Here is a 72,089-nt window from a genome sequence, read left to right as displayed (position 1 = left end):
TTACATCCTTCACTAAGCCTGTGCCAATGTCAGTATTGATAAGTCTTCTAACTATTTACAAAACTTTGACCAATAGGCATGGCCGACTAAACATACTGGCCTGGGTGTACTTTGATGACATCAGCAGAGTAGTTCTGTATCCGAACAATGGCTGCTAATGGTCTATGGGTTGAGATATGCAGAACCTCATGCTGCACTATATTAAGTAAAATGAAAGTAGCTATTTGTGGATTATTGTTTACTGTTGAAGCGAAAGGAACACAAGTTCTATTAACTGCCTCTACATCTACATCTACATCCATACTCCGCAAGCCACCTGACGGCGTGTGGCAAAGGGTACCATGAGTACCTCTATCAGTTCTCCCTTCTATTCCAGTCTCATATTGTTCGTGGAAAGATTGTCATTATGCCTCTGTGTGGGCTCTAATCTCTCTGATTTTATCCTCATGGTCTCTTCGCGAGATATACGTACGAGGGAGCAATATACTGCTTGACTCCTTTATGAAGGTACATTCTCGAAACTTCAACAAAAGCCCGTACCGAGCTACTGAGCATCTCTCTTGCAGAGTCTTCCACTGGAATTTACCTATCATCTCCGTAATGCTTTCACGATTACTAAATGACCCTGTAACGAAGCGTGCTGCTCTCCGTTGGATCTTCTCTATCACTTCTATCAACCCTATCTGGTACGGATCCCACACCGGTGAGCAGTATTCAAGCAGTGGCCGAACAAGCGTACTGTAACCTACTTCCTTTGTTTTCGGATTGCAATTCCTTAGGATTCTTCCAATGAATCTCAGTCTGGCATCTGCTTTACCGACGATCAACTTCATATGATCATTCCATTTTAAATCACACCTAATGCCTACTCCCAGATAATTTATGGAATTAACTTCTTCCAGTTGCTGACCTGCTATGTTGTAGCTAAATGATAAAGGATCTTTCTTTCTATGTATTCACAGCACATTACACTTGTCTACATTGAGATTCAATTGCCATTCCCTGCACCATGCGTCAATTCGTTGCAGATCCTCCTGAATTTCAGTACAATTTTCCATTGTTACAACCTCTCGATATACTACAGCATCATCCACAAAAAGCCTTAGTGAACTTCTGATGATATCCACAAGGTCATTTATGTATATTGTGAATAGCAACGGTCCTACGACACTCCCCTGTGGCACACCTGAAATCGCTCTTACTTCGGAAGACTTCTCTCCATTGAGAATGACATGCTGCGTTCTGTTATCTAGGAACTCTTCAATCCAATCACACAATTGGTCTGATAGTTCATATGATCTTACTTTGTTCATTAAATGACTGTGGGGAACTGTATCAAACGCCTTAGGGAAGTCAGAAACACGGAATCTAATTGGGAACCAGTGTCTATGGACCTCTGAGTCTCGTGAACGAATAGCGCGAGCTGGGTTTCACACAATCGTCTTTTTCGAAACCCATACTCATTCCTACAGAGTAGATTTCTGGTCTCCAGAAAAGTCGTTATACTCGAACATAATACGTGTTCCAAAATTCTACAACTGGTCGACGTTAGAGATATAGGTCTATAATTGTGCACAACTGTTTAACGTCCCTTCTTGAAAACGGGGATGACCTGTGGCCTTTTCCAATCTTTTGGAACGCTACGCTCTTCTAGAGATCTACAGTACACCGCTGCAAGAAGGGGGGGCAAGTTCCTTCGCGTACTCTGTGTAAAATCGAACTGGTATCCCATCAGGTCCTCTTTTGAGCGATTTTAATTGTTTTTCTACCCCCTGTGATCTATTTCGATATCTACCATTTTGTTATCTGAGCGACAATCTAGAGAGGGAACTACAGTGCAGTCTCCCTCTGTGAAACAGCTTTGGAAAAAGACATTTAGTATTTCGGCCTTTAGTCTGTCATCCTCTGTTTCAGTACCATTTTGGTCACAGAGTGTCTGGACATTTTGTTTTGATCCACCAACCGCTTTGACATAAGACCAAAATTTCTTAGGATTTTCTGCCAAGTCAGTACATAGAACTTTACTTTCGAATTTATTGAATGCCTCTCCCATAGCCCTCCTCACACTACATTTCGCTTCGTGTAAATTTTGTTTGTCTGCAAGGCCTTGGCTATATTTATGTTTGTTGTGAAGTTCCCTTTGCTTCCGTAGCAGTTTTCTAACTCGGTTGTTGTACCACGGTGGCTCTTTTCCATCTCTTACGATCTTGCTTGGCACATATTCATCTAATGCATATTGTACGCTGGTTTTGAACTTTGTCCACTGATCCTCAACACTATCTGTACTTGAGATAAAACTTTTGTGTTGAGCTGTCAAGTACTCTGAAAATGGCTTTTTGTCACTTCTGCTAAACAGAAAAATCTTCCTACCTTTTTTAATATTTCTATTTACGGCTGAAATCACCGCTGCTGTAACCGCTTTATGATCGCTGATTCCCTGTTCTGCGTTAACTGTTTCAAATAGTTCGGGTCTGTTTGTCGCTAGAAGGTCTAATATGTTATCGCCACGAGTCGGTTCTCTGTTTAACTGCTCAAGGTAGTTTTCAGGTAATGCACTTAAAAAAATTTCACTGGATTCTTTGTCCCTGCCACCCATTATAAACGTTTGAGTCTCGCAGTCTATATCTGGTAAATTAAAATCTCCACCCAAAATTATAACATGGTCGGGAAATACACATACACACACACACACACACACACACACACACACACACACACACATACTCATATATATATATATATATATAGCAGTTGAACTGATATAGAATGACCCTGTGTCATTATACTCGAACATAATAAGTGTTCCAAAATTCTACAACTGACCGACGTTAGAGATATAGGTCTATAGCTCTCCGCATCTGTTCAACGTCCCTTCTTGAAAATGGGGATGACCTGTGGCCTTTTCCAATCTTTTGAAACGCTACGCTCTTCTAGAGATCTACAGTACACCGCTGCAAGAAGGGGGGCAAGTTCCTTCTCGTACTCTGTGTAAAATCGAACTCATATATACTTTCATTAATGATTTTTACTTCTCCACAGGGTCATTCTATATCAGTTAAACTGATCCATGACACCCATGGTCTCAGATCTTGGAATAACTTTAGATATTTGTTCCATTTATGAATTTAAGTATGAGTCCTAAATAATTTTACTCTGACGCAAATGACTTGGGTTTTACACTCAGCTAAAATTTTTGGAGTTTCACAGCTTTTGCTTGTCAGGCAGAGGAAACACCATGCATTCAAATATACCAGTGTGAACAGTTCAGAGAAATGTGAATTAAAACATTATGAAACTTCACAGGGCCAGGAAAAAAATTCTTAACTGCAATTTTCAATTTCTTAAAAATGAAATACAGAGCAAAACAATTTCACTGAAAGGGAAAAAGGATAATCAGATAACTCTTTCATTTAGTCTCCTTCTAAAAGATTTCCTATAGCAAATGAGAAAATAATATTAATGGGTTTGTCACTCCTTCATTGTTTAATTACTTCATAGATGAAAGTAAGTAAGAAAATCCACTTACAGTGTGTTGAGTTTACATTTCCTTTTGTTCAGCGCCATCCATTTTTCTTCAAATACTTGAACAGCAAACAGTACTGAGTAACTCAAACAAGATTATATACACTGCTTGAGAGAACATAGTTTTAAAAAATGGACATTGTAAACATATACGTAGGATTGTATTTGCTGCTTTGTTGGAAAGTAAAATAATTCTAAATTGTTGGTTATTGTTCTTCAAGTATTTGGTTAATTTCTTCAACTTGGATGGCAGGGATGAAAAGCGAGTAGCTGACCACACGTGCAAGATAACACAATATAATTTTCTAAAAACAGGAATTACAAGATCTGCTCATTGCTACCAAAACCATGCATAGAACAAAAACAAAGAACTGCATATGTAAACGATGTTAACGATGTTCAGTTTGTTGGGCGCTCAACGATGTGGTTATCGGCTCCTGTACAAATTCCCAGTCTTTACTTTGTCCAGTCTCGCCATTTGCCCAAATGGTGATGAAATGATGAGGACAACACAAACACCCAGTTCCTGGGTAGAGAAAAATGCTGACCTGGCTGGGAATCGAACCAGGAACCCGTGGTCTAGGAGCAGCAACGCTTAAACCCATAAAGCTAACACACACTGAAACAGGTCACTGCAGTCTTTCTTGCTCTCATTGATTTGACTTGTTGCTACACCAGCCAAACTTTTTTAAGTCCAGAGTCTAAGTAATACTGGGGTTCTGGTGGTGAACAGCTCTTCCAGCCCTGGGAATCACTGGCACAGATGTTGGAGTGCTGTTTGGTACATTGGTGAGATCTGTAGCATGAGGTCTAGGTGCAACTCGAGGTTTGTTGTTTGTGGCTGCCAAACTCGAAGGTACAACGTCATCTGTGCCGAGGTGCATGGATTTCAGCTGCCCTATGAAGACTGTTTCCTGTTTTTCATTCCGATCTATCACACAGTCATTTGATAATCTTCATAGTACTTGGAAAGGCACCATACATGGTCGGCAAATAGGAGGATGAACAGTATCATCCCATAACCATTTGTGCATCAATGTAGCCAGATCCCTGTGTACAAATACTGTTTTGTTGCCATGATATTGTGAGAAGTCAATGTTGAGCAGTGACATTCTTCCTTTTAAACAACGACAGAAATCTGATGTTTGCTCATCAAATGGAAGGACTGCCGGTTTAGGGGTAAGCATATCTTCAGAACGTATACTTAATCACCAAAAACCAACTCCACAGATGAACATCCTAGATCCTTCTTCATGGCCAAACGAAGGCTTAATAACACCAAAGGTAAAGCCTTGGTCCATTTTGAACCATGTGTCATTAATGCTGACTCGAGGAACCAACGAAGTTTTTCAACTAACCCACTGGTTGCTGGATGATAACTAGTTGTCCGAATGTGTCGACATCCGCTCATCAGAAGAAGCTCCTGAAACAAACAGGTCTCAAACTGTCTTCCTCAGTCGGACACAATGACTTGCCGAGTCCCATAGCAGGCAAACCATCTGGAGAGTAGCTTTTGAGCTAAAATGTTGGAAATGGGAAATACCTCTGGTCAAAGTGACAACCGATCCGTGACTGTCATCACATAGCTGTAAGTCTCTGAACATGGAAGTGTTCCCACTAGATCAATGTGTAAATGCATAAAGTGGGCAATGGGCTCAACAAATGATCCAAATGGTATCTACATCTTGGCCTATCTCGCTTTTTTGATGCTGTAAACAACATTGTGCCTAACAGTGAATGTCCTTTCTGATCCTGGGCCATATGACACAGTTTGACAGTAATCTAAATGAAGCCTTAATCGCAGGCTGTGCTTGGTTATGGAAAGCGCGAAAAACATCACGTTTGTGTCTGAGTGGAATGTGTGGATGTTGTCTTTTCTGTGATGTGTACACCATAAGGGAATTTCCAGCTCTTTCAATTCAGTTTGGGTCAACACCAAGGTGTGCGATTCAGTTTCTGATAATTGTGCTAATTCCGCATTGTCTTGTTGATCATGGGCTGTTTTCTTCCAGCTTACTGCTTTCACACTGGCACAATTATGTGATAAATAATCAGCAACGACACAGTTCCTACCACTGATATGCGTAACACCAGTAGGCTATCGTGCAATATAGTCTACCATGCAACATTGTCGTGGCAAAGCCAAGTCTGTAGTTTTGAAAGGAAATGTCATAAGTGGTGTATGGTCTGTGTATACTGTAAAGTATTGCCTTCCAGGAATCCTCTGAAGAATTATGCTGCTATGTAGATGGCGAGCAATTCTCGAACAGTGCAGTGGCACTCTATTTACGCTGTGCCTCTGTTACGAGACGAGAAAAAAACGAGAAGGGTGCCAGTGACCATCAATCCCCTGTTATAAGGTTACTCTGATTACCTACTTCCTGACACTGGCCATGGTTGCGACTTTGGCATTATGGATAGGATAATGTAATAGTACTGCATTGGCCATTGCATCCTTTATCTGTTTGAAGACCTCTAACAATCTCTCGTTCCAAGGTACATTTTTGTTTCGAGAGGTGAATTTGCCCCTGAGAAATGCTGTCAATGGTGCCTGTCCCACATCTGCTTGTAGGAGACGGCGTCGGTAGAAATTAATTGTTCCCAAAAACTGTAGCAGTTCCTTGAATGTATTTGGAACTGGAAAATAACAATTCATCGGCATCCTATCGGCGTTTGGAGACAGACCTTCTATCAAAATGGTGAAGTCCAGAAACTGCACGCTCCCTTTACCGAAAATACATTTGTCTTTATTGATCACCGCGCCAAAGTCCTTAAGCCTCTGTAAAAGCAATCATAGATCCACCTCATGTTGTTCCTAGCTATATGAGAAGCGGAGAATGTCATCCACGTAACAGAATGGGCAGGCCTCTTAGTACTTGGTGAATAAACCTCTGCAATGATTGCGCCACATTTTTTTCAAAAACAGGACATAAAGTTGAATTGGAGTAGTGATATCAGTCTGTTTGCAGTTGCCATTTGCCACCAGTATCTGCACATACACCATGCTGCAGTCAATTACTCTGAAACTTTTTGTTCCTGCTATGACGTTGTTGCAGTCGTCCACCTGAGGTAATGGATATTTGTCGGGAATATGTGGGAATTTAGGACTCTGTAATCCCCACACATGCGCCAATTTCCGTCCTTCTTTTTGACTAGATGACTAGGTATCCAATGGGCATCCAGTGGGGACACAGTGCCTTCACTATATGTCTGTCAGTGTCTTCTTTAGCCACAACAAATTTTTCTGGACCAAGAACTAGCCTATACGAGACGACCAGGTGACGTCCAAATATAGTGCTGTATTTCATGCTTGCATTTTGTCCCTGATCTCCTAACTTCCATAATTTACTGGAAATCCGTGAGAACAGCGTCACATACAGTGGTAACTGTCATTAACTGATTAAGCAGTTTGTTAGCAGATTGGGGGGCCAACTGGAAGAAATGCAAAAAGTAGGCTCTGTTACATTTGCCATGATGAAAGGCCATGTGAATGTGCGTTGTAGCCCTAAACCCAATTTTTCAGGTATTTCTATCCCAGAATTATTTGCTGCTGTTAGCATAATCCATAGCTGAGAACCACCTCCGATGAAGTACCTGCCTGGTAAAATGCTGCAGTCAGAGCTGGTGTCAATCAAAAATGTTGTTCCTGACTTCTTGTTCCTCACAAATAATCGATGAGACTGTCCTTCCATGTAACATACTAGACCAATCTTCTTTGTGAGTTGTATCCTATCTGTAAACTGGAGCCCTTCGAATTTATAGTTTGCAAAACCATCAACAAATGGTATGGATTCTCTTCTCGTAGGCTTCTGTGAACCACTGCAGTCAGCACTATCCTTAGGCATGAAACTGTTCCGAACGTATCTTTGTATGTTAGAGGTATCTTATCTATTGAACTCTAATCATCAAATTAGGAGCCCACAGCAGTCTTCTAATGTGACATACCTGGGTATGTAACGAATTGTGTGTGTATGGGGTTGTTCAACTCCTTAAAAACTGGCACGGTAGATGCAGGAGAAAAGGAAATAGTAGCGTGCATTTTATGTTGACGCTGACCTTCGCCGTGACAGTGCCATTGAAAAAATTAGGGAAATTGCATGGACTGTTATACTGACATATGTTCTTTCCAAAGCGCTGATGGTACGAACGCCACAAGGTATCACTCAACATTCTCTACTCAGATGCCTTTACTTTAGGTTCCAGTGTGAATACTCGCTCATGTGTCAGTGCTGCCACTGTGGCATGTAAATCTTTAATGCATGTAGTCAGTTGTTCTACTGTGCTTGCGGATGTTGCTCGTGACGTTCTTGTGTCAGGGCTGCACTGCCCACCTTCACTACTGATGCTCGATTCGGGGCCCATGTCTATGCCGGTCTACTGCACAATGCTACAACCTTTACATTCTGAACACACAGTTATCGCCTCCGTTTTATCCGCCAATGCTGCCAAAGACAAATCAGCATGTGCTATCAAGACAGTGCTAATTGTTTGCAGAAGCTGTCAACGCCATTATAAAAGAGGGAATCTTCTGGCAACAAATGATTATTTGCTATATCCAGATCAGAATAACAAAGTGACTGGCATCTAGCTGTTTACAGAGCTGCTGCCATAGCAACAGCCAATCAGACAATACGATTGGCAGCACCTCCTGTTCCGTTCACCATAGTCAAATCTCTCTGCTACTGCAGATAGCGGCTACTATAGCCAAGTGTAGACGAGGCTCGTGACAGGTAACGTAAACAGTTGTGGTCTGTTTCGTTGTGTGCCTTGTTTCTCTGTGTGGCAAGTTTATTTTGTGCTACAGAATTTCTGAGAGTAGCAGAGGAAGTGTGCAAAAAGGGTGATGGCTAAATGAAAGTTCAGCGATCTGCTCATATTTTGCTTGGACAGATACGTGAGTTTGTATGCTTCGTGTGGAAATATTTCGAGAAGGAGATAGACAATGGTATGACTCTGTTGCCTCTAGGAAGGAAGTCGAGGAACTGCAGATGCTTTGAAGATACACAAAAATACTGTTGGCAAACTTTGTAAGGAGAAACACTGTGCAGAATGGAAATAGCCTGATTCATCCAAACTGCAGATACCTGCTAAAAAGACAAGTAAGGAACCACGAGTAACAAAATACAGTTCTTGTCAACAAGATGCTGTTCAATGCCGTATATATGAATATTACCAGAGAGAACAACATCTAAGCATAAAAAAACAGTGCTTTACTGAGGCAGAGTTATTCAGTGCCAGCAAGACTTCTTTGTTAACGTTTGTTAGAGCCCTCAGTTTTCGGTGCAAAAAAATTAATGGAAGAAGAATTATAATGGGCAGAGGTAACATCTTAGCATTTCGTCGTCGATTTTAAGAAATATCATGAACGTGCTTTTTGAGGACACTGTCTGATTCCGTCAGAAAAGACTGGGCAGATGATAGCAAATGTGGAAGCTCTGTTGTTCCTGTGGGAAACAGGGCAAGAATTATTGTGTCACATGGTGGAAATGCATCTGGTTTCGTACCTAATAGTCTCCTTGTTTGCAAATCGTGGAAAACAAGTGACTACCACGAGGAGATGAACTGCGATCGTTTTCTGAAATGATTCAAGGGTAAATATTGGAAAACTTATATCGGCCGTATGTCACTGTTATAAATAAAGTCGCACGCCATTCAGTTATTAAAGATAAAGCTCTGACAGTGACATAGAAAAAAGCTGACATTGTTGAATGTTGAAACGTCACAAAGTGAAAATTCAGGACGATTTATGTAAGGCAGAGCTCATATAAATCGTGAAAAAAGGAAGCCACAGTTTTAACAGAATGCTGGTGATGACGCAGCTAAAGAACGTGGCCACAGGTTTCTTAGGCTTCCAGGATACCACTGCGACTTCAACGCCGTCGAAATGGTGTGGACTCAGATTAAACATTACGTGCCAAGAAATAAGACAGTGTGCTTCCTGTTGCTTTTGTAGAGATATACAAATAATAGAAACATGGTATCATTTATACATAGGAGTGTGTTTGTTAAGCCTCAAGTATATTACAATCCTATTAAGCTAACTGAATACTGCACGTGAAAAGGTGGCATGAGAAGGCAGTCCAGTAAGAAACCACACAGCATTTGCTGCTACAGCCACACTGCACGTGCTTGCACCAACAAATTGGCAACATTGTTCCCTTTCTAGATTATGATAGTAGTAGAGCTGACCTGCTACATATAATGAACACATACAACCTCACACCTATGGTAGACTTCCCCACAAAGGTTACAAACTACTGTCTATTAGATAATATTTTCATTGATGAGAATGGACTCCCACAGGGCTCTATTCTGGGTCCTCTACTTTTCCATATTTTCATAAATGACCTTCCAATGTGTACAAGGGCTAAGACAAAATTTACTTCATTTGCCGATGACATGATGATTCCGATAGACAATTCAACAAATACTAATCCTGAGATCACTGTAAATGCAATTTTTCAGGAGACCTTTAACTGGTTTACCTCTAATGGATTATTACTAAATTTTGAAAAAACTCAATTGATTCAATTCCATACAAGCCAAGATATCGAAGGTGAGATTGATGTTAAATTCAATGATGGGAATTTAGTAAGAGTGGAGTCAACAAAGTTCCTGGGTCTACTTGTTAATAGCAATCTGAACTGGTCCTTACAAATTCCTCACCTATATAAAAAACTAAGCTCAGCAATTTACGCTATTCATGCAATTGCTTCCTTCAGTGACTTAAATACTTTGAAAGCTGCCTATTTTGGTTATTTTCATGCCCTGATGGCCTATGGAATTATATTCTGGGGAAACCAGCCAAAGGCAAACAAAATCCTCATAGCCCACAAAAGAGTCATTAGAATTCTGTGTGGTGTCAATTACAGACATTCCTGCAGGAAACCCTTCCAATAGCTGAGAATACTCACAACAGTCTCTCAGTACATTTCTCTCTCATGGATTTCATGTGTAAAAACCATTCTATTTTTGAAACGAACAGCATGTATCATAACAATGACACTACAGTAAAAAATGATCTACATCTTGAACAAAAGCATCTAAGTATGGTGCAAAAAGGAGTACACTACTCTTGCATAAAAATATTCAATGCTCTCTCTCAGGCAATAAAAATGTCAGTTACTGATCCACCTACTTTTAAAGATCAACTTAAACAGTATCTTCTATGTAAAACCATTTACTCACTGAACGAATTTATGTATGGGAATATGTGAATTGATTTTGATCTATTTTAAGTTTGTTCAATGTAATTTGTAACTTTTTACAAAAAACAATTCTTGAAAACATTTTTTCTATGTAATATATTATTCATTGTACAACCTATTATTATAAACAAATGTTTCAAATCTATGTAAATGACACGTTCTACACCCAAGCGATTTATCACGAATGAAATAAATAAATAAATACCATGGTCAACTGCTTCCCTGTAAATCACTTTGTTATTCTGAGCTGGGTATAACGGTTTTAGCTCCACCAATATTTGTCCTGGCGACATGTCACCAATCAGTGTTTCTCATAACAGTTTATGAATCTTTTCTGTGGAGTTAAGGAATGTTTGTGAGGTGCCGGGGCTAGCAGTGTATTTAACACTAAATTGTTCTAGAATCTACATATGTAAATGATGCTCTAAGCCCCCCCTATTCTAACTCCGACTTTTGCTGTTGCACAAGGATTAAAAAAATACGCGAACTGACTCTAATCAACCCTGCCAGTGGAGTAGAAGAGAGTCTGGCACCTGCAATAATTTAATTTGATAAATAAGTTAAATAAACGAAGGTTTCATTAACATAGTGAGGAATGATAGGGTTGCTCTACCGATTAACAGAATGAAAGTTCTGTCCAAAATAACAATATGATTTATTAAGACTAAACACAAAATAATAGACAAAAACACATGAAACATTTACAATACATCAAATTGGCTCAAATTGGATACTCAAACAAACGCTGTGAATGTGAAGTTGTCCCTAAACTAGATTGTGAGGATTATGACGAAGTGGTATGTGGAGCCAATTCCTTGCAACTCAAATCTTAAGAGAAAACACATAGCTAACCCAACATTAATTGCTGCTACCCAAGACAGAACAAAGTTAGAAAAAGACGAACAGGTGCGCTCTGCTGAGCTCTGATTATCACCTAGGAAAATCCCTGTTTGCCGGTGCTGCGGACATACCTTACCAATCTGTCTTCTTAACTGCAAGAACACGATTTGGCGTACCGGAGGCGATGGCTGGTTGCTTCGACGTCCTCGACCGAAAGGCGAGAGACGACTACCTAGAGCACCCGTACAGGCCGAACACACAACATTCCCGCCCCCACGACAGTGGCCGTGGTTAAACGTTCCAATCAGCAACTCGAAAACCGGCGGAAAATTTCACTCTATTGCCGGAGCACTACCATTCCACCAATGGAGATTCTTGGCGCCAATTTCTGCGCTGATTTTGCTACGTCACGGAGCTATGCCCTGAGCAAGCCAATCACAGTTACTATTTTGCAGAAAGCGCGGGAATTTTCCCGCCACAACTGCCTGGTACACAAGACATTCCTACGCCTCGCTGGTAGCCCGCCAGAAAGTGTTTTCGCTAAGTTTCTGCGAAGTAACGGAACCTCTAGCCCAGCCGCTACTTCAGACCCCTGCGGGCGTGTCTTTTGACAATGTCGGCGTCTGCAAAGCATTCACTCGACTTCCTCACACCCGTCGGCTTAACCCTTTCCAGATCCCGCCTGTCACCGGACCACCCGGGTGACGAGAGACGCTGCGTGGGAAGTCCGTGTGTGAAGGAATAGCGACTTTTCACTGCATGCAATTAGTGAGGAAAATCGTAAGACAGAAATGTGAGAGGGGGCTCATGCCACCTCTCATGTTCTCTAATTAAACCTTCTTTAAGGACCTCAATTTTGTGAAGCTGACAAATCTTTTTCATGCATAAGTTTAGCCTAATCCAAGTTTGCCACAACAGAATGATATCTGTCCAGTGAAGGCAGAACATTATGTTGCACAAAAGTGCTATCTACATGCTGGAATCATAGATGCAGCTGTGAGACCTTAACTTCTCCTTGCGAATTGAATGTTCAAATAACTAACGTGTTTGCTGCCACGTGACGTGGAGCATCCATGCTTTTCCACCTCCATAGTGAACCGAATATTGAATTCAGGTGTTCCAAAAATAGGTTTAAATTCTCACTACCATGAGGCCAAACAACAAAAGTATCGTTTACATATCTGAAAAAACACGCAGGTTTCAAGGTCGCTGACTCCAATGCGCGTTCCTCGAAGTCCTCCATAAACAAATTGGCCACAATAGGTGACAACGGGCTTCCCATTGCAACTCTATCAGTCTGTTCGTAGTACTGACCATTGAATGTGGAGATGGAAAAGAATGGATGCCTTCCCTTCCTTGATGTGTTGCTGAAAAGGAAGAATGATGGTATGTTGGGACATTTTGTTTATAGGAAGCCTACTCACACTGACTTGTATCTGCGAGCTGACAGCTGTCATCATCCAGCTCAGCGTGAAGGAGTACTTTATACCTTGGTTCACAGGGGCCACGTTATCTCAGACCCTGAAAGTTTGGCAGCTGAGCTGTCACATCTGGAAGTCACCTTTCGTCAGAATGGTTATAGTGAGAGGCAGATCAAACGTGCGTTGCGCTATCAGCCTTCTGTGCAACGGGTGAGTGACGATAGCAACGAAGTGGCACCTAAGTCTACGGCCTTTTTGCCTTATGCAATAAGCATTTCCAACAGGATTGGCCGTATTTTGCGGAAATATGATGTGAAATGTGTTTTTCGACCACCTTCTAAGATTAAGGCCCTGTTGGCGTCCGTAAAAGATGATCTTGGTTTGCCTAAGGCTGGGGTCTATCGTATTCCTTGCAGTTGTGGCATGTCATATATTGGTCAGACAATCAGGACTGTGGAAGACCGGTGTATTGAACATAAGCGTCACACACGCTTACAACAGCCGAGCAAATCCGCTATTGCAGAACATTGCCTTGACAGCTGTCATCCTATGAAATACAACAACACGGAGATTCTGGCTTGCACGTCCAGCTGTTGGGATAGTGTTATTATGGAAGCTGTGGAAATCAAACTATCAAGCAACCTTATTAACAGAGATGGTGGATTTTGTTTAAATGCTGCTTGGAATCTAGCTCTGTCTCTCATAAAAAAAAATAGAGGGACAGAATTAGTGCTACCTCGCCTGTTGGTTAATAGTAACTATCGATATTTCTGATGTTGGTTACCTTTGTTTGTGTTGACACTTGTTCTGTGTGTGGTATCTTCCTTGTTTCTCCTCTGTGAACCGAGGTATTAAATTTCCTTGCACGTTTCTTCCGCATTGCATTTGTGCCTTGAGAATGGCAGGGCGTGCTCCTGTCGAAATATCGGCGGTGTTCGACGACGTCACCCGGCAGCAAACTCATACGTTATTTGAACATAGATGCAGCTACTTAGTCCAAAAGGTGGAAACTTTCCCATTTCCAGAGTTTCTACTTTGAACTGTAGATACTGTTGGTGCATGTGAAAAGCTTGCCTCTGGAGTAATATTGTGTGTCGCTGAGTGTTGATGGGGTTGCTGTGGCTCTGATTTGATCACAGCCTTGCTGGTATTCCTATCTATGATATCTTGCTCCTCACATCAGAATCATCACTTTCTTCGTCCTCACCACTGAACACCTGGATTTCTTCCTCATCACCACATCGTTTCCTGCAGCTTCTACATTTTCTGCTTCAGCACACTCCATCTGCCTTGCCAGTTCTGCTTCATGTGTTATAGTACTACCTTAGCAGCTATCTGAATTGCGAATACTACTCCCATATTTGTTATAGTCTCTTCAATTTTTTTGATTTCACTAGTTAATGCTTTTAAACCAGCCTGTTTTTCAGGTGTTGATACTGTCGTAACATGAAGTGGAAGTACAGTAAGATTAATTTTTAATCCCAGTTGTTCCAACGAACAAGCCAAGCCAGCTCAGAGAGCTGCTTTCACTTCATCTGTCCCTTCATAACCATATAAGGCAACCTGAGTGTCTACTCAAATCTTCACTATCTATGATGTTAATTTCCTCTTGATGTTGTTTAGAACTAATTCTCTCGTTTGTTCATCTAGAACACGTTCTAACGGTATTGATGCATCCAGTACTGCCTGTTTGAAGAAAGGTTAAGAGATAATTCCTTCTTCACTTTATCCGCAAAGTGCGATGCAGTTTCTTGATAGAGCTCTTCAAGTTGTTTATCTGTTTCGTACTGCAATAGCTCTCTGACATCCCAAAGAGCTGAATTCACGGCTTTTGCCTTCTCATTGTCTTCTGGGGATAAACATTGCTTGCTCAAATAAATGTAACCTTTTTCTTTGTCGACCCTGATTGCAAAAACAGGTTCTGTTTTTCCATCCCTCATCAGTTTATTGATTGACTGTATATGACGATTGGTAATTTTTGAAAGTAATATCTTTTCTTCTCTGCTGCTATACTTCAATAAATGGATGTACATCCCTATTTCCACAATATTGCATGTATTGATCATAACAACATCTTCCACTTCCAGATACATCTCTTTATAAAATTTGCAAGACAGTGGCATTGTTGACAAATAACGCTGCTCTCTGTCTGGTAGCTCAGTCTAGTGGCCTGAGATGTTATTAAATAGATTTCATGACGAAATTCAAACACAAACACATACAGCAAAAGTAAAGCCATTTTACAAGGAAGGAAACAATGATGATATTTCCAACTATAGACCATTGGCACTTTTGACTGTTTTCTCAAAAATATTAGACTGGCTCTTCAATAGGACACTAACAGACTTCTTAGAGGATAATGACATTATATCAGAATTTCAATATGGATTTAGAGCAAACTGTTCAACCTAATCAGCAGTTCACTCCTTTCTGTTTGAGGCGCTGTTAGCATTAGATAACAAACAACTTACCATGGGCATATTTTTAAATTTGTCAAAGGCATTTGACACCATAAATCATGACAAATTGCTACACAAACTACAAACTCTTTGTATCAGAGGTAGACAGCTAACAACTGGCTCAGTTCTTGTCTTAAGAACAGGGAACAATATGTGGAAATAGATCAGGAAAGGGATAATGTCATTAGGAAATATAATTCCAAACTACTAACTGTTAAATATGGTGTGCCACAAGGATCAGTAATGGGTCCTGTTCTGTTCTTACTCTATGTAAATGACCTAAATGTAAGCAATGATGGCACTAAAATATTTCAATTTGCTGATGATAAAAGCGTTCTAATCACAGGAAATTCAGAATAAAAGCATAAGTGAAGCCACTGACAGGCTAACATGTTACTTTGTTATCAATGACTTCATAATAAACACTGGAAAAACTGTAGCTAAGGATATACATACAGCACAAACAAAAAATCTGATATCATCCAGTCTAGAGCTATATGGACAGACAATTACCTAAACAGCCTGTACGAAATTTCTTGGACTTCATCTGCAAGACAACCTGAAATGGAAAGCACATATTGAACAAATGAACAAAAAATTAAGTACTGCTTGTTTTGTGTTGTATACATTAAAAAACTATACCAGCTACAACACTCTTCAGTGTGGATGTTATGCAGTCGTACAATCTCACCTATGGTATGGGATTCAGTTCTGGGGAAATTCTGGAAATGGCATCAAAACATTCAAAAATTTTAAAAATTGTAATAATGATGGAAGGGGTACGTAATCACAAATTATGTAGACCATCATTTCAAAAAAGGATGATCCTGCTTCTTCCTTGTATATATGTACTTGAAAATATAATGTATTTAAAACACAACTTGCGCACAAAAAGACCACTCATCACTCAAAATCACACAATACACAGCTATGATACAAGACAAAAATTGGATATACCTGTTCAAAGTGCCAACACAAAGTTATTTCGAAACCATCTTATCCACCATAGTATCAAACTATACAATGTCTTACCAGATACCATTAAACACATACAGAACATTGGTCACTTCAAATCTAAAGATTCCACCCCCCCCCCCCCCCCATATAGCTGGGTGATCAGCATGACAGATTGCCGTCCTATAGGCCTGGGTTCGTCCCTGGCTGGGTTGGGGATTTTCTCCGCTTAGGACCGGGTGTTGTGCTGTCTTCATCATCATTTCATCCCCGTCTGGCGTGCGGGTTGCCCAATGTGGCGTCGAATGTAATAAGACCAGCACCAAGGCAGCAGGACCTGCCCCGCAAGGGGCCTCCTGGCCAATGATGCCAAACGCTCATTTCCATTCCCACTTCAAATCTAAATTGAAGTTGTATGTGACTGATCACTGCTTTTACACACTAAATGAATTTCAACAAAAATAAATTTTTCTATGTTAACCCAATATAGTCTCATACAGAAGAACGTTTGTATATTATCTCTCTGTATATAGTGTAACAACATTTATTTAAGTGTTCATCATTAATTGTTATATTAATGTGTGTTAATATGTACAAAGATATAATTATATACAAAATTGTTAATATTAACATAAAAATCCAAATATCTCCTGCACATTGTGCAGCTGTAGATCAAAATGGATCAATAAATAATTCAAAATAAATAAATAAATGCATGACACATCAAAAAATACATTCACTTCAGTTATCTTTATTTTAACATGGATGGTAGAGATGAAAAGAGAGTTCAATGACCACATATGCAAGGTAACAGAATACAATTTTCTAAAAACACTAATTACAAGATTCGCTTGTTGGTGCCAAAATCACACATAGAACAAGAAAGAAGAACTACATACACAAAGATAACAATCAGTGAAACAGGTTACTGCAGTCTGCGTAAATCCAATAAAAAATTTTTGTCACTACAAGTGTCTTCAGTATTTTCGAAACTTGAAAATTAACACACATCATGCATTCTTGAGTGAATCTATAAGTTCTCCAAGTCGTTGTGTTGGGAGGATATAAATCATCTAGCTTCGCAAATACGCTTTACTTCTTGTTAAGTAAGTTGAATGTGAAACCTGGTTTTGCATCATTACTCATTCTTGTAGCCTCAGTTACTCTCAAGTCATACATTGGTTAAAATTTGTCGAAAGTAATTGTTCCTGGAAGAGTCTGAATGTTTTTCATGTGAATCTACAAAGTCTGACGAGTTGAATCAGTCGTTTCTTAAAAGATAAGTTTAAAGTTAATATTTGTAATATTGGCATTGCAAAATTCGAATAGTTCATTTTTTGTTACTATTTACCTGTCCAGATGTCGCTGTTGACTTTCCTTCCTAGCTAAGTATTTTACAATACAACCTGTACTATCGCATTCTATTTTACTCTGAATAGTTGCAAAAAAATAATCACATGACTTTCAGTTCAAAGTGCTTGCTTGTGATGCAGAAAAATATTTATTAAATTATATATATTGTCGCAGTAGAAGCTGAGTAGCACAGTCCCTGTGGTGTAGTGGTTATGATACTACACTGTTGCATGGAGGGCTATGAATTCAAAACTCACCTCAACTGCAAAATTTTAATTTCTGTATTCGTTTTGAGTACATTCTAGAAGTATGCACAAATGTCTAGAATCATTGTACTGGAATGTTCTGTAACTGTATATATACCGTATGTGTTCTGGCCAGAGACAGTTTGCTCAACGCTCTTGTATGTACAAGTGCTGAATAAACCTTCGTTAAGTGAAGTTAGTGTTCGTCATACATCTAATTACACCTGTCCGCAGCTCGTGGTCTCGCGGTCGCGTTCTCGCTTCCCGAGTACGGGGTCCCGGGTTCGATTCCCGGCGGGGTCAGGGATTTTCCCCTGCCTCGAGATGACCGGGTGTTTGTGTTGTCGTCATCATTTCATCATCATTCAGGAAAGAGGCGAGGTAGGACTGAGAAAAGGTTGAGAATTTGTAAGGGCGCTGGTAACCGCGCTGTTGAGCGCCCCACAAACCAAACATCATCATCATTATGATAATTACACCTTCTCCTACATGACATTATTCTGGTGGAGGCGCTCGGTACTAGAACTTGTGATAACGCACATTATCGACGACACAGGGGCTCCCATCAGGCCACGACAGAACCGCCGTTGCGTGGCTAGAAACCCGAGCTCGAGCCATATTAAACAGACCGCAATCTATCGCAGACAGAAGAAGAAGAAGAAGAGGGCGCTACGATGACAGCAAATGTGTGCCACCACATGAGACATCCTTCCGGGTTCGGTGGCGACGATGGCCAAGATCCAAACAAGTGGCTGAAGGTATATGAGCGTATAGCCAAACACCGTGTGTCTGGCTAACGTATTTTCCTAGTTGGAGGGCACTGTATGAGAAAAAATGGGAGAAGTTCACAAGCTGGGAAGTATTCCAGGTGGAACTGCGCAAGTATTTCGGCGACACACAACGACAGAAGTGCAAGGCTGAAGATAAATTAAAGTGCAGGGCACAGCGTCCAGGAAAAACTACAGCATCCTACATCCAAGACATCTTGGAACTGTGTAAAATAGTGGATCCTACAATGAAGGAGGAAGATAAGGTTGTACAACTCATGGAAGGTGTTGCTGAGGACATGTGTCAAGCCCTACTCCTGAAGAAGATTTCAACAGCAGACGACTTCATAAAATGGTGCCAGTGTATCGAGACAATGCATCAAAAAAGAATTACACGCAAGAAGTTTGAACGGCTTCCAAACGTCGTATCGATGTCTGTGATGGAGGAGGGAACTGATTTCACATGTGTTCTTCATCAGATAGTGAGAGAGGAAGTTCAGAAGGCACTTGGAATGCACGGAGAGCAAGAAGCCGAGACAATTCAAGAGGTCATAAGGGAGGAAGTGGAACAGACATTGAACCCAATCTCTCGTCCTTCATTTCCATTTAAAACGGTGAAAAAGTCGAGACCCAGGAAAAGTTGCATTCCTACAATACCGCATGATGAACCTGTTTGGGCACCAAAGGAGATAAACGTCTGGAGGACCCAGGATAACCAACCAGTAGGTTTCCACTGCGGACGACCGAGACATATGGTTGTTGTCGAGAAAGGCGGCGGATATTTGATGACGCCCGCGCCAGAAGACAGCAGGCTGATCTTAGCCGACGCCAACTCCGGGACGACGAAGATGAACAAGAAGATGTGGCTGCAGGACGACGTAGGTGACCGTCACCGCAAGCTAGCCGCTGGAGAGGACGCTCCCCAACACACCGATCAAGGCCTCCATCGCCGATTAGGAGCGCCAGCCGATCACCTAGTCGCCGCAAACTGGAAAACTAAACGGTGCGACCTTCCTTGGAGGTGAGGTCACCGAAGAGAAAAATCTTCTGCCGTCGATCACTACAAAAATGATAGGAAACTACGTCAATATCCTCATGAATGGCCGACCAGCCCAAGCTCTTGTGGACTCTGGAGCATTATATTTAGTCATTTCGGAGAAGTACCGTCGCCAGTTGCAGAAAACCGTATTTGCCGACAGCAAAACATCTCTACTGAAGGTGGCTAATGGGAAATATGTAAAACCTACAGGAAAATGTGTCATTCGTGTGGGAATAAGTGGCCATACGCAGCCCTTAGAATTCATCATCTTACAAGAATGTAGTCATGACATCATTCTCGGATGGGACTTTTTGAAAGCTTCTCAGGCAATTATAAATTGTGGTCACTCAAAGATTGTGCTAGACGAGATGAGCTACTGTGCATCAGAGTGTGTGCACACTATGTGCGCTGGATGAAATGATCATTCCTGCAGTCAGCGCTAGAAAGGTAACTGTCATATGTCTTGCCATGCATCAACCCATGGATCTTGTAGTGGAATGTAAGAGAAGTATACCACTGAAGAATAACTTGGTCATCCCAGCCTCCGTTGTCTCGTTTAAAAACAGATTTGGTGAATTGTGAATAGCTAACTGTCGCCGAGAACTGCAGAGCCTTCCAAGCTACATGTGCATAGCAAACGCTGAGCTGTTAATTGCCGAACAGCTGAGCGTCATAGAAACCTCCCATGCTGAGTCTGTGGCCGAAATTAGTGCTACCACTACGAGACAAAATCTTCTAGCTCGACTATCACCAGATTTCACTAAGGAACAACAGAATGAGCTACTTGCCATTCTTCAAGAGTTCTCTGAATGCTTCAATCCACAGGTGATGAGCAAATTAGACAAATCGACGGTGAAGCACCGGATTAGCACCGGAACCAATAAGCCAGAGAGCATACCAGCACAGAACGTCGAATAATTCTCGGCGAGGTAGAGAAAATGATGAAGAATGATATCATTCAGCCTTCGTACAGCCCATGGTCTTCACTAGTAGTTCTCGTCAGGAAGAAGGATAGCAGTTGGCGCTTTTGTGTTGATTACAGGAAGCTTAATAAGATAACTAAAAGTTTACCCTCTTCCACGAATTCACGATACACTAGATTGTCTGAAGAGGGCTAAGTTTTTCTCAACCATGGACATGTACTCGGGATACTGGGAAATCGTAGTTGATGAGTCTGATCGTAAGAAAACTGCATTCATCACCCCTGCAGGCCTGTATGAGTTTAAGGTAATGCCGTTTGGTTTGTGTAATGCCCCAGCAACTTTTGAACAGATGATGGATAATCTTCTAAGTCACCTGAAGTGGACGATGTGTGTTTGTTATTTAGATACATTATAGTGTACTCAGAGACATTTGATGAACACATAAAAAGACTGAGGGCCGTTTTTAAGTGTCTCCAACAAGGTGGACTGAAACGTAATCCAAGAAAGTGTCTCTTTGGAGCAAAAGAAATCAAAATACTTGGACACCTTGCGTCAAACGAAGGTGCGCGGCCAGACCCAGAAAAAGTTAGATCCATAACGGAATTCCCTATTCCTAAAAGTATTAGAGATGTGAGAAGCTTCCTCGGATTGTGTTCTTATTACTGTCGCTTTAGCAAAGACTTTTGTATCAAAGCCAGGCCACTCCAAGTGTTGTTAAAAGCCAATGCTAAATTTAACTGGGATGGTGCTCAACAAGATTCTTTCGATGTGCTGCGAAGAGCTCTGACGACTGACCCTGTACTTGGTCTGTGTGATGAGAGAGCACCTACAGACCTGCACACAGATGCCAGTGGGTATGGGATCGGTGCTGTTCTGGTGCAAATTTCGGATGGAGAAGAGAAGGTTATAGCCTACGCTTCTAGGACACTTACAAAAGCCGAGAGACACTACTTAACTGCAGAAAGAGAACGTCTTACTGTGATCTGGGTCATGTGCAAATTTTGACAGTATCTCTATGGAAGGCCATTCACAGTTGTTACAGACCATCATTCACTTTGTTGGCTGACAGTTCTTAAGGATCCAACAGGACGACTCAGCAGATGGGCACTACGTCTTCAAGAGTATGACATTACCATAGTGTACAAAAGTGGAAGAAAACACCAAGATTCCGACTGTGTCTCAAGAAACCCTGTGCAAGACCATCAAGTCTTTGATGAAGACTGTCTCGCTGCGCTGCAGGATCTCTCTGCTGAGCAGAAGAAAGACGCCAAGATATCTCAAATTATGCTTGTCTTAAATCGATCAGAGGATGTGGAAGGACAATTTCAGGTAGTTAATGGATTACTTTGCAAGAAAAACATTGATCCGTTTAGAAAGAGGTGGGTGTCAGTGACCCCTAAACACATGTGCTTAGGTGTTCTACAGAAATTAAATGACACACTTGAGGCCGGACATTTAGGATTTATTAAGACATAAGATAGGATCTGCAAGAGATTTTTCTGGCCAGGTTTATTTACGAGTGTCCGTCGCTACTTGTCGCACTGTCGAGAGTGCCAGAGGAGAAAGGCAGTTCCTGAAAAACCACCTGGCCGACTCATACCAATTCCACCAGCCGAAACGCCTTTCCACCGTGTCGGGATTGACCTCCACGGACCAGCTGAAGGATTCGAGGTAGCCAAATTCATCGTGGAAGACATTGTATTAAAACACGGTGCTTCAAGGTCGTTAATTACGGGTCAAGGGAAAGTTTTTCAATCGAATCTTGTGCCAGAGATAAACTGTCGGTGCTACATTACTCGTCACATGACGACTGCCTACCATCAGCAAACTAACGGGCTTACTGAATAACTTACTAAAACCTTGGCCGACATGCTATCAATGTTCGTCAATGTTGAGCAGAGCAACTGGGATGAGGTGCTACCTTTCGTGACGTTTGCCTACAACACCGCCAAGCAAGACACCATAGGGATTAACGCCATTTTTCCTCGAGCATGTGCGTGAGGCGACTACAACAACGGACACTGTGTTTCCGTTACATCCAGATGTGGACGGCGACTACATCGGCAATGTGTTAACCAGAGCTGAGGAAGCTCGGCAGTTAGCTCGACTCTGCACGCTGCAGGCTCAAGAAAACTATCGCCGAAGGTATGACGCGAGCTACCGCCCTGTTGTCTACCAGCCTGGTGACCTCATCTACATCTACATCTACATCTACATCTACATCTATACACCGCGAGCCACCTTACGGTGTGTGGCGGAGGGTACTTATTGTACCACTATCTGATCCCCCCTTCCCTGTTCCATTCACGAATTGTGCGTGGGAAGAACGACTGCTTGTAAGTCTCCGTATTTGCTCTAATTTCTCGGATCTTTTCGTTGTGATCATTACGCGAGATAAATGTGGGCGGTAGTAATATGTTGCCCATCTCTTCCCGGAATGTGCTCTCACGTAATTTCGATAATAAACCTCTCCGTACTGCGTAACGCCTTTCTTGAAGTGTCCGCCACTGGAGTTTGTTCAGCATCTCCGTAACGCTCTCGCGCTGACTAAATGTCCCCATGACGAATCGCGCTGCTTTTCGCTGGATCATGTCTATCTCTTCTATTAATCCAACCTGGTAAGGGTCCCATACTGATGAGCAATACTCAAGAATCGGACGAACAAGCGTTTTGTAAGCTACTTCTTTCGTCGATGAGTCACATTTTCTTAGAATTCTTCCTATGAATCTCAACCTGGCGCCTGCTTTTCCCACTATTTGTTTTTTGTGATCATTCCACTTCAGATCGCTCCGGATAGTAACTCCTAAGTATTTTACGGTCGTTACCGCTTCCAATGATTTACCACCTATGGCATAATCGTACTGGAATGGATTTCTGCCCCTATGTATGCGCATTATATTACATTTATCTACGTTTAGGGAAAGCTGCCAGCTGTCGCACCATGCATTAATCCTCTGCAGGTCCTCCTGGAGTACGTACGAGTCTTCTGATGTTGCTACTTTCTTGTAGACAACCGTGTCATCTGCAAATAGCCTCACAGAGCTACCGATGTTGTCAACTAAGTCATTTATGTATATTGTAAACAATAAAGGTCCTATCACGCTTCCCTGCGGTACTCCCGAAATTACCTCTACATCTGCAGATTTTGAACCGTTAAGAATGACATGTTGTGTTCTTTCTTCTAGGAAATCCTGAATCCAATCACGAACATGGTCCGATATTCCGTAAGCTCGTATTTTTTTCACTAAACGTAAGTGCGGAACCGTATCAAATGCCTTCCTGAAGTCCAGGAATACGGCATCAATCTGCTCGCCAGTGTCTACGGCACTGTGAATTTCTTCATCCGGGTCTTCACTCCTGTTCGGAAGGTTGGTCTCTCTGAGAGGCTTCTCACGCGCTACTTTGGACCATATAAGATTTTAAAACAGTTGTCTGATGTTACTTATGAAGTTGGAGATTTCGACCCCGACACAAGATGACGAAAGGTCAGAGATACGGTCCACGTCCCTTGAATGAAGCCCTTTAAAGATCCTGCAACCCAGGGTAAATTCGAAGCTCCAGCGACAGGCAACAAGCGGAAAGGTGTAGAATAGCGTATCAGCAAAGGACGTTCTAAGAAGATCACCGCCAGGGCGAACATCAGACATCGGGAGTCAGAGTATGAAGGACCGATGAATCGTTCCCGGACTAGGAGGACGTAACTCCGAGATGCTGTTCGCTTAAGGATGGAACAATGTCGCAGAAGAAGTTCTGTAGCACATTGACGATGGAACTCTGGCATGGTAGCTCAGCGTGTTTGGTCAGAGAGCCGGTTGGCCTCTGTAACAAAAAACCGAGTAGAAGCATCAACCACCGAACTTGAACAGGATGCCTTGTGACGTCCGCAACGACCAAACAGAGCGATCAATAACGAACAAAATGGAGAAATAAAAAAAAAATTGTGTAGTGGTTATGATACTCGACTGTTGCATTCAGGGTTGTGAGTTCAAAACTCGCCTCAACTGTAAAATTTTAATTTCTATGTTCGGTTCGAGTACATTCTAGAAGTATCCACAAATGTCAAGAATCATTGTACTGGAATTTTTTGTAACTGTATAAATACCATAAGTGTTGTGGCCGGAGGCAGTTCGCTCCACGCTTTGGTAACCTTGAACCTCTTCTTGAATTATGTAAGTATAGTTTTCACCGAAATCCATTGAAATGAATGCTGTGTTTGAAGAGGTCATTCTGTTTAAAGTTCTAAAAAGTAAGAGTTGTGACTTGACTATGTATGACTGGGGTATTAACTTGTTCAGCTGCCCCACTAACTTATCGATGAACTTCCCAAATGGGCTCCAGTACCCAAATATCACAGTTCCGTCACTTCAGACCCACTTACTGTACTCGACACAATACTGTGCATCAATGTCCTCAAATTATGATTGTAAAAAATGATAAGATTTTCGTTTGACCAAGGGTGCCTGCACATGGGGGCCAGGGGGCATTCATGCCACTGCCTCCTCTGTTCCCCCAGCTCTCAGGTAAAAGAGAATAGTGTAGTCATGCAATTTTCTTTCAAGAAAATGATTTAAAAATCAGTATGATGCAGGTTTTTAACAGAGTCGAAACTGGATCGTTTTATGGTATTGTATGGGTGCCTTTCCTTTTGATGGACGCTTGTCACAATGCCTCACCATACATCTCCTACCTACTCATTCACAGACAATATGACGTAAGTTCTTGGTTATTCCCTCCAAGACCAGCCCCATGAATCAATAAAATAATCTTTTGTGGTGTTGTGCATATGCAGAGTACGTGTGTGCTACTGGCAACGGTCAAAACAGACCACTTAGGTCACAGAGAACAAAATTTTGAAATACGAGTTTTTAAGTCAGAATGTTCCAATCTGGCGAAGATTATATAAAATCTATCGTTTTTACTAGTATACAGGGTGAGTCACCTAACGTTACCGCTGGATGTATTTCGTAAACCACATCAAATACTAACGAACCGATTCCACAGACCGAACGTGAGGAGAGGGGCTAGTGTAATTGTTTAATACAAACCAAGAAAAAATGCACAGAAGTATGTTTTTTAACACAAACCTACGTTTTTTTAAATGGAACCCCGTTAGTTTTGTTAGCACCTCTGAACATATAAAGAAATACGTAATCAGTGCCGTTTGTTGCATTGTAAAATGTTAATTACATCCGGAGATATTGTAACCTAAAGCTGACGCTTGAAACCTCCGACGTTCAGTTGCGTGTTGTAACAAACATGGGCCACGGTCGGCGAGCAGTGTCATGCACATACTGCATCGTCACCGCTTTCACCCGTTTCATGTGTCGCTACATCAGCAATTACATGGTGATGACTCTAATCATCGAGTGCAATTCTGTCAATGGGCATCAAGGGGCTCCGGAAAGGCTCAAAATCATGAAAAGTTCAATTTTTACTTTTTTGCGTTTTCTGAATCTGCAGACTATTACCTTTTAATAGATATATAATTTATTCAATTCCGAAGACTACAACTACTTTTAAATTTGTTTTGAAATGTGTTCTACATGGGGGTGACCCACTGTGGCGCTGTTAAACTGCTGTCAAATGGTGTTATTATTAACGTCCGTGTTCATCAGGTACATTTTAGTGATGTGAGATAAAGTATGTGTTGTGGCTAACCTGTGATGGTTCAATATATATCGCTGGTGTGATTGTCGATTGTTTCATGTTTATTTACTCTGTCGTTATCTCGAAAATATTCGTAATTAATTCTGTTTCTTGAGTCTCTGTTTTGTTGAAGTATAATAATGAGTAAAAGTAAAGTTATTAGAAATCCTCTGAAGGCTTTTAAGAAAAGGAGAAATGTTGGAAAGCCAAAGGTATGTGTTATTACTGTAAACAATAAAGACGATAACCAAGTGAGTGAACCTAACCTCTCAAGTACACCTGCCCATAGCAGTCAAAGTGGGAAAGAAAATACTTCACAGAAGAAGCTTGGTTCAATGAGTGAAAACTATGAATGTTTTATGGGCGAATCGGATGTGAATGAAATATTTGATATGTTGGTTCTCAAAGGAATTTTTTCAAACTGTGTAAGATGTATTCATTGTAGTGAAGTTGGTCTGGAACTCTCCATAATAAAGCACGTAGGACTTGCTAGTGAAATACAACTGAAATGTGATAAGTGTTCATACATGACCACCTTTTGGAACAGTGTTGCAGTAACTGTAACTGAAGAAAATGGTAGCAAAATCTACGAACACAACATTAGATTTGTTTATTCCATGCGTTCAGTTGGTAAGGGTGCTACTGCAGGTGCAATTTTCTGTGGCATCATGAATCTTCCAAATCCCCCAACCAAGTTTACGACCTATAATAAATTAATAGGGTCTAAAGTAGAAGATGTTTGTATAGAATCTATGAAGAACGCTGTGGAAGAGGCAGTAATGGAAAATAATGGTAACAGAGATTTGACTGCAGCGTTCGATGGTACCTGGCATAAACGGCGACACACATCTTTTCTTGGTGTAGTATCTGCCACCAGTATGTATACAGGGAAAGTTTTAGATGTAGCAGTAATATCAAAGTATTGTAGATGTCCACAAAAATATAAAGGTACACATGAAAATAATTGCAAAGCTAACTATAGTGGCAGTAGTGGAGGAATGGAAGTGGCTGGTGTTGCCAGTATATTCCAGCGTTCTGAGGCGTGTGATATAAAGTGCGATATGTTAATTACCTTGGTGACGGTGATTCTAAAAGTTTCAAACATGTTCAAGGACTGAAGCCCTATGGTGATGATGTTGTAGTGCAGAAATTTGAGTGTATTGGACACGTACAGACGCGAATGGGAACAAGACTGCGGCGACTGAAAGCTTCGTACAAAAAACAAAAACTCAGTGATGGTAAAGGGTTGGATGGGAAGGGAAGGTTAACTGACAGTGCAATTGACAAAATACAGATCTATTATGGAATGGCTATTAGGCAAAATACACAAAGTGTCGACGAAATGAAGAAGGCTGTTTGGGCTCTTTTTTTTTCATACTTCTTCAACCGATGAAAATCCCCAACATAGCTTGTGTCCCAAAGAAGAAGACAGTTGGTGTAAATATAACAAAGGATTGCTAACTGGTGAAGTGTACACTCATAAGCATAGTCTGCCTCATGCAATAATGGAGGTGATAAAACCTATTTTCAGAGACTTAGCAGCACCTGAACTGTTGAAAAAGTGTATTCACGGAAAAACTCAAAACCCCAATGAAAGTGTAAATAGTGTTATATGGTCGAGAATCCCCAAGACTGTATTTGTTGGAATAGAAACACTTCACTTTGGTGTGTATGATGCTGTTGCGACTTTCAATGATGGCAACATTGTAAGGTGCAAGGTATTTAGAAATATGGGAATGAAGATAGGTTCTAACATGGTACGAGCGATGCTTGCTTTAGACAAGGAACGCCTTCGGGCTGCAGACAGGGCTGTAAAGAGTCTAGAAATACAAGCAAGAGTAAACAGGAGGAGGAACAAGAGGAAGCTGGAGGAGGAGTTTGCAGAGGATGAAGATAATCCATCCTATGGACCTGGAATGCACTAAAATGTTAATCCAATCTTTGTCGCTCGATTCTCAAAACTTTTATTTTCTCATACTAATTACATGTTTTCTAAGGATCTTCCAAACATATTTGTTTCAAACTTTCAGTAAATGTTACACAGTACCTTCTGCATAATTTAACACAGCCTTTTTCCAAAAAAACTGTATATTTTTGAATATATAAATAAAAAATTGCAAAAAAATGTTGTGAATTTTCATTACAATTGAAAAAAAATCATCTTTAATAACTGAACTAAAATTTTGTAAAATCCCTATGTTAAGTTGTAGCCCATATTCCAATAAATAATCTGTAAAAAGTTCAACTTCCTACCTCAAATACTTTGTGAGGGAAGATGTAATTTATAAGTGTTATTTTAACATTGCAAGTATGGGGCGTTCCGGAGCCCCTTAACAGAGAATCTGTTGCAGTTCTACCTGTTTACCGATGAAGCGGGTTTCACAAACCACGGGGCAGTGAATCTACGGAACATGCATTACTGGTCCGTGGACAATCCTCGCTGGCTCAGACAGGTAGAGCGACAGCAATCGTGGACTGTAAATGTATGGTGCGGAATCATTGGCGACCACCTCATTGGTCCTCACTTCATTGCAGGGGCCCAAACAGCTGCAACATACATCGCGTTTCTACAGAATGATCTGCCAACGTTGCTCGAAAATGTCCCACTGGAAACGCGTCGACATATGTGGTATCAGCATGATGGTGCACCTGCACATTCCGCAATTAACACTAGGCTGACCCTTGACAGGATGTTCGACGGGCGTTTCATAGGACGTGGAGGGCGCATAAATTGGCCAGCTCGGCCTCCTAATCTTACACCTCTGGACTTCTTTCTGTGGGGTACGTTAAAGGAGAATGTGTACCGTGATGTGCCTACAACCCCAGAGGATATGAAACAACGTATTGTGGTAGCCTGCGGCGACATTACACCAGATGTACTGCGGCATGTACGACATTCATTACGCCAGAGATTGCAATTGTGTGCAGCAAATGATGGCCACCACATTGAACATCTATTGGCCTGACATGTCGGGACACAATCTATTCCACTCCGTAATTGAAAACGGAAACCACGTGTATACGTGTACCTCACCCCTCATGGTAATGTACATGTGCGTCAGTGAAACCGAGCGAGGTGGCGCAGTGGTTAGCACCCTGGACTCGCATTCGGGAGGACGACGGTTCAATCCCGTCTCCAGCCATCCTGATTTAGGTTTTCCGTAATTTCCCTAAATCGTTTCAGGCAAATGCCGGGATGGTTCCTTTGAAAGGGCACGGCCGATTTCCTTCCCAATCCTTCCCTAACCCGAGCTTGCGCTCCGTATCTAATGACCTCGTTGTCGACTGGACGTTAAACACTAACCACCACCACCACCACCGTCAGTGAAAAAGACCAATAAAAAGGTGTTAGCATGTGGACATAACGTGCTGTTCCAGTCTCTTCTGTAGCTAAGGTCCATCACCGTTCCTTTTGGATGCCTACGTAATTCGGTGCTCTCCGATACACACGATCGAACAGCGGAGGAGTGGTACTCAAGTGTCAACTTTAGGTTACAATATCTCCGGATGTAATTAACATTTTACAATGCAACAAACGGCACTGATTACGTATTTGTTTATATGTTCAGATGTGCTAACAAAACTAACGGGGTTCCATTTAAAACGTAGGTTTGTGGTAGAAAACATACTTCCGTGAATCTTTTTATGGTTTTTATTAACCAATTACACTAGCCCCTCTCCTCACGTTCCTCACCCTGTATATTTATTCCTAAACATCCTTCATACCAAGCAAAATTCTGGACTGTTCATCATTCTTACAAAACATTTTTACTGATTCGGTAGTTTCACAACTCAGCCCCAACCCCCCCCCCCCCCCCCACCCATCTGTGATCAAGTTATGCTCTTTCAATAGTGTTTAGCTTTATGAACAAAAGAATCAGATACATTGAAAATCTCGATTACTCCAAGACCAGTTTAGTGCAACTGGATCTGTCAGCATCCTAATCTGTTTGTTTTGCGATGTAGCGAGTAATTCACTTCTAATTAAATGAACAAGTTTGTCCATATATTTAGATTATCCCCCCACACCCATTTCCTTGTCATTTCATTCCTCAGATCGTTAATCAAATTCGAGAACAGTTTGAATTTTTCGTTTTACATTTTCATGTACGGTACCCTCTTTAGCTTTTATTTGCCATAGCAGAACTTGCTATGTTCACAAAGGGCATGCAGTTTCTAGAGAAACATCCAGTTTCACTGAATGAAGCGTTATGCTTGCAAGTGACAGTACTTTTCTGTTATTGGACTACTTCATTAGGTGATAATCCAGCATCATCCACTATCTCATCTTTGGCATTTAATATAACTTCAACGCCACACTCAACAATATTTTAATTTCATTCAGTTGTTTCCTGCAGGATGTACTCGGTTACTGTCCTGGTTTCAGTTTGTAGCCCTGTGATAAAAATTTTCTGCTATTCTGCCTTTAGAATTTGAGGTGTTTCTTATTTGATTATTTATGTTTCTTGAATGAGTCTTGACAAAGGTTCTGAAAAAGACATGCTTTTTCAATAAAACACACCAGTGGTGAAGAAAAATAGTTGTTAACTTGACACTATCTTCCACTTTCAGTTTTCAGTGAGTTAAATTATTTTCAGACAGGTCTTCAATAGATTATTTGGCCTTTTGGACTGAACGTACGGACTGGAAACCCAAAATCTTGGTTGCGGTGACAGATTGATCTATAGCACATTTTCTGGTGAAGGTTAGGTGAAAATTTGTTTGTAAGTTGGCAAATACAATGAATTTGAAAGCAGAAAATGTGGTTGTGGTAACAAATTGACCAGTAGCGAAGACTAAAGTTTACACCCATGGAATTCTTTTTGTTTGTCATAGTTTAATAAATGAGAACTGCTATGGTTACTTCCCCAACACTGCATTTCTCCATTACACAGCAAAACAAAAATTTGAAAAATAGAACGCTAGAACTGGTCACACTTATAAAACAATTATTGTTCACTGTATTATTTAGAGGCTGAGCTTAGCTGTCAGTTGGAGTATGTCATTCACAGCCACTTTCACACTGACAAACTGCCTATTTGCTTCTGTCTCGTGTTCTTCGGCCGACGTTCATCTGATGATTTTACTGACGTTTTGCCAGCACGAGTGACTGGCATTGTAAAGGTTTTACTCTCCATTGCAGGTGGTGAACTGGAGCCGAGTTCACGGCCGCAGACTATATGTACCTGGCATGCCAACGTCTGAGGTCTTCTCTGCAGTCATTTTCGGTGCGGTTCTCCTCTTGCTATTTGTGTGGGTCGTTCGCTACGGTACGGGAAGCCAGGATCCGTTTACCTTAAGGTATTCTTCTTTCTTGTTGAAGCTATTCCTGTGTTTGTGTATTTCTACAGCTTCTCTGAACAAATGGGTGTGATAGTGCTTCTCTACAGCCAGAACTTCCGTGTCGGTGAATTTTATTACATTGTCGATCTCACTTAGCGCGTGCTCTGCCACGGCCGATTTCTCCACCTGCCCCAACCTGCAGTGTCGCTTGTGTTCTTTGATCCTGGTGTTGATTGATCGTCCAATCATTCCGACATAAACTTTTCCGCATGTATATGGTAAGTGGTATATTCCCGACATTGCAAGAGGGTCTCTTTTGTCCTTTGCCGGTCTAAGACATTCTTTGATCTTCTTTGTCGGTTTGAAAATTGTTTTTACGCCGTGTTTGTGTAATGTACGGCCGATTCTATCCGTCACTCTGGGAGTGTGTGGAAGAAAGATCGTACCCAACATTTCATTTTCTGATTTCTTACTTCGCTGAGTGTTTGGCTCTGTTACACTTCTAATATAATTTGTGGAGTACCCATTGCTCCTCAGAACATTTTCCATGTGCTGCGTTTCGCGTTTGAGGTGCTGCGGCTCAAATATTCGTCCTGCTCGTGTTACAAGCGTATGTATCATGGCTCTTTTCTGGCTTAGGTGGTGGTTTGATAGTTTGTGCAGGTATTGGTCCGTGTGTGTCGGTTTTCGGTACACGCTATGTCCCAGGTTTTTTGTCCTTTTCTACTTACATGGTAAAGTTTATGTTGGCACGGAGGCTGTTCAAGTGCCTTAGGAAGTCACCGAGCTGTTCTTCACCATGGCTCCACACAACGAAAGTATCATCGACGTATCTTTACCACATGTTACGTTTGCATGTCGCCAAGCCCAATGCCTGTGCTTCGAAATGTTCCATGAAGAAGTTGGCCACCACTGGACTGAGAGGAATACCCATGGCAACGCCTTACAGCTGTTTGTAGAAATTTCGATTCCACGTGAAACAGCTCGTGGTGAGACGTGCATGGAAGAGCTTTGTGATGTCTTGTGGGAAAATGGAACCGATGTGCTACAGAGTGTAACTGAGTGACACTTTCGTAAGCAAAGAAACAATATCAAAGCTGAGCAGGATGTCGTTTAGTGCAAGTTTTAGTTTCTTCAGCTTCTCAGTGAAATGTCGTGAGTGCTTTATGTATGTGTCGGTATTCCCCATGTGCGGCTGGAGCAGAGAGGCCAAGTGTTTGGCCAGTTTATTCGTCGGTGAGCCAAGAGTGCTAACAATCGGTCTTAGTGGAACGTTGTTCTTATGGATCTTAGGTAATCCATACAGTCTAGGTGGTAGGGCTTCTGTGTTGCGCAGGTTTCTCTGTATGTCCGTCGGCAGCGAAGACGCCTTGATTAACCGATTCGTATTCCGTGTGATACGCTGCGTCGGATCTGCGCTTAGTTTTCGGTACGTCGTCGGATCTAGTAGGTCTCGGATTTTTTGCTTATAATCTTCGGTCTTCATTACGGCGGTCGCATTCCCCTTTTCAGCATGCAGTACCAATATACTCTTGTTAGCCGGCCGATGTGGCCGCGCGGTTAAAGGCGCTGCAGTCTGGAACCGCAAGACCGCTACGGTCGCAGGTTCGAATCCTGCCTCGGGCATGGATGTTTGTGATGTCCTTAGGTTAGTTACGTTTAACTAGTTCTAAGTTCAAGGGGACTAATGACCTCAACAGTTGAGTCCCATAGTGATCAGAGCCATTTGAACCATTACTCTTGTCGCCGTTGAGAATCTTAATAACTTCTACCTCTTCTTTCTTCAGATTGCAAGCAGGTGGTTTAGCTTGACGCAGTATCCTGGCTGTTTCAGTGCGTATTTCCTCTGCCCTTTCACAAGGAAGGGTCCGAATGGCCGCCTCGGTGTTAGCAGTGATGTCCTCCATAGCTATAGTTCTCAGGATGATAGCGAAATTCCCTCCTTTTTGAAGAACAGACACTTCCTCTTTGGTCAATTGTCGTTCAGTGAGGTTGACCACTGTGCGTTACATGTCGGGAATTGCCATGTCAGCCTGCTTCCAGCATCTTTCAAACTTGTTCTTCTGTCGCTCAGCGCAGCGCTCGAGTTCGTTCTGCATGCTCCTGTGAGTGATGCTGTCGATCTTGTCCCAGTCGTCTCCATGCACTGTGCTACTTGATTGATAGAACATATCCAAAATTCCTGATCCGTTCTTGTCAAGTCTCTCCGTGTTATATGAATTCGCTCACGAAGAAAAGCTCATTCCATTCCGTCATAGATTCGATGTGCTTGGGCGGTGGTGAATGGGCGCGTACATTTCAAGAATTTCAGTGTAGCATCTTCATCTCTGCACCACAAAAGGAAGGCGAGGGAGGACATCAATCGCGCTTTCTTCTTCCGATGTTAGTCAAGGCGTCGGCACAATCTGCAAATCTCCTCCCCGTAGAGGCTAAATAGAAAATTGTTAAGGTTTATATAACACCTGTAAATAATGTTGCACTATATCCAATGATGTTACTTCCAACCACAGAGAATGAAGTCAGTAAAACAATTCAAAAACTAAAAAATAAAAAGTCAGTAGGCTTAGATGAAGTAACAATGTGTGTACTGAAACAAAGCATAGAGATTATACAAGGCCCCTTAACAAATATAACAAATGAATCCTTCACATCAGGGACATTTTCAGAGCAGTTAAAGCAGGCAAGAGTTGTACCTTTGCTTTAGAAAGGTAATGCAGAAGACATAGAAAATTACCGGCCCATTTCCCTGCTCTCAGCATTCTCAAAAATAGTAGAAGCAATTATGAAAGACAGATTAATGAACACTCTATTAAGCGAATCGCAGTTTGGTTTCCAGAGTGGCAAAAATGCAGTCATGCATAGTAGAATTCACAAAAGTTGTACTGGATGCTCTTGATAAAGATGAGTGTGTCACAGGCATATTTTTCGATCTTTCTAAGGCGTTTGATACAGACGACCACAAGATTCTATTAAATAAATTAGAAGCATTAGGAATAAGAGGGGTAGCTAACGACTGGTTTCGATCAAATCTAACAGATAGGGTACAAAGAGTAGAGATAACACATACTTCAAATCGATCTAAACATTTAGTAAAACACTTACCAGAACCAAAATACATTAATATAGGGGTTCCGCTAGGTAGCATATTAGGACCAATACTGTTCCTGACATACATCAATGACTTTCCCAGTAGTGTTACTCATGGTGAAAAAATCCTCTTCACTGATGACAGCAATATTATAGTAACTGAGAAAACAAGAGAACTTCTTGCTGAGAAAGTAAATGAAACTCTCAACGAAGTTTATGATTGGTCAATAAGTAATAAAATGATATTGAACATAAAGAAAACTACTGCCATGAATTTCAGTTTGAAGAGGAAAAATGACAATGTTAAATTAAATGTAGATGGCGCCTCTATAGACTGTGTAACAAATGCAAAATTTCTAGGAATGAATATTGATTCTCAGTTGAAGTGGTGTGAACACTCAAAGGTACTTGCAAACAGAATGTCATCAGTATGTTATGCTCTTAGAATCCTATCATCAGTATGTCACATGCAGTGTCTTTTAGTTACATATTATTCATATGTACACCCAATTCTTAGCTATGGAATTCTTTTTGGGTAACAAATGCACAGAATATGAACACAATCAAACTCCTGAAAAGAGCCATAGGAATAATAACAAAAAATACTAGTCGAGCCCACAGTAAATATCTGTACAGAACACTGGGGATTTTAACTCCATATGAATACATTTACGAGTTAGTTGTATACATCAAAAATAACATTGGTAATTACTGCACAAACGGCTCTGTCCATGACCATCCAACAAGAGATAGACCCAACCTACATTTACCAAGAAAAAATAAAAATAAAACTCAAAACAGCATTTTCTACCAAGGAATAAAACTATACCATAAATTACCAAAAGAGATTAAAGAAATTGCAAAAATACACTAATTTAAAAAGAGCTAAAAAGTATCTGTGCTGCAATACATTTTATACATTGAAGGATTACTTAACTAAAACAGAGTAGGGATTTGATAAAAAATGTTATAAAAATAAATAATAATAATAATGATTATAAAATATCCATCATTCCACATAATATCCTCACTTTATGTTTTTTCCATCTTCTTTTCCTTTTTGAAATACTTACCCCCAAGCTATGCATAGCACAATACTAACACCTCTTCCTCTTTCTGAGCTCAATATCTTACTCATTATGGAGGGATGCTGACACAGTTTTTCAGGATAGCAAATGGAAAGTTGTGGTGCAGAAAATGGCCCAGAGATCACCAGTGTGTATGTGTGTGTGTGTGTGTGTGTCTGTGTGTGTGTGTGTAGTGAGTGAAGTGTTATGAAACGTTGTGTGTATAGTGTGTGCAGTGACTAATAGTGAGATATGAGTGAGCAACGTGGCATTACATTATTTAATAAGTTATTTGTAAAAAGTGTTGTACACCAGAGGTAAATCTAAAGATTGTCTCTAACTAGAAGTCTGTAAATATATGTGTATACAAATTAGCTTATTTTAATTGATCTAAATTTGTAAATACTTCGACATGTCCTACATTCTTGTAAAAAGAGATCTACGGGTGAATAAAGCTACTACTACTACCACTACTACTACTACTTTCGTGGCCACTTGTTGACAAACTGCCTATTTGTTTCTGTCTCGGGTTCTTCGGCCGACGTTCGTCTGATGATTTTACTGATGTATGGATTACGTAAGATCCATAAGAACAACGATCCACTAAGACCGAGGGATAGCACTCCTGGCTCACCGACGTATAAACTGGCTAAACACTTGGCCTCTCTGCTCCAGCTGCACGTTGGGAAGACCGACACACATTTCACTGAGAAGCTGAAGAACCAAAAACTTGCACTAAACGACATCTTGGTCAGCTTTGATATTATTTATTTGCTTACGAAAGTGTCACTCAGTTACACTCTGCGGCACATCGGTTCCATTTTCCCATAAGACATCACAAAGCTCTTCCATGCACGTCTCACCACGAGCTGTTTCACGTGGAATGGAAATTTCTATAAACAGCTGTAAGGCGTTGCCATGGGTATTCCTCTTAGTCCAGTGGTGGCCAACTTCTTCATGGAACATCTCGAAGCACAGGCACTGGACTTGGCGACTTGTAAACGTGAGGTGTGGTATAGATTCGTCGATGATATTTTCATAGTCTGGTGCCATGGTGAAGAACAGCTCGGTGACTTCCTAAGGCACTTGAACAGCCTGCGCGCCAACATAAAATTTACCATGGAAGTAGAAGAGAACAAAAAACTAACATTTCTAGATGTGCTGGTCACAAGGGATGGCGAAAACCTGGGACATAGCGTGTACCGAAAACCGACACACACGGACCAATACCTGCACAAACTATCAAACCACCACCCGAGCCAGAAAAGAGCCATGATTCATACGCTTGTAACGCGAGCAGGACGAATATGTGAGCCGCAGCACCTCAAACGCGAAACGCAACACATGGAAAATGTTCTGAGGAGCAATGGGTACTCCACAAATTATATTAGAAGTGTAACAGAGCCAAACACTCAGCGAAGTAAGAAATCAGAAAATGAAATGTTGGGTACGACCTTTCTTCCACACACTCCCAGAGTGACGGATAGAATCGGCCGTACATTACACAAACACGGCGTAAAAACAATTTTCAAACCGACAAAGAAGATCAAAGAATGTCTTAGACCGGCAAAGGACAAAAGAGACCCTCTTGCAATGTCGGGAATATACCACTTACCATACACATGCGGAAAAGTTTATGTCGGAATGATTGGACGATCAATCAACACCAGGATCAAGGAACACAAGCGACACTGCAGGTTGGGGCAGGTGGAGAAATCGGCCGTGGCAGAGCACGTGCTAAGTGAGAGCGACAATGTAATAAAATTCACTGCGGTAGCGTTCTCGCTTCCCACGCCCGGGTTCCCGGGTTCGATTCCCGGCGGGGTCAGGGATTTTCTCTGCCTCGTGATGGCTGGGTGTTGTGTGCTGTCCTTAGGTTAGTTAGGTTTAAGTAGTTCTAAGTTCTAGGGGACTTATGACCACAGCAGTTGAGTCCCATAGTGCTCAGAGCCATTTGAACCAATAAAATTCACCAACATGGAAGTTCTGGCTGTAAAGAAGTACTATCACACTCGTTTGTTCAGAAAAGCTGTAGAAATACACAAACACGGAAATAGCTTCAACAAGAAAGAAGAATGCCTTAAGGTAAACGGATCCTGGCTTTCCATATTGCAGCGAACGACCCACACAGATAGCAAGAGGAGAACCGCACCGAAAATGACCTCAGAGAAGACCTTAGATGTTAGCGTGCCAGGTACATATCGTCTGCGGCCGTGAACTCGGCTTCAGTTCACCACCGGCAATGGAGGGTAAAACTCTGACAATGCCAGTCACTTGTGTTGGCAAAACGTCAGTAAAATCATCAGACGAACGTCGGCAGAAGAACCCGAGACAGAAGCAAATAGACAGTTTGTCAACAAGTGGCCACGGAAGCCTCAACAATTTCGTACTTTCACGCTGTTTAAACATGTAGAAAAGAAAAATGGCTAACATCTTATTTCTTCTATTTGAAACTGAAGAATTATTTACTAAAATAGTTGAGGTATACGTACCCATATGCAGTGTAAAGGAATGTAATTCAGCATTTTGCTGAAATATGAGAACAACTCTATAATGCTATACACCTCGGGAAAGTAGAAATAGTGTTGATCCATACATTCATGCAAAAAGAAGCAATATGTAATCAATTCAAAACATTGCATATACAGCTCGAACAATACACCCGTGGGCTGTTCAAGCAAGAAATATGCCAAGAGAATCTGAAGAATCACATTACATAAATAGTTTTCTTGCCTGCATGTTAAACAAAGTACATAATCTTGTTTTTATACACATTATTTTACAACCATGATATTATTGCACTTGGCCTCGTGTGGCCATTATCAGAAACACACAGTGACCTTACAGTAAACAAGCGCAGTGGTGACTAAGGAAAATGCATAACACTGTCAGTGCTTTCAGTTCATCTGTACCTATACCATCAAGTGGTTCGGTGTATGCTCGTGAAATATCGCAATAAAAACCTCACAATAAGTCCACAGAAGTGACCTCAGTCCCAGATGCAATAATATTGTGATTGGATAGTACTTTTTCTTTTTAAGTTTTTAAAACAAGTTGGATGTTCTTAAACAAAAGGAAAATGTCAACTCAACACACTGTAAGCATGTGAATTTTCTTAATTGTTTTTGTCTGTGAATTAATGAATAATGAAGGATTGAAAATACCATTAATTTTTTTCTTTTTTGATAGAGTGTATCTTTTAGAACAAGACAAAAAATTGGATTATCTTTTTTTCTTTCGATGATAGTACTCTTAGTGTGGGTATCAATACCTGGTTTTTCAAAAAAGTTCAAGACTGCAATCATGTTTTTTCTTCTGGCCATATTCACATTTCTCTGAACTATTTACACATTAATGCATACAGAATTAAAATTTTATCAGTATTCGTTGTTAAATAAGGTAGAAATAAATTATTTTATGTATTTGAACACACTGTCCTTCCTTCATCTGACAATCAAAATCTGTTAAATTCCAAAAACTTTAATAGACGGTAGAATCTAAGCTGTTTGAGACAGTGCAGAATAGTTTGGTTCCTTATATAGATTCTTAAAATGAACAACAAGCTAAGTCATACCAAAAAATGAGAGAATTGGTTTTTATTTGATGTGGAATGACCCCACAGAAATGTTAATGCAAATTCTGTACTTCAATTTTGTCTTGCCACTAGTTTTCCTGTCACACATTTCCATAAATGAAGACTATTTATAACTTAACTACAAAAACTTTTATGTCAAGTACTGTTCTTCCAACTCTTTTAAATCACTAGAACACACATAAAAACACACACACACATTTTATTTCATTCATAATTTTCTTCTAAGTTCATCATAAAAATTTTACATCAAATACTGTACCCTTGAAATTCTGTGTTGTTATATAATGCATGATTTGTAAAAAAAATGGGGATCCAGTACTGTGATCTTCCTGGGGGGTGTTTTTGAAATGTAGACTTCTTAAAACGTTATTTTAACGCTTTCCTGAGCATTTTAAATTATGAAAACAGTATTTGTGCAGATAAAAATAGAACTCTTCATATTCACCAGCAATCTTTTATTAGATGTTTCATTAATTGAGTTAAACATTATTTCTCAATTTACGATTTGTTAAAAAAATGAATTTCAGTAGTAAGAGTATACATATATTTGAAACATAGGGTAATGAAAGAGGGAAAATATTAAATGGTTTCACTTACAGTTTGTATAACTGTCCAAATCTTTGAAAGGATTTAGTCGAATGTACCTCCTCTCTCTCTTTGCTTGCTGTTGGTCTCCATAGCGGAGTGCCATCCACAAAGCAGCCAAGATTCCACATACTTTGAAGGGTCAAAACAAGGCAACAGTCAGCCATTCCACTTAAGAAAAAGTAGTTAAAAAACTGTTTTTGTTAATAGAGTGCTCTGTTGACAGTGATGATCAGATTCCCATAGACTAGATGAACACTGGAACTGTCTTGATGTTATCTGTCAACAGAAGCTAGTTTGTGGGATTTGTTTTGTTTTCGCAATTTCCACCAAATTTCTCACAATTGTCAGATGGTTCAAATGGCTCTAAGCAGTATGGGACTTAACATCTGAGGTCATCAGTCTCCTAGACTAAGAACTACTTAAACCTAACTAACCTAAGGACATCACACACATTCATACCCAAGGCAAGATTCGAACCTGCACCCATAGCTGCAGCACAGTTCTGGACTGAAGTACCTAGAACCGCTCGGCCACAGCGGAAGGATCATAATTGTCAAAACATACTGACTAAATGCTTTTTGTTCAACTGAAAGCGAACTGCAAGTGTCACACTTTTTTCCCAAAAATTTCTATCATACCACATCTCAAAACCCGAGATTCTGGTTTTATTTGGTCAGAGGTACCAGTATGTACTGTCCCAAATCAAGCACTGTGTACATATTCAGTAGTACATGGCAAAATTTGAAGTGAATGAGTATGTCCCAAAACCTGTATCTCTCTTTCAAACAAAATTAAAAATTGAATACTCTCTATTGTTTATGTCTCTTCCAACTTCATAGTTAAAATTTTTCATAAGGAGAAGTGGAAGCGAATGGATGAAACAAATATGTTATTTACATTTTGTTATTCATTAAAATATATACTGTACCTCATTGTTGTTATTTTTATTAATAAATTGGTTTCTTCAACTATTAATAGGGAGTGTCAACATCTGTCATCTGAAAAACTCTCCTTCAACATATTCACTATGTTTTGAGCTGCAGAACTCTTGTTTCAGGTGTCTAAAGAAGATGCTGTTGACTCAACATGTTTAATTACACTAACATGTTGGGAATTTAATGGCACATATTCATTGGACACTTCATGTTGGGGCGTTTTATACCTTCTCAAGGAAAAGAGGGCACTCAGATCAGTCTTAACAGCTACCTGATCTAATAATGTTAGGTATTAAATCAACAGTACCAATTAAACACAGCACTATATTTTGTTTACTCACACTATTGATTCTTGTTTATATCAGAAGCACTTGAAAAATATTTGTATGTCTCCTAAATTGTTAATACCATTTCGTTCGCCATACGCCCTTTCTAGTTTAATATCACTGCTTTTCATAATTATCACTTTCTGCAACACATAACTTCCAGCAATAAGGGCTGCCTGTTGTCAAATACAGTAGCAAATTAAGGAAATTCGATCGAACTGCATCTGGTTTCAGCTTTGAATGTCTCTTCCTCCCCATCAACTAGAAACTGTTCCGTATTTACAAAGCATTCTTCACTAAACTGCTTTATGGATATTAAAGGCTTATTTAATTCTGAGATACCTCAAGGAATTCTTCAGTCACATTTCCTTTAGCTCTTTATTGCTGGTTGAAGAAAATGTTGTGACTGTTTTGTTTTGTGATTTGTAATTACTTCCAAACCCAGCCACGCTGCAGTCACTCAAGGTTTTAAGTGTCTGGAAAAGAAGATTCATCCACAATTTACAGAAGTATTTGCATATATTTCTACAAATTATTAGACACATTTCACATTTTAATGTTATTTTTAATAATTACATTTAATGCATATAATAGGAAAATTTATGACAGTTATTAAGGGGACATATTACATTGTCGAATTTTGTATCTATTGTTGCTACGTGACATTGTATTGTTGACTTATTGTATGTATCAATGTGCAGAGTACAGCATAAGGAAAGGACCTGTTCAGTGGTGTTCTCATGTGTAACTGGTGTAATACTTTGATCTCTTTGAATTATCAATTTCGTAATATCGACATCACAATTAATTGTTTAACACCCAGATAATACTAGTTGTGACCCTTCAAAATGAGTAAAAGAGGTGACATTTCACCATGTAAAAAATCTGAGGTCAAAGCCCTCGTTAATACGAAAAGTATTCCAATCAGGAAATTTCACGAAGCTTTTAAATGTTGGAAGGTAGCATGAAGCGCATAAAGAAGAAAATTGATTCAGGTGAAGAATTGAGCCCCAGAAAGAAGAATAAATGTGGAAGAAAACCAATTTTCACCCCAAGGTCAGAAATATTTTTCAAAAGAATCTGCCTGGAAAACAGATTTATAATAACAAAACAGATAAAATCTCAACTGGAATACGCTAATGTGAATGCTTCTGAACGCACTGTTAGTAGAAAGTGGAAGGAAATTGATTTCAAGACCTGTCGGTCCGCTATAAAACCAATGTTAACAGCCACATTGAAAGTAAAGCGTCTGGAGTGGGCTAAACAGTGGTGTGATAAGGTTGTGGACTTCTGGAGATCGCTAATTTGAATTTAAAATTATTATTTACGATATGGTATAACCTATATACATTTATTGATAGAATATTAATTATGTTTCTTGATTTTTACTGGTATGCTTCAGCGATGAAAGCACATTTGAAATTTTAACTAACAAATCTCAGTATGTGTGCTTTCGACCTGGGGAAAAATTTCATGGCGGTTGCGTTATTCAGACTGTTAAACAGAGCTAAGGTGATGATTTGGTCTGTCATCTGTGACAAGGGTACAGAATGTCTTTACGTTGTTAAAAGGATAATGAGGTAAGACCAGTACAAGGAAGTCCTGCAAAAACGCTTAATACCACATCTCATAGAATGTTTTCCAAGTGGGGAATCATTTATTTTTATGCAGGATGGTGCTCTCTGACACACAGCCAGGACAGTTAAATCCTTTCTGAAGGAACAAAATATCCCTGTGTTTGACTAGCCAGGTAATAGTCCCAAAACAAACCCCGTAGAAATATATGGGAATTAATGAAGAGGGAGGTTGCAAAAGATGCCATCACAACAAAAACACAGTTCTTAGAGAAGATCATCCATATGTGGTATCATCATCTGCAAATGCAGGACACAGTACAGTCCCACAATGACAGTATGCCACATCGTATGAAGGCTCTCATAGTTTCAAAAGGTGGCTCATCAAGATATTAAAGCTAATGTTTTCACTTTCACAATATTTTAATTTTTGTTGTAGGTATTGAAATAAAGTATTTTCAACAAATACTACTTTTATTTATTTGTTATATCACATTAGTTAGGACAATGACTACACATAATCATTTTATCACAATTTATGTATTAAAAACAATTTTCTTTAAATATAAATCAAAATTTGCTGAAAAACTGTAGTGCATCTAATAAATTGGCCAGGGACTGTATAACTTATGATATAACCTTGGAATAACATCTGAGAAATCCTTTAAGAAATTACCATAACTACTTATACTAGTAGTTAAGAAATACTTACTTTTAATATAACTGCAGCTATATAACCTCCACATTAGTAGCTGAAAAAACAATAACAAATAATGCACCAGTCAGCGTGAATATTGTTTTTAACTGAACTGGTCGACTCACTTGGAACAAGATGATTTCCGAGGCCAGTGGTAGTGGAGAGCCATGAGTGACGTCATTTGCGTCAAAGGCGTGTACAACCATAAATACACATCTGTATTACGTCACCAATGTGCCGGCTCACACAAACGAATGAAGCGCGAAGCCCGTATAACACCGTAAAAGATCTATGTCAAGGATTGCGTCAAACTTCTTTAACCAGATTACATCACTCAAGTGATTGCACTATCGCAAAAAGTTATATCATAGTTGAAACTTCCTCGCAGATTAAAACTGTGTGCCCGACCAAGACTCGAACTCGGGACCTTTGCCTTTCGCGGGCAAGTGCTCTACCATCTTAGCTACCGAAGCACGACTCACGCCCGGTACTCACAGCTTTACTTCTGCCAGTACCTCGTCTCCTACCTTCCAAACTTTACAGAAGCTCTCCTGCTAACCTTGCAGAACCAGCACTCCTGAAAGAAAGGATACTGCAGAGACATGGCTTAGCCACAGCCCACGCTGTGGGATGAAACAGTGGATGGCAAGAAGAGAAACTCGAAGAGTTCACTGGAATTTGCTTCATGGGTTACAGAGTGAGGACATAAAGAATAATGAAAAGTTTTTGGTAATGCTCCAGGAAACATTTTTATTTGCCCACATAAAAATGGCCCCTCGCATTTGCATATTGTATTCTTAATTGAGAAGCGACAATTCTCAATTTCATTCATCACAACTTATGTTCTTGGAAAGTCTGCAACTGTCATTCATGATTTGAATAATGAAACACTGCGCTAGTAATGTATTTTTATTCTTAGTATGATACATTTCGAGACTTTACTTTTATCATAAAGAGAAAATATTTATTAGGTATTTTACGCAGTGTTTGTGTGTCTATTGTTCTGTATCTCTTGCCATGAAATTGTGTTTTTACGGTTTACTGCAGTTGGACGGATTTCTTTTGTCCGATTTTCCGAAACTTCCGATAAAATATCTATGCAAATATTTGTACTTCATCATGAGAATAAATTTTCACAAAGCATCGTCCAAATTGTGAAAAATTATTTAACTTATTCAATGTTTCATTATTTTTTGATCATGAACATTTGCTAAAGATTGTGTCGTGGTTAGCTTAAGATTTTTAGTAACAATCGAAAGCTACTCCAGCTTCCAACATCGTACTCGAATCCCATAGCGCACCACTTTATATATTATTCCGGAAACATGTGAACCAATATTTAAATCACCTAAGAAGGATTTATGAAAGTTTTCCTTAATGTTCGATCGGTTTCACCTGAACGCCAGTTGTACTGTACTCACTTAAGTTGCTCTTTCCACTGGCTCAAACAAAGAAGATAACAGAGTAACTGTAACTGACGTTTCTGTTTACCTGTGAACTGTGAAGTGTGAACTTCTGAAGCGGGCAAGAATTGAAATGCGTGTTGACGTTTATGACATGTTATCCCAATGTTGTGATGGGTTATACGACGTCTGTTGTATCTTGTTTGTTGGCTATTGTTCCAGTGATTGGGGATTTTGTGGTTAGTGCAAGTGACAACCGATTAGCCAAGTCATTATCAGACAATTTAACTCATGGTGTAATTGGTTTTTTAACATGGTTGTTGGTGTGCGTTCATTATGCGCACGTATCAGCCTACGTTTCATTAGCTGAGTCTGCTGCTTGTTGTTTGGCAGCTTCTGCAATTGATGTGGATCATTTTGTAGCAGCAAGATCCGTGTCTCTTGAGGTTAGTCCATTTGTTCTTCTGATCCAGTAATTTCTACGACTAACCCTTTATCATCGTTTATAAAGTAAAGCCAGTAACCTATTATTTTCAGACCTTTTTTTCTGTTCCTGCTGTTTTGAATGACTGATTATGCTAGTGAGTTATCTGAATTTGTACGAATCACCAAAGTAACTTTTGTAGAGTTATGCACGATGCCATTATATGTGCTTCACGTGTTGTGGCTATGGGCACGTTTATTTTGTCTCATTTCCCCAGTTCTATTTAAAACGTAGTCATTTGCAGACAGGGGAAATTCATTTATTGGTATTAAAAGAAGGAATTTGGTATGTTTATCAAAGACATAAAATTCCTCCCAAAGTTGTAAATGTCCTTCCGTAACAAATTGTTGACATAATTTCAATATAAAATATAATGAACAGTTCATATAAAATTTTATTTTCCATAATTTCCAAACAGAAGAGTATTATGACGTCTTCAGTACCATAAAGCAACATGAAACATGACTATTTAATAAATATTTATTTTGTAAAACTTGTTACAGAAGGACATTTGTTATAAACGTTTATTTGAGTTTCCCTCTAAAAATGAAACCAGCCACTCGCAGCATGTCTTTACCTAGCTAGCCAATGAAACAATTCTGTCAGATGTTTTCCCTCCTGTTCTCACTCTCCATTGTTGTATAGGTTTCAAGTGACTGTTCATGTTGGAAGTGTAAATTTGCTGGTTTATAAAGGTTATAAACAATTTGAAAGTAAGTATTAGTTTAATGTAAACAAAGTTTATTTTTGCATAAGTCTGAAACATTTTTTTAAATAAGCCTGATTACTTCAAAAGCCTGAGTGAAGAATGTAGGCTATAATTTCATGTGCTATATGAGCAAGTGTATCAAATATTTACATGCTGAGGCATATTATTAATATTGTTGGTATTTATCTGACAACTTTCAAATATTTTTATAATTATTAACAGTGAAGGAATATTGTAGCCTACTCTGCAAAGACTAGGCGACTTTGTTATGTGCAACACTTTTAAAAACGTGTAAAAAGAATTTCTCAATTTTTTGGCTATGTAAGTTTTAATTTATACTCTAAACAAACATGGCGTGTCTCCTTTGAGCTAAACATATGTTCACTCTTTGAGCTTGCAAATAAAATGTAATGTACATCAGTGGCTTACTATGAAATTTTTGGAAATGTAATGTAAATTCAATTGCTTCTTTGGTTCAGTTATAGACTTAACAAGTTTCTTGAATATACACTCCTGGAAATGGAAAAAAGAACACATTGACACCGGTGTGTCAGACCCACCATACTTGCTCCGGACACTGCGAGAGGGCTGTACAAGCAATGATTACACGCACGGCACAGGGGACACACCAGGAACCGCGGTGTTGGCCGTCAAATGGCGCTAGCTGCGCAGCATTTGTGCACCGCCGCCGTCAGTGTCAGCCAGTTTGCCGTGGCATACGGAGCTCCATCGCAGTCTTTAACACTGGTAGCATGCCGCGACAGTGTGGACGTGAACCGTATGTGCAGTTGACGGACTTTGAGCGAGGGCGTATAGTGGGCATGCGTGAGGCCGGGTGGACGTACCGCCGAATTGCTCAACACGTGGGGCGTGAGGTCTCCACAGTACATCGATGTTGTCGCCAGTGGTCGGCGGAAGGTGCACATGCCCGTCGACCTGGGACCGGACCGCAGCGACGCACGGATGCACGCCAAGACTGTAGGATCCTACGCAGTGCTGTAGGGGACCACACCGCCACTTCCCAGCAAATTAGGGACACTGTTGCTCCTGGGGTATCGGCGAGGACCATTCGCAACCGTCTCCATGAAGCTGGGCTACGGTCCCGCACACCGTTAGGCTGTCTTCCGCTCACGCCCCAACATCGTGCAGCCCGCCTCCAGTGGTGTCGCGACAGGCGTGAATGGAGGGACGAATGGAGACGTGTCGTCTTCAGCGATGAGGGTCGCTTCTGCCTTGGTGCCAATGATGGTCGTATGCGTGTTTGGCGCCGTGCAGGTGAGCGCCACAATCAGGACTGCATACGACCGAGGCACACAGGGCCAACACCCGGCATCATGGTGTGGGGGGCGATCTCCTACACTGGCCGTACACCACTGGTGATCGTCGAGGGGACACTGAATAGTGCACGGTACGTCCAAACCGTCATCGAACCCATCGTTCTACCATTCCTAGACCGGCAAGGGAACTTGCTGTTCCAACAGGACAATGCACGTCCGCATGTATCCCGTGCCACCCAACGTGCTCTAGAAGGTGTAAGTCAACTACCCTGGCCAGCAAGATCTCCGGATCTGTCCCCCATTGAGCATGTTTGGGACTGGATGAAGCGTCGTCTCACGCGGTCTGCACGTCCAGCACGAACGCTGGTCCAACTGAGGCGCCAGGTGGAAATGGCATGGCAAGCCGTTCCACAGGACTACATCCAGCATCTCTACGATCGTCTCCATGGGAGAATAGCAGCCTGCATTGCTGCGAAAGGTGGATATACACTGTACTAGTGCCGACATTGTGCATGCTCTGTTGCCTGTGTCTATGTGCCTGTGGTTCTGTCAGTGTGATCATGTGATGTATCTGACCCCAGGAATGTGTCAATAAAGTTTCCCCTTCCTGGGACAATGAATTCACGGTGTTCTTATTTCAATTTCCAGGAGTGTATGTGCAGGTGTGATGGCCAAACTGGTGCCGAGCATGCTAAGGAATGCAGAAAATGAAAAATGAATGATCCAGTAACAGCAGAAGTGTATCGTCAAAAAGATTGTGAGAGAAAGAAAGCAAAACGACAGAAGTTTATAGCTGAGGGAAAGATAGGTCATTTACGAAAATATGGAAAAGATAAGAAAAATATGCAACGCACCCTTGCTCGTCAAACCAGTGCAAATCCAACATTAAAAATGTCACCTAGCACATTATGTAAAGCATCAAGAGATGTCTCCCAAAATCACCTTCCAAGCAGCCCGAAGTTCTTGGAAAACTCGTCAAAACCTTTTCACCTCAAAAACTTAATAATTTTTTTGAAGTTGTTGGCTTTACTGCTAGGAATGCAAAATCAAAACAGTCAGTATTTGAAAGAAAAAAAAAAGAAGGGATTCTGCGCCAAATCAAAAAATGCAGATGGTGCTACAATTTTATGAAAGAGATAACATAAGCTGGCAGAAAGGAATTCATTTCTATTAAACGTGGTAAAGAGTACAGGCAAAAGAGATTTTTGTTATACAGTATTAAAGAAATTTAGAACTTTTTTGCAAAGAGTTTGGGGAGTTACCCATTGGACTGTCAAAATTTAAACAATTACGACCAAAGCATTTTGTATCTATAACACTAAGAGATCGAGAAGTTTGTGTCTGCACTTACCATGAAAATGCTGCTATGTTATTAAGGTCTTTGAACAAGCATGTGCCAAGCATACCAAAAAGTTTAGATGGAGTACTTGGGAAAACAGTTTGTGATTCCACCAATATCAGCTGTATAGGCAGTAATTGTGAAGAGTGTGGCACTTTAAATCTTGACAGCTATTTTGAAGGGTTAGATTCAAACAAAAGAAAAACTTTTTATAAATGGTGTCTAGAAGAAGGTCGTACAAAGAAACAAGAAATGGAAACAAAGTTGTCAGAAGCAAAGGTATAACTTTATTTACAATTACAGACTTTGACCAGGCATGTTTACAATGCACGTAGGTAGCACTCTGAGTTGCGCACGTTAAAACGTGTCCTTCCTGAAACAGACATTGTTGTACTTGAGGATTTCTCAGAAAACTTTTCGATAAAACATCAATCTGAGATCATGCAGGCTCACTGGTGTTCACCCAGTGTGTCTATTTTTACAGCCATTATGTATTACAACTGTCCTGAACTGAAGCATATAAACTACTGTGTTGTATCTGATTCTTTAGAACATAGTAAGGACAGTGTCCATGCTTTCAATCAGGCAGTTTTAGCACATCTGAAAACAAAAGTTGGGTTTCCAATTTCACATGTCCATTACTTTAGTGATGGAGCTGCAAGTCTGTTCAAAAGCCGGTTCTCTGTTTGTAATCTTCTTTTTCATGAACAAGATTTTGGTGTAACAGCTGATCGAAGTTACTTCGAAACAGCTCATGGAAAGGGTCCACATGATGACATCGGAGGAGAACTGAAGAAAGTCATTTTTCGTTCCATACTCCGGAAAAAAATAGTAGTAAATAGTGCAGAAGAATTTTCAACAGCTGCAAAAGATCTTGCCAAAAGTATTATTGTGATTTGCGTTCCAGAGTAAAGAATTGAAGCAGTAAAGAAAATGTTGGAAAGCCGATGGAATAACTGTTTGCCTATAAGTGGCCTTCGAAAATATCATTTTGCACAACCCTCTTCTGATAAAAAACACTTCACACTTTCGTAAAATTCTGTTTTTTCCATGCAGCATAGTAGTGGAAGGACCTACAAACTTATTCAGAGTGCAAATGTTTTCAAGCAGCAGCAGAACCAAGTAGTTCAAAGCAAGTTAACAAATGATTCAGTCTTGTCTAATGGGTCATTTTTACTTTGCAAAGTGTTTAGTGATACAGCTGTTGTATACAGGTATGCATGCATTATTCAGAAGTTTCATGCTGATAAAGACATATACGAAGTGATGGGAATCAAGTCAACAGACAATACTAAAAACACATTTAAAATTGTCCAGAATGATGTCTTTTAATGTTTCTCCTGCTGACATTATTTCTGTGTTAAGTGAATCACATATTAATGGTAGTTCTGAAAGACTTACGTATAAATTTTCAGATCCTGTTGATGTTTATGGAGAATAACTAAATGAAAGTTCTTTTTCCTGGTACTTTCTTAAAAAAACAAAAAAGAAATATCTCAGCAACATTACTCATGCTTTCTTAAGCAAGTAGTTATGCCTAAGTTTATATTTTTTCAATTATTTTGACATTTATAAACCATTTTCCAGTGTTACTTTATTAAATGTGAAGGGTACTTTCTCAGAACAGTGTTTTAAATTATGTATGTACAAAGTCTATATTTTACGAACAATAATTTCACTTTCGTATGCTACATAATTTTAATTTCAATAATAAATTAATATGTAACATGTATGATAGCATTTATTGTTATAAAATTCAATAAATAACAATGTATTTTGTGTTAAAAGTCAAATTTGTATAGCTGGGAAAAAATGTCCTTCCATAACACTGCAGCTATTCACTTTCTTGGATGCAGCATTTAATCTAAGTGCTAAAAATATCTATTATGCCATTATTTATGTACTAAACAGGTGCAGTTAACCAATTAAAAGTTTTGCTTAGTGAAACACAAACATCAGAGCAGGAATTACTCTTTATATTCAAGTATAAAAAAAGATGTGCTTTTTCTTGTCCTTCCGTAACCGTCAGTAAAATAATTAATATTGAAAATATGGAAACATAATATTACTACTTAAATGCATAAAGAAATTCCTGTTGCTTGTAACAGTTTGCAGAATATATGTTGTGCACTAGTTTCCCATTTCTAATTAAAGTTTTTTTACCCAGATTTCACAGAAAAAGTGTCCTTCCGTAACAAAAAAAAGAATAGCATGGCCTGACCCTCATGATGGCAGCTGTAGATTTAATGGAATTTTATTCGATGTTATCTTGCCTTACTATAACCATTTGTTGTCTTGTAGGGTAAGGTTACCTAAATATGATACAAAATCATACAATTTATTGTATTGTTTACAGAAAAAGTGCAGGTACTTCTTAGGATAAAATTGTATGTGTAACGGGTAAAAACTACTTCAAAATGACACTGTGTTTAAGTCTTTATAGTTACAAATGCAGACCAGAAAAAAATTAGAAAGCTATCTTTTTTTGACTGAAAATTTTAAATATGACACAGCCGGTCTGAAATATGACATACACTGATAGTCTTATGTACAATGAAGAGGTCATAAAAATGAGATAGGGAAACCAGTAAATTATATAGGCCTACATATAATGGGCATTTTTCTGTATTTTTTATAATTATAGCATAAAACATATGTAATGGTGAACTACAAAAATTACTTCATTGGTTTTTTTCTATTTGTAATAATATATTTCATGAACATGAACAGGACCATTAAACACAAAGCAGATCCCTCTTTTGAAATTTCCCACCCCCTGTAGTAACATGAGGAACTGGCGTTTTTCCCAATCACAACACTTTCATTCTATGTCATTTTGTAGTACTTTTTGTTTGATTGAAACATACCTGTAGCTGTATGAGTATCTCTTTTCTCCTTGAAATTTAGCCAAGATATAATCTTCTCCATATATAGATGTTGGATTAGTCATTATAGTAGGATCTGGCATGGATCCTTCAAAGGGCCTGACACATCTAGGCTCTCATCACTCTTCAGGGATATATTTGAATCCGAATCTGTCTACTCAGTTTCCTTTCTCTTCTGTGTACTTGCCACAGCTTTGTTCACGGGCATAGATTTCTGGTTCTTCTGCTATTGGCGTACTCCTGTTTTGTTTGGAGGCTTGTCATTTTTGGTAGTGAGTTACTGTGCTCTTCTGGGGTTTATTACCTGTGGTAATAAGTCTAACAAACCACACTTGGACATACGTTTGCCACTTTTTAAAAAAAATCCTCTGAAGAGACAAATTCTCAAAACTTGCGGAAGATTCACTACTGCAAACAGAGGTGGATATAGAGGAATTTTTGATACGAGCATCAGCTTTGACCAGTGATGTAGGAAATATGTGGCAAATGGCACAAACAGTAAGGGGAATATAACGTAATCTTATTGGCATTTTTTAAAAAACCAAACATGCTAAGCTACATTCAGTCCGTCGCCCCAACCAGCTTTATTTAGTTTCATTTCTGTTGGCTTTGCCAGCTCTCAACCAAACTGTCACCTTCCAACTTACCCTATACCTCAAGCTCAGCTCCATATGAATGTGTCACCACAACCTGTTTTGTACTTTCATATTCCTTAACTTTGCCAACTAACAAGAAAGCTGTGAATATGTGCAGCAAAAGGTACAATGACAGCAGCAATTAGTGTCATGTCACTGGCCAAAGCTGACAACTGATATTGAACATTCATCTTGACCCGATAGAGGTTACACTTCTTCCAGAACCATTAGCTTTAACATCACCTTCAGTGTATGGGCTTTCTTTTTTTTTACATCAAGGGGTCAAGCACTCCGTTTGTAACCCTGCATGTTCCAGTTGAATATAGCATGATATTTGCATAAAATAAATTTAAGTGCACTAGGAAGTTTTATCAGAACATTTCATTCTAGATTATATATGGCAGAATGTAACAAATAATACCTATAAAAGCGATTCAGGAGGAACAACGCTTGAAAATCTTTTTTCTCCAACAAATACTTGATTAACACCATGTGCACCAGATTCTAGTGGTAGGTACGCAACTAACAACATGAAAACCTAGCACAGTGTTTATTCTCTGGTGCACTATGTCAACAAGAGTGAGAAATACAGCACAACTACTGCTGCATTATTGTCAACAGTAGTAGGAAATACACATTTTAGTTTGCAGAAGTGCATGATTAAAAAAAAAAAATTAGTTTACCACTTTTGGGAATCGATTGCATCACATTTCAGAACAGTGCATATCATGTTTAATAATTCTGTTAACTGCTTAACCCCTAGCCATCCACATTTTTTGGAATTGGATATTTTACTTTATTTTCAATTTATTAGCTTCTTATACATTGAAATAATGCAAAATACATCTAAATAATGCAAACAAGCTATTACTTGATCTTTTTTTTTCTCATAGTGTGTCTGTAACATAATGTGTCCATGTGAACACACTAGGCGCGTAATGCATGTTTGAAATTTGTCCATGGCATTGAAATTAAGTTACATATATTTTTTATTAAGTACATTTTATTACAGCTAAGGCAAAATTTGGACTTTTGTGGTATACTTCAACACATTCTGCACACAATTCTACATCACATTTCCTATATTTTTGTGAACTGAACTGAACTTAGCAGTACAAATGTACACATCTTCTCTTTTTCTCAGTCTTCTTGATATAGTTTTGTATACCATCATATCTTCTATCACTTGGAACATGCAAATTATATCCGCATGTGGAACTGATAGAGGGCCTGCCTGCTCCCTTTACAGGATTCACAAATTCTCTCCTGAATTCAAGCTGCATATTCGCAGCCCCTGTTCCTTTTTTCAGCTGCCTCACATTGTGTATGGGTATGTCAGTGAGCCAAGAAAGTGAAGTCCAAAAACAAAAAATGGCTCTCAGCACTATGGGACTTAACTTCTCAGGTCATCAGTCCCCCTAGAACTTAGAACTACTTAAACCTAACTAACCTAAGGACATCACACACATCCATGCCCGAGGCAGGATTCGAATCTGCAACTGTAGCAGTCGCGCGGTTCCAAACTGTAGCGCCCAGAACCGCTCGGCCACTCTGGCCGGCAAGCAAAGTCCAGTACAATTTTTTGTTTTGAATATTTGATCTGTAAATGGCAATATTTTGATCCACCCTATTCACTCCTCCCATGTGTTTATTATAAGTTGCAATAAACTGCAGACAATGTACTTGAATTGCCTACTTTACCTTTACAGAATATGTTCTTATGGATGATATGGTATCAACTCCTTCACAGGTAGAAGCTACAACAACCACTGAATTGTCCACCCATTTTTTGACAATAACGCCACCATCTTTGAAAAGTGAAGGTTCAAAATATCCCCTTTCTAACTAGTACTTGCTTTGAAGAAATGGACCAAGGTTTGGGAACTCTGTTTTCTCTAATAGTGCCTGTTCTCCCAAAACATTTTCTTCTCAGGAATGACGGAACAGCAAATCATGTAAATAGGTTGTCAAAAAAGAAATTAAATGGAAGTAGCTTATAGGTTGTTAAAAAAGAAATTAAATGGAAGTTTTAAGTCTTAAATCATCTGCCATCTGAATGAGTGGGGCAGCAGCATTACCAAACTCTATTTATATGCTGTATTTGCATGTAGCAATTTTCCTTGACAAAAGGAAAAATTTACAAGATATACAGAGGTGGTGTGTAAACAAATCGTATGGGTTTCCCACTGATAAACTGCTTGCAAGAGTGTCTCCCAAAATATTTTATCATTGATTCATCATAAGACATGTCACTGAGGAACTAGGAACAAAAAGTGTATTAAATTTGCCTCTTACTCTTCCAGTAAAAGATCTAATTTTCCACATCTTATCCTTTTCATCAAACTTGTTATTGTTGTTACAGTGCAGATACCTAAGAATTTGTTCAAAATGATTTCTTCTCATGGCAATGCATACAAACTTGTTTCTTGTGCCTCGATTGGAATCCCAGTATAACCTCTTACTGATGAGGATGCCTAGGAAACATCTCATTTCTTCTCATGTTATGTTAGGATTTGGAAAGTTCCTAAAAAGTGTGTAGTTGTTTGGCTCATCAAATAGGAATTGTATCACATCAAGAAATAACTCTAAAATTTCCACAGCAGACTTGTCAACATTTATATGAATGCTTGAATCAGAAAAAGATTTCAGATTTAACATTAGTGCCCCATTAACCCAGGTTTTTGCTTATTTCTGTGTCTGTAATGTGTAATTCTAAAATCAGTTTCTATTTGCATATCTGTGGATTTTATTTCTGCTTTGTCCCAGAGATATGGACTGTTGAGATTATCTGGTATTCCCCTTCCTCACCAACACCTAAATCCTCATCCATGAAAACTGCTGGATCAGGGGGGTATGATGTAAATTCCATCACCCTGAGGAAGGTTCGTTTCCTCAGATGGGATGTCTAACACATTCTGCAGTCAAACCATGCTGGAAAGATTGTGCCAGGCCTCTGTTACGAAATAAAAGAGATAAAGAAATTGAATCATTTTTGACCCTGCAACTGCCCAGTGTGTCCATATCGACACATTTGAAATACTCACATCATAAACAGAAAGTGAATCGATGGATAACAACTTCTCTAAAATAAAAATCTCAATAAACATATATAGATTTAGAGCAAAAATTTTCCTTTGGAAAAATGAAGTTCTTCATAAAACATACTTGCTTCAGTATGCTCCATTGCTATTATGAAAGCACTACCTACAAAACAGACTGTCACAGTTACAATGTACATGGTACCAGTGAAGCGTTAAAACAATGAATGTAAAATTCAGACCCTCTCTGACAAGAATACATGACTGCCACCACAAAAAAAATTATTTTAAAACTGACAATGTAGAGAGAAGAGAACCATACAGCAGTTGTGTCCATATGAACATGCTGGGAAGTTAAAGGTTAATAATTATCCCCGTATAATAAGTTTGATAATAATGAATAATCCAGCAGACAGAGAGCAATTTTCTGTGTGTGTAATACAAATTTGATTGCTACAAAGTCAGTACCAGTATTGTCATAAATGTGGCAAATGTTCCAGAAATGTGTGCATATTAATTTTGAGTCTGAAAGTGTTATTTGTTAAAACCTTTTTTTTTTTTTTTTTTCCCTCAAAAGTGAAGTTTGTGAAGGAAAACCAATTATGACTAACCATTCCTAAACAATCAAACAATGGAAAATCTAGGATAGAATGTAACAATATTATGAAAAGGACAGTTGGTACTATCTATATAGTTGAAATGCTGAATTGCGGATAGGCACAACAAAAAGACTGTCACAAAATGAGCTTTTGGCCAACAACGCCTTTGTCAAGAAAGACAACAGACAAATAAACACACTCACGCAAACACAACTTGCACACACATGACCACAGTCTCTGGCAGCTGAAGCTAGACTTCCGACTTCAGCTGCCAGGGATTTTGTGTGTACGTGTGTGCGCACGTATGTCTGTCTGTCTGTCATCTTTTCAACAAAGGCCTTGTTGGCCAAAAGCTCATTTTGTGACAGTCTTTTTGTTGTGCCTACCTGTGGCTCAGCACCTCTACTAATGGTTGGTAGTGGCTATCCTTTTCATAATAGTGTTATATTCCTAAACAGTGGTAGCATAAATAACAGGAACATTTGTAATAGATATGGTTTTCTTGTGACTAGACTGGTTGTATCATTTTTTTAAGACTTTATCCATTGACTTCACACATTATTGGGCTTCTTTGTGAGAAAAAATGCCATTATCACAGTTTTTCAAATGCTTTTGACAGTTCTAGGAAGATGTTGGGTGTCAATTGCATGCTCTCTTTCACCCAATACTTCAAAGAGAGCACTGAAATACTCATACTTTTCCTCTTTCTTATTTTTTAAGAATACACTTAATTGGGTTGCTGGATAATGGCAGCTTGCATTATCAGTAGCCCATGTATTGAACAAATGAGTTTTTCAGCTACTGGGGGAAGTTCAGGTTGAGAAGAATATGTTTACTATGTATTTTAGTGGCTTTATTACAAAATGAGATGCCTTTTTAAATGATTTTTCAGAGAGATCATGCAGTTCATACCTATTTTTTTAATGACAGCATTACCTTCAATCTTTGTGACTTCATGAAGGAATGCGTATTTAAGAGTAATGCTTAAATGATTTAGAAGGTTCTTAGGTGTGGCTGCACAATGCTTTTGGATTAACTAATTTGCTGTGTTGCTGCAATAGTCATTTAATTACTCATCTAAATCTCTTGAATCTGTTATTTTCTATTACCAGAGAAATACTTTTTAGTGATGACCAGCCTGTGCCAGTTTGTTAAGATGGATTTAGTCAATTTTTTTGTGCTTGAAATATAGCTATCATTATTATGTCTTTTGGTTTCTCTTACCACCCTATTGAGTATTTGGTTATATTTTTTCACAGTCTTTAAATTCTGATATAGTATTCAAATCATGTATCTTATTTGACCACTAAGAAACCCTGTCTTACTTCTTTGCGAGCTTGGTGAGAGTTTCCCTCAACCAATCATTTTTTTCCTTATAAAGAATGAATTATTTGGTTGTCCGATTGCAAAGGACAAGTGTTGAGCCGTCAGTTGATGTGCCACACTTGGGGAGGAATGGTGGATCATCTGAACCTACTGATACTGGATATCTGCTTCCTTTCATAATGTAATGCTGATGTGTTGTGACACCAGACATGTCTAAACAGAAAGAGAGCAGGACACTGACAGTATTTCTCTTGCATCTATTTTAGTTTTTTTTTAATGTCTTTTGTGGTTACAGACAGGCCTGCAGCATAGCCCAAGGTCTAGGTTAGGTTGAAAGGTGATTGTGTGGTTGTGTGTTGTCGAAGTGGTATCAAGCATTTCAGTTAACCGAAATGGCTTGATTTATGGAACACCATAAGTACAACTTAATCATTACTTGCTAGCTTTCATTCCATAGTTCCTTCAGTATAAGAAATTTAATTTAATTCACTCAATAATGAGCAAGAAATGCTGGATTTGTCAGTCATGACTTCTCGGTAGGACGATCCTATATTTAACAGAAATTTGTGGAGAAAAACCCAAATAAGTAAGGCTGCAATGGATGAAAATGCAGGAATATTATTTGCATTAATTTATTTTTCTTTCTATACTGTTCATTTCAGTGAGGCATGATTTTCATAAGACAAATAAGTGAACCTAAGGCATTTCTTTGTGGAACAAGAATTTGTCTAGAGAAATGCTTACAACTTTGATTTGAGAATCTGCTTTTTGTAATCGGCAGCCTTCAACTCTTCTTTGATCCTCTGAAAATGTTGGGCCCCTGTGATTCAGAATGCCATACACATTATTGAATTGTATTTAAATATTTATTTGAAACATTTAGCTGCACTGTTCCTTTAGGCAATTTCGTTTTCAGAACCACACATTTAATACTGGTAGCCCTTTATAGGTATAGTGGTGTCAGTATAAAAAGAAGCAGTATGTTAGAATCTGACTTCAATGTTGTGAATTAACACCACTAAGATTTATGATGGATTGATTTTGGGCTGAAAGTATTGTTTGTGTCTTAACTACATGAACACCCTCATAATGTCTGTGAGAGCATTTCATAGGTGCTCAAGAAACTCCTGTTGCAGACTTATAAGAGAGGTATTGTGCATCATGGAGAGGATTACTGTTCAAATATTGAGAGAGCAATATCTGCAAAGAGTCAGACAGCAAATTACTTCCTCCCACATAAATCTCACAAAATGACCACAGTGAGAAAATTCAAGAAATTATAGTTAATACAGGGGCTTACCAACAATCATTCTACCCATGCGCCATTTGAGAGTGGATCAGTGAAGAGAGGAATCAGTTAGTGGTATGAGAAGTACTCTGTTGATGCAGACGTGAGTGACAAGGGCAAGGAGCAGGATATATAACAACAAAACAAATAAGAAGTAGTCTCTTGGAATTTAACGTATAAGCAAAAGACACAGTGAGCTGAGAATAGAAGGAAAATTCAGGAATATTACAATAACAACAGATGTGTATGCTTGCTACAGAGCAAGCAGAAAGAATGCAAGAAAAGTTTTATAAAGACCTTTAAATTAAAGTATGTATTGTTAATTTTTTTTGGGAGACTTTGGTACAAAGGTTGGCCTATATGAATGTGGAAGTGTGTCAGGGAGATAAACTTTACATGAAGAAACTAATGGCAAATTGAGCTGTGTGATGTCAGTTTGCAGCCATAAATTATTTACTTGTGAAGACTACCTGTTTGCCACACAAAAGAATGCATTTTGGAACACACAAATTTAATAACCAAATATGTCATGTGGTAGTAAAAGCAGAACATGCTTTTTCAGTCAAAGAGGTACAGAGCTGGAGGGGTCCAAACTGTGATTCATAACATTATGCTGGGCCATTGTGTGTAAAATCACGGATATTTTGGTGGATCCTACGGTGAACATTTCAGAATTTAGCCATGTTTGGTACATGGATACCTATGTGTTGTAATAGTAAAACTACCAAATTGTACTGTCCTAACTCTAACTATTTCTGATTAATTCATGTTTGAAGACTCAAGGGTGTGTACTCAATCATTAGTCATGCACCAATTTTCCTATTTTCAGTGACCCGCTACTTAGTAATGAAGTTCACCTACAGGCTTAAATTTTTTATGCATAGTATGTAAGTTGATATAATGTATAAAAAGCAGGATACATCGTTCAAAAGCCCATTCTTCACGAAGTGCTGCACTGAGGAGAGATATCGATGTCAGTCGGTGAGGCCTGTCATGAAGTTGGCATTCCAAAACATCCCGAAGGTGAGGTGTGAAAGATCATTCATGGAATGAAAAAAGGAGAGATGCCTGAAGATGGTGCTCCAATAGAAATTGTGAAAACCGTAGGAAAGGTAAAGAAAAGAAAAGGAACTTGAAGATGTATTTACAGAACACCAGTGGAGAAATATAATTTCCCAAAATTGGAAAAATGCTATTATTGTTGTACTTGATATAAAATGAGACAGAAATTAGAAACTTAAGTCTTTTGAGACTCCTCTCTATAATGTAAAAGATATTGAGTAAAATTATAACCAAGCAAAACAAAAAAAATTGTATTTTAATCAGGGAAAGAAACAATCTGGCTTGAGAAGGGGATATAGCACTGTGGACCATTTGCTGGTCGTGAATGAAGTTATAGAATTGAGTAGTGCATATGAATTAACACTTTGTCTGGAATTGATAGATTTTCAGAAAACTTTTGACTCAGTTTAAACTGACTCTATACAAACAGTCCTTGAGGAACAGGATATTGATTCAATGTATGTTAGTATGCTGAAGATTATAAATGTCAGTGCTACAGTTTCCACTAGATTTAACAAGGATAGTGAAAAATTTAAAGTTGAAATGTGGGTCGGGCTAGGAGACTCCATATCTCCAAAAGTATTCTCAGCAGCTCTATAGGAAGTTACCATATCCATAAACTGGGAAAATGAAAAAAGAAATACTTTGTAATAGAATATATCTAAACCAGCTTCATTTTGCTGATGAAATTATACGGTTCGTCTCCAGTGCATGTAAAAATCAGCAACAAATGGAAGAACTTAGTAGGACAAGGTTGAAAGTAGGTATAAAAATCAACTTTGACAAAACTAAAATGATGTACAGTCAACACATTGAAAGGAAAGTTGTAGTTGTTAATAACGACTTCATAGAACCAGTTGTGTTTTTGTATCTAGTGCAGTTGGAGACTGACTAGATGGGCAGCAAAATAAACAAACAGCAAAAATATGCTTGCACGTTGTTGGTAAACTAAATTGGGTTTTCAATATTGAGCTTCCAATAAGATCAAAAAGAAAATTTTACAGTTGGTATTAACTGTTCTTATTAGTGACAGTAAGAAATGGACCTTTAATGTGACAAACATTCAAAACTTCCATGTTACTCAATGGGTAGTGGAGAGGTGCATGTTGGGAATAACTAGAAGAGACAAGTAAACAGATAGGGAACAAAATGGAGTAGATAATATGATTATCACTATACTGAAAATTAACTTAGGTCAGTGGCACATGTACCAAGGAAAATGAATGGCAATGGACCAAGAAAGGTTTTTGCTGGATTCTGAGGTATAAGACAAAGTCCAAGATAATGAGGTAACAATAGGTGGGTAGATGACATTACAAAACATACAGAAGCAATATGGATGTTCGTAGCTGAATACTACAATTGATGGGAAAGTGTCAGGGTTGTTGTCATCCAGGAGTGAATCTTGAGTGGATTACAGTTACCACCACGTCAGAAAGTTGCCTGTTTAGTTAAACATTTGCATCTTTAAATCATCACTCATAATATCACGAGTTTTCTCATTTCAGACATTTGTAGTGGTTTATCATTTTGGATGCCCTCAAAAGATTATTCATAAAATGTCATTGTAAAAGTAAACTTGCATGTTCAGAAATGATGTTCCAGTACTGCAGATTTGATTGAAAAAATGGAGCAACAAAATTGCGACAATTAATAGAGATATTTCAATCAGGTTTCATATTGTAATTTTACAAGTGATGGAACTTGTGCAATCTGATGTGGGGGAAAGATCATCTTCATACTGAATACTGCATTGATTTACCAATCCTTTTTAATTATTCCTGTTTGTTGGTCTAAGGAGATTTGTTTCGTAGTATAAATGGATCCCAGCTGTTGGATATTATCCTTTTTTATTATTAATTTGAGGTTATGGACAAACTCTAACTTTTTTAGGTTGTATCTAATCTGGAAATACCTGCCACAGAGTTCTTTTCAGTGACTTTTAATATATGAAATGAAATGTAAACTATATCAAGCTGCTGCTTTAAATAAACTGTAGAGAAATGGTGATGGGAATTACAAGAAGGTGCCCTTCACAAAGGCATATTTAAGTAATTTGTCTTTGGCCTGTTGCTGGAAGAAGCATCACTTAATGTTGTGTTGTCACCAAGAGTGCCAAATGTCTTGGGAAGGCACTGGATTTCTAATATTACACTTGAGTGCCAAACATTGTGGGAAGGCACTGGATGTGATTTCAGTTATCAGTTGCGGAAGCCCTTGTGGTGCATTCCTCTCTTGACAGTTCTAGGAGAAGTAAGTTCCCATTCATCAAGCACTTCTGATAGTCTTTGCAATATTGAAGATGCATCATAGATACTGTTGACTTTGGAAACCCTAATTCTTATGATTCCCCCATATTGTGGAACAGATGTGTCTTGCACTGATTATCGTCTCACATTCAGAGTCTATTACCTCAAAATTTGCTACCATGCTCACCACATACAGACTGCTCAGATACTGTGTCAACACTTGCACCACTTGCCACATTTGGCCACTCTTTCTGATAACTTTTACTGGCACAAAAGTAAATTATTAAAATACACATTGATTTAGAAGATGAAATTAATTTAACTCAAAATTTTTGTTTCAGAATGCTCTACAATTGAAGTCTCGTCCATTCCTGCACTGCACATCAATACCATTATTAGTTTTTGGTATAGGAGTAGTTGTTGGTTATCTACTGAAATACTCTGTGATGAAAAGATATTCATGGTTACTTATTGCAGCATTACTCAGTCATCACATTAGAGATTCTACTAGACGGGGCTTGTGGCTTTGGCCCTGCGGTACAACTTACCCATTACCATATTATTTATATGTAATTATTACTGTACTGATACCATTCTTAATTGTTGCTGGAATGAAACTGACAGATACCACTTACAATTATGATACAATAAGTGTATAGTACTGGTTATCTAGTTCTAAAAGAGATTTGTTACACTGTTATAAAACTTTGATATCAATACTAATGTCCAGATTTGCAGACATCACTGCCAAATTGTTGTCTTCTATCTCTGACACTGCATTATTGTTGTAACTTTCATACTTTCTCTGAAATACTGGGATTTAGATAAGAATATGCACTATCATCATTATTGTGTAAAAAAAGTCAGTAGTATGTTGAAGTATATATTTTGCTTTATAGTTTAGTTTCCTGAACTTGGGAATGAGTAGATCCGAATTCTTAAAATGAGTACCAATACTGTAAAAATAAATTTGAGAACTATTTACTTGTGGGGAAACAGCCCTGGTGGGTGTTGTTGCCTAAACTGTATACATGGAAAGCTTACATATATGTTTGGTCTTCTTTTGTCTGTCCTTTATTAGAAGTGCCCAAAGTATATAAGTAAATATTTTCTTAGAACTTTACTTTATGCCTAACTTAGATCAGGATAAATGATAGATTCTCTTTTACGATACTCTCCAAGAGGAAAGATGATGGTGCAGTTTGAGAAGTTTGCTTTGCCAAAGGGTATAAAGAAGTATTCACTCTTTCACATTCACTATCCTTGGAACAGTATGGCTACAGATTCCATCCATGAGTCATTCTGGGTCCCCATAGTTATCACCAAGCACTAAAGTGTCAGTGCCACTAAATGCTATACCAACTACACGTGTCAATGTGTCTGCTGTGATGACTGCACATGATGCTTCAATGCTCACTTGTAGAACCTTCACTGTCGTTTGCAGTTGTTAAGAAATTTCAGACATGATCTTCCATTGGTAGAAATGTGGATGTGAGGCCTGTAGTGTGTGGCAGGCAAAAGGCATTTTTTATCTATCCATTGACGTGAGTCAATGTTAGCAGTGTGCATCATTATCATCGTCATCTTGTTATAGGTAAAATTTCTCGTCTCCTAAAAGTGATGGAATAATGGAGAAAAATCATTATTTGGAGCATATTAAGATACACCTCACCAGTTACAGTACATTTAAAGAACTGATCAATCAAACCATGTGATGATGAACAACATAGTGATCCCCTGTCAGATTCACTTCGATACCCACAAGAATATGTGTGTCTACAAGATCAGAGATCACATATTTATGATAGTTTACACCTCATCAGACATACCACTTTTGTTATTTCTTTAAAACCCTTCATCCTTGTGACCTAGGTCTCCACACTAACCACAATACTGAAACATTTAGTCCAGGCTGTGCTTGTTCATAACAGTATGTAGTTTTGAAATGAGCAATTCATTTTACACCTTTTACAGTTGGTTGTTTCTTCTGTTTGCCATACTCCACATTTGTGTGCATGCTGATTCACAGATGTTTCAGTGTTTGTGTAAAGTGGTAACTGAATTTGGTTCTTTTGTTTTCTCCTGTATCTTCACTTATTGACATCAGTAACAGGAGTATTAGCTTCAAATTTATTCCAAATGTAGGTAATTATTTGAACATATCTAAAAACAAAGATGATGTGACTTACCAAATGAAAGTGCTGGCAGGTCGACAGACACACAAACGAACACACAAAATTCAAGCTTTCACAACAAACAACAAACTCATCAGGAAAGAGGGAAGGAGAGGGTAAGACGAAAGGATGTGTGTTTTAAGGGAGAGGGTAAGGAGTCATTCCAATCCCAGGAGCGGAAAGACTTACCTTAGGGGGAAAAAAGGACGGGTATACACTCGTGCGCACACACATTCATATCCATCCACACATATACAGACACAAGCAGACATATTTAAAGACAAAGAGTATCATTATATTTAATAATAATAATAATAATAATAATAATAATAATAATAATAAAGTATAATTATTTGAACAGGTGGATGACTAACACTTTTGCTTCTTCAGTTGCATTTATTTATTTTCAGACTCCCAGTAGCACTTCAGCACAGCCTTGTGGTAATCTATTTAAAACCTTATTTAGCCATTCTTGTTCCAATGTCGCCTTCTCACAATGTGAATGTAAGTCGTGACTCACACCATTGATTGGAAAAGAATTGAACTATATTTCCATGCAGGAGTCATACTCCATTTGAATCTAATTCAAAGAAGCTAATTATTAGAGAATTAGTTCAGGGTTTTTTTTTCATTAAAAAATACTGTCTGAATCCTCTGCTCTATAATGGAAAGTTAATATACCTAGAAAGAAATTGCTAAGAGGACACTATAACATTCCAACATATTGACTTCCAACATTATCAGATTATGCACAGCACATTCCTAACTACCCCTGATGCTCCTTTGATTGTACAGAAATGATAATACTGGGTCAGTTGCACTTTGCTATTTGTTCCTGTTGATCAGTCTCACTTATCACTCTGGGGGTAAGTATTTCTGGTGTAAAGCTCTAATCATTAATAAAATCTGATTGGTTAATCCCCAACCTGTCCTGTGATATTCATGTTTTACACTTTAAAATCAAGTTGAAATAAAGAAACAACTTTTACACTAATAACTTAATAGACCACAATATTTATGGAACTTTTGCAAGATCTACTTGTAGTATGTTTTGTAACATAGTTATGAACGCACTTGTATTATCTAGTCAGGCTGTGATGTAAAGCTGTGATGTATAGGATAAATAATGTATCTCCTCCCTTCAGGAGTGATCAGTAGTGGTATTTTTATAGTTCCTTACTTCTTGGTGAAGAAATGTGTTATTTATGATAGACCATATATTGGTATTTAATTAAAGATAAACACATAAAAGCCCGCATCTCGTGGTCGTGCGGTAGCGTTCTCGCTTCCCACGCCCGGGTTCCCGGGTTCGATTCCCGGCGGGGTCAGGGATTTTCTCTGCCTCGTGATGGCTGGGTGTTGTGTGCTGTCCTTAGGTTAGTTAGGTTTAAGTAGTTCTAAGTTCTAGGGGACTGATGACCACAGATGTTAAGTCCCATAGTGCTCAGAGCCATTTGATAAACACATAAAATATAGTCAGAGTTTGTGTCTATTGCAGTGGGCATTATATCCTTATATGACTGTGATGTTCAAAGTTCAATCTTGCCAAAGGCAAACATTTTATTAACTTAAGCTGCAGTATCCATTGTAGCATGACATTTGTACAGGTAATATTGTTTTTTTATAGATGTGTCAAATTCTGTACTCTGAAACCTCAGATGTACTTGATATTTAATTTTACCAGAGACTAATGTATTTACAATATTTTAAATAAAAAAAGTGTTTTAAGTGGTGTATATTAATATGAGTGTGTGTGCGCGATGTAAACAGTGCTTAAATAAAGACTCTAATTATAAGAAATTTGAACTTTTTCTCCATAATTTATTAAACTTAATTCTAAGTGATACACGCCATTTTTCCTCATAGATAGTTACACCTACCACAGGTGTGCATGTACTGTTACAGGAAAAATCCCTTTGTGCACGATATTTTTCCTCAGAGGTGTGCTAATAGGAGAAGATCAGTGTGAGCAGGCTAACCAAAGTGTGTGGTGCTTCTTTACAGTGGTCAAGTCATTGGGCTTTATTTCTTAGTGCAGCTAATGTGACATCAATGTTGGAGATGTTTTGTTTAAATAGACCGTGGGACCAAACTACTTTATGTGGTGGTTACTGAACATTTTGTACTACAGCCCTGCCATTTGTTTACTTAGATTTCCTTAAATAATTCCTACTAAACATGAGGCTTCTCCCTCTTACAAAACTCCAGTCAACTTCTTTCCCTATCAGCAACTGTCATGTGGGGAATTAGATTACCTTTAATCACAACATTGTCAACAATTTTAAAATACTAAGGAATGGGAAGAGTCAGAGGTGGATGGGTGGGGGGGAGTAGCACATATGTATATGTTGGTACATATTTAGAAGAGCCTCAAATGTGAGGCCTGTTTAAGCAGGAAATATTACTGTGTGCAGTGGTCACCTTGCATTCATACATTAGCTTAAGCAGATCATGCGTGCACAAGTAGTCTCTTACTCATACTGTAATTGTTAATCTGACACTACATTAAAATGTGTACCAAAAAAGTGTGAGCATTGGACTTGTGAATAGGAAAGTCACAATGTGGTTGTAATTTACTGTAAACAGTGTCACATTTGTGGGTGTCAGACAGTCAAAGAAAGGTAAGGCAATGGTGATGTGCATATAGGAAAGGATCAGTCAGTGAGGAGAGACATGCTGGACCTAGCATTTGGGCAGAAAACTGTTGCACATGCTGATGAAAAAGTGCAGGAAATCTATCAGTTCAGTTAGTCAGTCTGCATGGAATTTTCACAGGTTACCTTGTAAACATTGCATCCATATGCTGATTTGTGTGTACATTTCACGGCAGGTACTGGAAGGGCAATGAGATACTATTCCCCCTCCCTCATCACCTTCCCTCTTAGTCACTGGTCTTCAAATAAGTGTTGTATGTTGATTTGTGGATCTAAACTTCAATCGCTGCAATGATTTTCGTGATATTTTCCATTATTTTTGAAGGGGAGTGCTATTTGTGGGTCTGTAGGTGATAATACTGCAAGAAATGATATGTAAACAAATCAAATAAAAACGAAGTGTAGCTCTGGAACTTCTGTTTCTGAAATAAACCCTGCAATGATGTACAAATTCATCGAAGCCAAGAAATGAGGTATATCCTGTTTGGAAAATCACAGCAACTGTGTTTTAAACCTAAAAAGGTTTTCATGGAGGTGAAAACATCAGAGATATAATATCAGAAATATAAAACCTAACGTGCCATTTGGAACTGGTGACGCAGAAGCAGTGATCTGAAATTCCCTTAAGCCTAGGATGCCAAAGTCGGGGGTTTGTTGAACCTGTAACTTTTCGTGTTCCTTAGTCTCTGCCCAAGTAAATGTCATAACAACATTTTCCCTTTGAGTTATTGTTTACTGAATATTGTATGAAACTTCAGTGTCAATAAATTTTTGTAGAAAACTCCTCCATTGAAAGAAAAAAGATGAAACTTTCAGTGTGGGTTCATCACCCCCCTCTCCCCCCCCTCCACACCCCTTTAGGTTTCAGTGCTACGGAGAATTTTTCTATGCAAAGTTTATTATTTCCTTCCTCTACAACAATGCAAGTCTGTTTCTTTTTTGGTTGGCATTCCTGATATTCTCAACAATGTTTATTTTCAGAAGAGGATTTTTGATGACATTCAGCCGTTATTTGTTTTGTATACTTCTAATGAATTAGTTCAGTTCTCTGCTGTTCACATTGAGACTCAAAAATGCGAATCATCTTTAGAAAGAGATCTGAATCAAACTTTAGATGAAGATTCTCACCCATGGAGTGAGAATGAAGATAAGAATTGTGTTGTGAAGTATGATTCAGACTGGGAAAGTGATGTATGTGTTAGAGATGATGAAGATAATATAGCTTCAGATAGTGACCACTTGGAAGTGACTGGCCAAGTTTGGAAGAAGGTATGTAATCTCACAGCCAAGAAAATGTAGGTGGTTTCTTGCAAATATAGTAAGACATTCAAATTAAGAAGCAGTTAGGCTAAACACTACTTGTACTAATGAGAAAGAATTGTGTCTCTTTATATGAATACTGGTACTTAACAGGTAGAAATAAGAACAATTCTGTCATTGTTAACAATCTCTGGTCAACGTAATGGGTTGGCCCATTTACTGGGGTATTGTGGCAAGAGAACATTTCAAGGAACTTGCCAGGATTATTAGATTTGATGACAAAAACTACCCATCAGTAAAGAAAAGAATAAGATAAGTTCACAGCAATCCATGAATCTTAAAACAAAGTTGATGATAAGTTTCCACTATGGTATAAACCAGGAGTGTATCTCTCCATTGATGGGATGCTCAGCTTGATTAGAGGATGTTGCCCCTTCAAAGTGTTTACGAAGGATAAACCGAATAAGTGTGGCATCTTTATACACATGTCAGATGCAGTAAACAGATACATCATGAATATAGAACACTATGCAGGTAAAGTACAGAGTTCATCCAAACAAAAAGAGCTACAGTAGCTGTTGTTAAGCATCTGCGAAAAATACTTGTCAAAATATTACCACAGACCAGTACAACTCATCAGCAGATTTGGTAAGAGAGTTATATCAAGACTACAGAGTTACTACAATGGGAACTCTCCAGTCAAACAGGAAGCATATTAGAGCTGTACTCATCAGTGTTCTTGTTCACAGATCCAACAGCATGTAGGCCACCAGTTACTTTGGTATCCTACATAGTAAAAACAAAACCAAGTAAAAACTTGCTGATTTTATCAACAAGCACTGAAGGAGGAGAGAAGAATAAAACTCATATAAATACATGTTGTAATTATACTAAAGGCGGAATTGAATCCACTGATCGAACGGTTGGCACAGGGGATAGGCAAAAAAATGTGAACAGTGGTAGTAATGGGATGGTTGTGTTTGATGGTCAACAATGCAGGTAAGGCACGTGTCGCACTGGCTGTGTGTGTCCATTACAGACTAGACATCAGTGCAGGTTGTTTGTGAGTAATGCAGACTTTGTATTTGCATTCAGAGGCCAAGGTCGACGTGCAATGAAAGACCTAACAGAGTTCCAAATAGGGCAGATGGTGGGGGCCCAATTAGCTGGAGAATCAGTAACCAAGACAGCCAACTTATTGAATGTTTCAAAGAGCAACTGTTTCGACAGTCATGGCAGCCTGCACGAAACATGGAAAGACATAATCGTGTAGACGTAATAGTGGCCTAAAATCAAAACTAAATGACAGAGATCGTCGTACGCTAACACGAATTGTGTCAAAACAACACAAAACTATGGTGGCTAAAGTGACTGCAGAGCTCACTATCCATTTTCGAGACCCCACATCTATCAACACTGTCCGCCGAGAATTTCATAAAGCGAATATTCATGGACGAGCCGCTGTACTGAAACCATTAGTGACGACAACCAACACAATGAAGTGTAAAACATGGTGTCAGGAACGTAAGTGCTGGACGGCTGATCGGTGAAAACACCTCATATGGTCCAACGAGTCAATGTTTTCGTTATTTCCAACACTGGGCCGGGTTTACGTCTGGAGCGGTTGAGATCGATACTGGGTCGGACTGTGAAATAGTCTGGATGAAGCTGTCAATCAGTCAAGGAGTTACCATTGTATTAGGGTGGTGTTATAGACCACCAGCATCCACAACAAACGTCGCAGAACGTTTCAGGGAAAGTCTTGAGTACATAGGAAATAAATATTCAAATTATCCATTAGTTACAGGTGGAGACTTTAATCCGGCATCCATTGACTGGGAAAATTACACGTTTATCACAGGGAGCAGAAGCAAAGACTCGTGTGAAGTTATTCTAGGAGTGATCTCAACATACAATCTTCAGCAATTGTTTAGAAAACCAACTGGAGATTGGGACATATTAGATATCTTGCCGACAAACAGACCTGATCTTTTTGAGGAAGTTAATCTAGAAGAAGGTATCAGCGACCATAATGTCGTTGTGGCTTCTATGTCAGTGGAAGTTGCAAGGAAACCAAATAAACAGCGTAGAGTTTTCTTGTTTGGGAAAGCAAATAAAAGTGTCATTAATGAATATCTTCGTAGTCAGCTCCAAGCATTCACTGCGGGACACAAAGATATTGAGCATATTTGGTCTGAATTTAAAAGTATTGTCCACCACGTGCTAGAGAAATATGTGCCTAGCAAAAATATAGGGGAGGGAAAGGATCCACCTTGGTTCAACAAACATATTAGGGAGTTGCTGAGAAAGCAGAGAATTTTGCACAGTCGTTTTAAACGTAGTCACTGCCCCACTGACAAATAGAAATTACGCGAAATGAAATCAGCTGTCAAAAGGTCAATTAGAGATTCTTTTAACGAATTTGAAAGCAATATTTTATCTGCAGATTCTAAAAATAACACCAAAAAAATTTTGGTCATACGTAAAATCTATGAACGCTAAAAATATTTCAATACCTTCTCTTGCTGACACTATGGGTATGTAACTGATGATGATAAACAGAAGGCCGAAATTCTAAACCTAGCTTTCAAAAACTCGTTTACGGTAAAGAACTGCAGCCTTTCAATTATCGAAGAAACGCAAGGATGGCTGGCATAGTGTTTAGTGTATCTGGGATTGTAACACAGTTAAGATCTTTAGACGCCAGGAAGGCATCTGGCCCAGACGGTATCCCCATGAGATTTTATGTTGACTATGCTACGAATATAGCACCATTCTTATCCATCATCTATCAGAGATCATTGGAACAGTGGAAAAATCCACAGGATTGGAAGAAGGCCCAGGTCAGAGCAATCTATAAAAAAGGGTAGAAAATCGAATGCACATAATTACCGGCCAATTTCACTGACAACGTTTTGCTGTAGAATCATGGAACATACTTTTTGTTCAGAAATATGACCCTTCTAAACTCTGAGAAGCTAATCTGCAGAAAACAGCACGGTTGCAGGAAACAGCGGGCCCTCTTTGTGCATGATATACAACAGGCTCTAGATATCGGCTCCCAGGTTGATGCCATATTCCTCGACTTTCGAAAGGTGTTCGACTCGCTTCCACACTGTCGCTTTCTCCAAATAGTGCTCGCTTACGACCTATCCAATGACATATGCGGTTAGATAGAAAGTTTTCTAACAGACAGAGAGCAGTATGTCGTCCTGATTGGGGAGACTTGAACAGAAACAAGCGTAACATCAGGTGTGCCCCAGGGGAGCGTAATAGGTCTGCTGCTTTTTAAGATTTACAATAACGATCTGGTTGATGGTATTGATAGCGGCATTAGACTGTTTGCCCATGATGCTGTAGTCTACAGGAAAGTAGAATCACACGAAAGTTGTGAACAAATCAGTGAGGATTTGCAGAAAATAAATGCGTGGTGTAGTGACTAGCAGTTATCTCTCAATATTAGTAAGTGTAACCTACTTCGTATAAGAAAGGGAAAATCCTCATTAACGTACGAGTGCAAAACAAATGCCCAGTCTTTGGGAGCGGTAACATCCGTCAAGCATCTGGGTGTGACTATTCGAAATAATCTCAGATGGAACGATCAGATTACACGTGTAACGGGTAAAGCCCGGTCCACACGCAACGATCTGTCTGCGCAGACATCGGCGCAGATGTCTGTACATGCAAAAGATCGCTGCAAATGTGGTGTGTTCACACGACACAAACCCCAATCTACTACTCGCCCGCCATCTGTCGGTGTAGAAAAGAAATATCAGTGGCAAGCGACTACGCTCCCCGAAAACGTCAAAATTTAATTCAGTTATTTTGAAAAATAGAAATGGAGGAAGTTCTGTTGTGGTCTGTGTTCGCAACTTGTGTTGCAAAAAACATTCAGACCAACCGCAGGAAACAGAGAAAGCGGTCAAAATGGTGCAGACAGTGGCTGCTAAAGCGAAACCAGTTTTGTCACGTAAATTTACTGCGAGAGTTGCAGGGCGAACCTGTTTTGTTTTACATAACCTCGTGTTCCATTTCCTCGCACATTGGTACTCCAATTTCATCTTCAATTGTACTCCTGCTTGGTCTTGGCGTTTCTTGATCACTAAGAAAGCCAAGTAGATCAAAATACCATAACGTTGGCTGGTATACTTGATCTACTCCTACACCAGATCTTCTAG

The 72,089-nt window shown here is 39.3% G+C and overlaps 1 protein-coding gene and 1 pseudogene across 1 annotated transcript; one reads left to right on the top strand and one right to left on the bottom strand.

Moving 5' to 3' along the window:
* Positions 1 to 14,148: 14,148 nt before the first annotated feature.
* On the bottom strand, positions 14,149 to 15,114 carry LOC124556305 (annotated as a pseudogene).
* Positions 15,115 to 44,802: 29,688 nt separating this feature from the next.
* LOC124555228 (transmembrane protein 267) lies at positions 44,803 to 64,096 on the top strand. The gene is made up of 2 exons (XM_047129085.1): positions 44,803 to 45,378; positions 62,165 to 64,096. Exons 1-2 carry the CDS (start codon positions 45,082 to 45,084, stop codon positions 62,480 to 62,482), a joined length of 615 nt encoding a protein of 204 aa, XP_046985041.1. The 5' UTR covers positions 44,803 to 45,081; the 3' UTR covers positions 62,483 to 64,096.
* The last annotated feature ends 7,993 nt before the right edge of the window (positions 64,097 to 72,089 follow it).

This window comes from Schistocerca americana, chromosome X, assembly GCF_021461395.2.
Source record: "Schistocerca americana isolate TAMUIC-IGC-003095 chromosome X, iqSchAmer2.1, whole genome shotgun sequence".
Taxonomy (NCBI): Eukaryota; Metazoa; Arthropoda; class Insecta; order Orthoptera; family Acrididae; genus Schistocerca; species Schistocerca americana.
This window is presented reverse-complemented; position numbering and strand designations above follow the sequence as displayed.

What these genes read in the sequence shown, in the direction of transcription:
- LOC124555228 (XM_047129085.1), top strand. Translation starts at nt 45,082, where the DNA reads ATGACATGTTATCCCAATGTTGTGATGGGTTATACGACGTCTGTTGTA. An exon ending in CAAGATCCGTGTCTCTTGAG is followed by an intron (nt 45,379 to 62,164) that starts GTTAGTCCATTT and finishes TTTTTGTTTCAG; the next exon opens with AATGCTCTACAATTGAAGTC.